This window comes from Scardinius erythrophthalmus, assembly GCF_964197995.2.
Source record: "Scardinius erythrophthalmus genome assembly, chromosome: 3".
Lineage (NCBI taxonomy): Eukaryota > Metazoa > Chordata > Actinopteri > Cypriniformes > Leuciscidae > Scardinius > Scardinius erythrophthalmus.
In genome coordinates, this window is record NC_138223.1 from 52,115,095 (window position 1) to 52,182,826 (window position 67,732).

The following is a 67,732-nucleotide window of genomic DNA, read 5'->3' on the forward strand; positions in this document are numbered from 1 at the left end:
TCAATAATCAGCCTGTGAATCTCAACAATGGTGACAATAATAAAGCATGTTGCAGTGGCTGCCACCAATCACAACTCATTAATGGCTCCCATCATGCATTGCGGTATGAATAAATTATGATCTGAATTGTCTATGTAATTTACTTTTCCTCATTGAATATTCTGCTCGTCACCATTGTTGAGATGCATAGACTGAATCTTGACATCTGTGTGTGCCTAAATGAATGATTTTTTTTTTAAAACATCTTTTAGAATCCTTTAAATTACATCAAAAATTCTGGACATTTATTCAGATTCACAGTTATGCTGTAACCAACAACATAAATCGAAGTCAGAAAGAAGGATTTTAATGAGTTCAGTGATCAAGTTCAAATGATGATTGTCATTAAATAACCAACACCACCAGTTCACTTTTTTTTTCATTGTTCAACTGGCAGTTATAACTCAAATACAGCAGCCAAACAAAATCTAAAGTACTCATAAAAGGGTCAGAGCCCAACTTAAGCAACTACCCATCACAATAATGGTAACTTACAATTTGCAATTTTCTCCTTCAGCGATTCTACTTGTTAACATCAGGTGTCTTCATTAATGCTCAATCATCACTAAATTAATCACTTAGTTATCTCATTAACTTAAACACTCTTGAGTGTGGACTCATACACTCCCAGGAGTGTTAATTTAACACTGGATGTTTCGCTGTGTACAAAGAGCCGTAGTTAACTGACAAGCTGAGCCATATCGCATTAAATATCGCTGGCGATACGTCCGCGATATTGATGTGATTTGGCTCAGCTTGTCAGTTAACTACGGCTCTTTGTAGTAAATGCCGCTCCATCTGAAAGCAGGTGATGGTGATTTACTACTAATCAAGGAACCGGCTTTACTGATGAGATGCGCATAACAATATCGCGATTTAAATCGCCCAGCCCTATGTCTATGTAATTTACTTTTCCTAATTGAATATTCTGCTCGTCACCATTGTTGAGATGCATTGACTAAATCGTGACGTCTGTGTGTGCCTAAAAGAATGATTTAAAAAAAAAAAAAACTTTTAAGAAATCCTTTATATTATACAAAATATTCTGGGCATTTACGCAGATTCACAGTTATGCTGTAAACAACAACATAACTCAATGTCAGAAAGAAGGATCTTAATGAGTTCAGTGATCAAGTTCAAATGATGAATGTTATAATATAACCAACATCATCAAACAACTTTTTCCTTTGTTCAGATACAACAACCAAACAAAATCTAAATTAAAAATATAATGGTCAAGAGCCCAACTAAAGCAAACACCCATCACCACAATGGTAACTTACAATTTGTGATTTTCTCCTTCAGTGATTCTGCTTGTTAACATCAGGTGTCTTCAATAATGTTCAATCATCACTAAATTAATCACTTAATTATCTCATTAACTTAAACACTCTTGAGTGTGGACTCATACACTCCCAGGAGTGTTAATTTAACACTGGAGTTTTTGCTGTGTACAAAGAGCCGTAGTTAACTGACAAGCTGAGCCATATCGCATTAATTATTGCTGGCGATACGTCCGCGATATTAATGCGAAATGGCTCAGCTTGTCAGTTAATTACGGCTCTTTGTAGTAAATGCCACTCCATCTGACAGCAGGTGAAGGCGATTTACTACTAATCAAGGAGCCGGCTTTACTGATGAGATGCGCATAACAATATCGTGCGATATATCGCCCATCCCTAAGCTTTCGTCAACAAACCTGAATCTACACAGCAAAATCCCCAGTGTTAAATTAACACTCCTCAGTGTTTATATGTGTCCACACTACAGAGTGTTAAAATTAACACTGAAGCAGTGTTGAAGTTAATAAGTTAATTAAGTGATTAATTAAGTGATGATTGACCATTAGTGGTGACAACTCTGAACATCACAAAACAAGCTACTAAAGTCAGAACAAAACAATAGCAAAATAAAAGCCAACAGAAAAAACAATGAAAATTACAGGACAATTCAGCTGCATAATTTATTCATGCTGCAGTGCATGATGTGAGCCATTGATGCGTTCTGATTGGTGGCTCCCATCATGCATTGCAACATTAAGCATTTGTTTGATTGTCACCATTGTTGAGATTCATATGTAGATTCTTGATGTCAGTGTGTGATTTTAAATCCTTCAGATCATTAAAACATTGCTGGAAGTAACTACTGTAGTGAATAGTTAATAAAACAATTAGACAATCAGTTTATAATGCTGGGTGACATCATTGAATCAGGTCACTAGTAATTTCATCATTGAAACATAACCAGGGCTGCATTTCCAAAAGCATCTTAAGCCTAACTTGATCGCAGACCAACTACAACAAATAGTCTATGCGATCAAATTGGGCTTGCAATGTTTTCAGGAAACACAGCCAAAGTCAAAGCTTCTCTTGCCACAACACATATGCTTTATAAACACAGAGTTGGAGCAGCCAGAGAAAAGCTAATGTTAAATAATAACGTGTCAAGAGCCCAACTAAAGCAACCACTGACCACCATATTGGTGACATGAAACGAAACATTCCATAAAACATTACCATCTAAACTTCTGTTAAATCTAAATAAGGCTGTGTGTAGATGTATGACAGAAATAAAGTCAAACTGGTAAACTAATAAGTGCAATAATGGCTCGAAGTCAGTAGTTCTTGTGTTTCTCTTTTTTCTATTCTTGTTTCTCTTTCCTTCAGTGAGTCTGCTTGTTATCATCAGGTGTCACCACTAATGGCCAATCATCACTTAATTAATCACTTAATTATCTCATTAACTTCAACACTGCTTCAGTGTTAACTTAATTATCTCATTAACTTCAACACTGCTTCAGTGTTAACTTAATTATCTCAGTAACTTCAACACTGCTTCAGTGTTAACTTAATTATCTCATTAACCCTTTAGGCGCCAGAGGTTTTTTCCTAAAACGTTAGATTTTGACATCTTAATTTCAAAAGGCTATATCTTAAAAGTGATAAAAGATAGAGACTTTCTGTAAATTAGAGAATTATTAAGGATGACCCAAAGTTTATGTAGAGATTACGTTTTCCCATCTAATTTGCATATTATGACGTCATATGGTGGCGGCCATCTTGGATTATAGAATTTTCATGAAAAGTCACGTTTAAATGATAAAATGCTGCACTTCTTTCCCCCCAAAATGTTCCTCACCTTCTGTATGCTATATTGCACAATACTGAATGCTCAGGTAAATAGTAAGTAGAAAACAAACTGTGTAAATCATTACTAATAAATGGTAGAAACAAACCGAATGTATGTAACGGCTGGCCTTTTGCTGTAGAGATTTTTCCATTTACTACATACAGTAGGCACTCTGATTCCATGTATGGGGCACATATATATTATTCATATGACACACAAACACAAGTAGACAAGACCTGTTTAGTTCAAAAGCTCACTCGCCACGGCAAGGCACAGATCATGAGTGAGATGACGAGACAAGACGAGAGACAGACGAGAGACAATGTTAGTATTTTTTTTTTTTTTTTTTTTGGGTTTTTATGTTTTTTTGGGTTTTTTTTTTAAGCTGACAAAGATGCACACATCACAAGGACATGAACACAAAAAAGAACACATATTGTACACTTCTAAATGGTCAGGGAAATAGATAGTAAATCAACAGTGTAAAAAAAAAAAAAAAAAAAAAAGGCAGACAAAAAAAAAAAGACTATGTAGCAGGCCTTTTGCTGTATAGATAATGACTCCCTATCCATCCAGGTGACATTTCTTGTAGTGTTTCATGGTGTGGTACCTCTCATTTCAAGGCACAACACAAAGACCCACCCCACACTGCCTGCACATGTATTTTGTCTGACGGCGACCTTTAGGGCGGGTCCGATCAGAACAAACTACACAATCTGGGTAACCATCAGCCTGGCAGATAAAGTGGCGCTCAGTGAGTCTCTGTGGCAAGTCTCCCAGTGAGGATGACTTTCGGCCTTTGTTGCTCTCTTTCCTGGAGAAGCCTTCCAGTAAAGCAGTGATGACATCCTGCACGAAGACTTTCAGGGGCTTGTGAGGAGCAGCAGTGCAGCGGCAGTAAATGATGTGGGCATTCACTATGCTTACACTGAGAATGGCATTGAAAATCCTGTTGTACCATTTCCTTGACCTATGAGGAAAGAGGTAGGTCTTCATTCTCTGGTCTGCTGTGTCGACACCCCCCATGAAAGAATTGTAGTCATCAACACAAACAGGCCTATTTATCTCCCTATAGCCACTATCAGTGTGTTTGGTCCTGATGCGCTTTCTGACACATGCGTTGGAATGCAGTGTAGAGAGCATTGTGAGGCGCTTTGTATCATGCCACGCACAAGCTAGCATTTTCCCCTTCCTCATGAAGACTGGGTCATCTCCCTTGCTCAACGGTAACTGTTCACGGGTGAGGCCCTTTGGCATCCCCTTCCTCTTACTGCTGACAGTCCCACACAAACCCGAATCATTGCTTGCCAGCTCATCTGCTATGGCTGGCGAGGTGTAATAGCTGTCCATGTACACCTCATGCCCTTTCCCTGTGTACGGGGCCATCAGCTCACGGACAATAAGGTGTGTAGCACCGAAATCGCTTGCATTAGGCCTACTTTGTCCAGTGTACATGGACCACTGTAGCACATAGCCTGACTTGGCTTCACTAAGAACAAATACTTTGTAGCCATATTTGTCTGGTTTGTTTGGGTTGTACATTTTTAGGGTTGATTTCCCTTTGAATGCAATGGTCATTTCATCTAATGACAGCTGCTTAGATGGACCATACACTGCTGAAAACCGGGGGATGACCAAATTGATGATTGGACGGATTTTGAATAGCCTGTCATACCCTGGCTGACCCCTGTCAACACACTCCTCATTATTAGTGAAGTGAAGGAAAGACAAAATCATCTCAAATCTATTCCTGCACATCACCTTGCCAAATCCAGGTGTTGCTGTTGGCCAATATGCGGCCCAATAATCCTCCAACTCTGACTTCTCTACCAGACCCATACTCAAATGCAGAGAAAAGAAAGCTTTCATTTCACTGAGAGTTACATCAGACCATTGCTGAAATCTGGAGTGTGGCTGGAGTTGATGGGAGGCTAAAAACTGATGGGCATAGCGATTTGTCTCATTTACAAGTAAATTCCAGAAATCATCAGAGAGAAAGAGTGATAGAAAATCTAGGGGCGAATTGGCATTGGAGAGTTCTCTTTCCCCCAGATATCCAATTGGCTGATCAAAGGGAGTGATCCAACTTTGGTACTCATCCTCATTGGCAAAATACTCAAAGCCGGCATTCCCATCAGCTTGCGATAGACTATGCATAATAGCCCCTCTGCCGCGTGTCACACCGCCTCTGCTCCTGCTACGAGCAGCGCGGGTGCGGCCAGATCTGCCTCGCGCGCGCGCCGAGTGTGCACAGCTCGGACTACTGTCATTGTCATTTTGACTCCCCACCCTGCCTCCACGTTGCCCCCTAACTGTCCTACGAATACTTCGACCTCGTCTAACATAACCAGTGGGATTAGACGAAGTCTCGACCACAATACTGTCGCCGCGATTGCGGAGAGGCACGCGGTCAGCGCGGTAAAAATCTCCCGCCTCGTTCCCCACAACACTAACACGCCTGCTAGCTTCGATATGAACACTCCGACCCCGGGAAACATTGTTCCCACCACTGACATTGGGTAAAGGATTATCTGTATTGGGCAAAGGATTCACCGTTTGTGCTTGCTGTAGGACACTTTCACTTTCAGAATCACCGTCATCTTCTGAAGGCAGATATTCCCCTTCAGAATCAGGGTCCGCGAATAGAAGACCCAAAACTTCATTTCGGGTAAGCTTTGATGCCATTAGATAATAATAATAATAGTAATATGAATAATAATAATGATAATGATAATAATCTAATGCAAATACTCGCTAACGTTGACAATATTGCTCTGATAAAATGGCTCACTCTTACACTATCTCCGCTTTTGTTCGCACTGATTCAATGCGCTCTAGCTCGAAGATTTTGTATAGAAGCATGACGTTTTTTTGAGTCGGGGATGAAGTATGACATGTCTGCCATCTAGTGCAGGGGAGATCAAACGAAATTTGACACCCTATTAGACACAATCGGCTGTTTTATTCAGTGCCGCATCTTGTCGAGTAAACTCGACTGTGGCGCCTAGAGGGTTAACTTCAACACTGCTTCAGTGTTAATTTTTTAACACTCTGTAGTGTGGACACATATAAACACTGAGGAGTGTTAATTTAACACTGGGGATTTTGCTGTGTACAAACAATTTTAAAGTGTTATGTACAGATGTTTTGAAATTAATCACAGGATTTGTACTCAATTTTTTATAAAAGGTTGAATTAGACAATAGGTGGTTTGCAGTCACGTGATTGTGATCACGCGCGAAATTCAGATGGAGGGCAGGAAGTGAAGAGCGTAATGGACGAGATGGAGGAAAGTCCGTACTGTGCTACTTTAGACGCAATTACTAGAGAAAGATATAAACAAAAAATCGAAAAATATGTTGGACGTGATCCGTACGCTATGAAGAGGAGCGATTTTTCAACTGGATTGAATGATTTGCCTGCCATCGAGGCGGTAGATATCAGCAACTACCTTGTACTACAGACATCCTTCTACTCGAGACAACAAATGAAAGCATACAAAAGTATGGAGGCATACAACTTTTTTGTAAGTGGTTGGGTCCATGATCTCGGTACCAAGATGCTCCACAATGACTGTCGTTTGGTTTTCGCCCGGGTGAGTGACATGTCTTTTTTGTCCGTAACGTTTAACCACAACCATTCAACACTGCGGCGCTTCTCGACGTTTCTTTTACGGTTGTTTACTTTACGCTAATAGGTTAACCACTCTCAAAGGTCCGCCGAAACACCACTAAAGACGTGCACTGTTAAAAAAAACCCGTGAAATTTACGGTAAAAAACCGGCAGCTGTGGTTGCCAGTATTTTACCGTAAAAAATAAGGTAGCAACCTTTTATGTTTTATGGGATTTAAATTTACGGGCAAAAAAAACACAATGTAAAAAAACCCTGTGAAATTTACGGTAAAAAACGTTAGCTTGGTTGCCAGTATTTTACCGTAAAAAATATGGTAGCAACCTTACTTTGTAAAAAAAAAAAAAAAACCTTCAGCAGGATTTAAATGTGTGGTAAAAAAAAACATCAGCTGTGGTTCCCAGTACTTTACCATAAAAAATACAGTAGGAACCTTTTAGTTTTCACGGGACAACCATTATATTACATAAACCGATAAATGTTATCATTAAATTTCACTGAAGTATTAAAGTCTGCTTTATATCTTTGCAATATACTGAAAACCATCATAATAACACAAATGGCAAAAAAGAAAAAAAGAAAACCACAATGATTTAAGTATACCATTAGTTTTCCACAAACTGAGGTACACGGTAATATTGAGAAGGTGCACAGTGTCATACACACAAACACAAAACACCATCATGGTGATATACACACGTGACTCCAAATAATGCCATAAACATTCATTAAACAATATATGATGTAATATAAACCAAAAAAATATAATATAAACTGATAACAAAAACCAAGAAGAAACATAATTATTTAAATGAAATAGCATCAAATGTGAAGTGTCACACAGGGAATTCTGGGAATGTCCATTTAGAGAAACAACAGGAACAGAAAAAAGAGACGAGCAGAAACACAAGAACTACAACAGACTTCAGCCACAGCCTCAGATGAAATCAACTGAAGATAAAAAACATTAAATCTGTGAAGATCTCAGCAGAGGAGGATTAAACAACTCCACAAACAGCATTACCAGCTTCACTTATTACTAACCAGACTGACTTTATTTCTGTCAGACGTCTACAGTTCTGTTTGAGAATTAACAGAGGTTTAGATGTTGATGATTTATTGTTTCATTTGAAGTCACCATGATGGAGATCAGTGACTGCTTTAGTTGGGGTTTTGACCCTTGACTTTCTAACTTTAGTTTTTCTCTGCCTGCTGTAACTCTGTGTTTATAAGACATGTTGATTATGGCTAGTAAATCAGAGAGAAAATTAATCGTGTGATGGCAGTTGTGAATCAATGATGGCACACACAGATATCACTGAACTCATTAAAATCCTTCTTTCTGACTTAGATTTATGTTGTTGGTTAGTGAATCTGCATAAATGCCCAGACTTTTTGATATAATATAAAGGATTTCTTAAAAGTTGTTTAAAAAAAAAAATCATTCTTTTAGGCACACACAGATGTCAAGATTCAGTCTATGCATCTCAACAATGGTGAGGAGCAGAATATTCAATTAGGGAAAAGTAAATTACATAGACAATTCAGATCATAATTTATTCATACCGCAATGCATGATGGGAGCCATTAATGAGTTGTGATTGGTGGCAGCCACTGCAACATGCTTTATTATTGTCACCATTGTTGAGATTCACAGGCTGATTATTGATGTCTGTGTTTTAAATGAATTTATCTGAAAGTCTTTTGATCAGAACAATGTTTATTAAATATATTGAATTGTAAGTAAAGTACCGATAATCATAGGCTGAAGAATCACTAAACTGCAGCTAACAAGTTAAACCAAACTATCTCAATAAGTTTCCTTTTTCAGATCACAGCATGATTATGTCAAAACATAACCAACACTATAAGATAACTTTTTACTTTGATCATTTAAATGTTATAAATTAATAACAGCAGACAAACAACAGTAAATATTAAAGTAACCATATAATGGTCTAGAGCCCAACTAAAGCAAACACCCATCACCTTAATGGTAACTTACAATTTGTGATTTTCTTCTTCAGTGATTCTGCTTGTTAACATAAGGTGTCTTCAATAATGCTCAATCATCACTAAATTAATCACTTAATTATCTCCTCAGCCCTAAATGCTGCTTCATCTGAAAGCAGGTGATGGCGATTTACTACTAATCAAGGAACCGGCTTTACTGACGAGATGCGCATAACCATATCGCGATTTAAATCGCCCAGCCCTAATTGAGCCTCCAATCAAAACTCATCAGTATCTCCCAGCATGCATTGCAGCAGGAATACATTATGCTGAATTGCCTTAGTATTTTCTTTTATTATTATATCTGCTTTTATTTTTGATGTTGTTTTTGTTGCAGCTTTTTAGTAGCTTGTTTTGTGATGTTCAGAGTTTTATCTGATTATTGTGTTGATTGTCACCGTTGTTGAGATTCATACGCTGAATCTTGATGTCTGTGTTGGTTTAAATCAAGCAGTAGTTTAAATCCTTTTTTCTACACCATGTATTTATAAAGTTCTTCAGATTATCTGTTGCCCATTTACAGAAATATTATACTCAATAATATGAAATATTTATTTGTAATATTATAATCAATATTATCACTTCGCTCAAAGAGAGAGATAAGACTCTTTATGAGGTCAGTTAATCGGGCCACAATATGACGATTTTCTCATCATTAACCTGCCATCATCACCTGGTCACATTTTTTCTCTGATTTTCATGCCATAACATTTGTGTTATATAACCACACAGTTAAGGCAGTCAGAGTAAATCTAAAGTTAAAAAGTCAGAGAGCCCAACTAAAGCAAACACTCATCTCCATAATGGTAACTTCAAACTTTATCATTTTCAATAAAACATCAACGTCTAAACCTCTGGTAATTCTAAATAATTAGATTACAGGAAACCACAGCTGGCAGGTTTTTATTTTTTATTTTTTATATAAAAGTTCAGTTCAATGTTCAATGCCATAAAACCTAAAATATTACTACCGTATTTTACCGTATAAACTTTAGTTCAGTGCCGTAAAAGCAAAAACAATTCTACCGTATTTTTTACGGTAAAGTACTGGCAACCACAGCTGCCAGTTTTTTTCCGTAATATTTAGATCACTGCCGTAAAACCTAAAATATTACTACCGTATTTTTTACGGTAAATCGCTTTCAACCAGCTGCCAGTTTTTTACCGTAAACTTTAGTTCAATGCCGTAAAACATAAATATTTATACCGTATTTTTTACGGTAAAGTACTGGCAACCAGCTGGCAGTTTTTCACCATAATTTTTAGTTCGATGATGTAAAACTTTGTAAAATTAGTAAACATTTGCTACCGTATTTTTTACGGTAAGGTACGGTAAATGCAACGGTAAGTTTTTTTTTTTACAGTGTACTTCCAAAATCCGTACATTTAACAGTATATTAATGTACAATTACATGAAATGTCCCGTGAGAGCTATTACAGTTTTATACTGTATATAGTAAGGGTGCATACCGTTAAGGAATTAACATTTTTTTTCCGTTGCTTTTTTACAGTTTTTTACTGTTAAAATTACGAACATTTTTAACAGTGTGGATCATTGCGAAAGAAAGCGGAGAAGTCATTACAGCTCATTGCAATTGCATGGCAGGGTAAGTTAAGTTATTTTCGTTTGTATTTTGTATAACTTAACTGTTAGCTGTTAGTGTTGCTTGTTCTATTTATTGTTTTAAACATATCGCCAGTGCACTGCACACCCATAGATTAACCATGCAAAATACAATGTTCAGTTTGTGGTTAATTAAGAAATGTCTATTCTATTCTTTTCTCAGTTTGTCAGAGTCCTGTTCTCATGTAGGGGCAGTTCTTTTTTCCATTGAAGCTGGTGTTAAGATGCGAGATACAGCCTCCTGCACAACGGAAAAGTGCAAATGGCTGATGCCATCACATGTAAAAAAGGTATTCAAATGTACTATACATAACATTTATTTTGTTTTGTACCCTACTTTACTAAGGGAAATGACAGCTGTCAAGGAAGGAGGCAGACGATGACTCTTTTTTTTTATTTGATAACGAAAACAATAATGAACAGAGGTTCAAGTACACAAGTACACAAGTGCTCAGCATACACCACTGTTCTCAGCATACACCATACACTTAAAGTCACATACACAATACTCTGACAACAGCAACTGTCAATTCTTAAAACACACTTGTGTGGGTAACACAGGGAAAGTATGCTCTAACACTGCAACCACAATTCATATGGTTTGTCTTAGACTAATACAAACAACACAAATTGTAGTTGCAATGCCATATCTTAAATATTATGGACCATATGATGGATGTGTTAAACATTTTCAGTTATTTTTGTAATTTCCAGTAATAGGGCAGTACTTTGCTCTTCATGCTTTTAATTTTTTCCAGATTACTGCTGCTCCTGTAGCTCTTATAGACTTCGCCTCAGCAAAATCCAAAAAACAAAAACTAGATGATGCCATCGCTGGGAAATCAACTGAACATCCTAAGGTTGTGAACCCAGTTCAATGTCCAATAGTGAAGAAAGGGTCAGAAACGTATGCTAGGTTTTTTGAGTCCTTAAGCAGAAACTGTCCAAGGAGTGCTGCACTGATGGCTAGGGAGAATTACCACAAAGAATTTGTCCCCAAATCTTGTTTGCTGCCTAAAACTGTTCTTGAATACAGAACACCAGACTCCAGACTCCAGACTCTGCAGCTACCCCCCAAAGAGCTTGGAGAGCTATGCCAGGATTTCCAGCTAGGAGAGCTAACCCCCTCTCAGGTCCAGGCTGTAGAAAAGGCAACTCAAAGGCAGGGTGCATGCAGGATCTGGTTTCGACAAAGAGCTGGACGAATAACTGCCTCCAAGCTGAAACAAGTTCTTAAAACTAACCCTCTGAATCCATCAAAGAGCTTAATTAAGGCCATATGCTACCCAGAGGCACACAAGTTCACCACAATTGCGACAAGGTATTTAGGGATTAAAATTAGGATAAGAAAGAGGTGATATTTTGGGTAAGACTACCACAAGGGTAAACATAAGGCATAGGCTAGTTAGGCAAGGGTTAGGGTTAAGTATAGGGGTTTGGATAATGGTACATATGTAAACAACTGAATTGTAATAATGTTGCCTAAAATACTGACCCACTCCAAAGTTTCCTGATTCAACAATCAACACTAAATATTAAATTACTATTTCATTTTTGGCTGATTGTTTTTGTGTACTGTTTACAGGTACGGATGTAAACATGAGGCACAAGCCAGAGGAGAGTACGAGAGGCTGATGAGTCTGGAGCATGAGGGCTTCTCCTGTATGGAAAGTGGTCTCTGGCTGAATTCCAAGTGGCCATACATGGGAGCCTCGCCTGATGGTACTGTCACATGCGACTGTCATGGAGCTAGGATTTGTGAGATAAAGGTAATACGCAAATTCATTAAAAAACGTGCTAAAAAGATGTTTGACATGTAAAATCATAATTTCACTTAACTATTGTCACAGCCTGGCTCAACACTAAGTGACAAGAGCGGAAAACCACACAGTCTGCAAATAATATTAAATGTTTTAATCAGTGAAATAAGCAAAAATATATATAAAAAATGTACATGTTGTTTTCACTGTGAATTTTAGTGTCCACACTGCAAGGAAGATGAAGGAAATCTACGCCTGTGTGCTGGAGACAAGGGATTCTGCCTCATTAAAAATGGGGATGATGTTACACTGGACAGGAGCCATGCTTACTACTTCCAAGCCCAGGCACAGCTTCACATTGTGGATGCTGAGTATTGTGACTTTGTGGTGTGGAACTCTAATGATATTTTTATTGAAAGAATAGTACCTGATATGGACTTTTGGGATGATGTGATTCCCAAAGCTGAGAATTTTTTCAGAAACTATCCTTCCAGAAGTGTTGGGACAGCAAGTTACAAAATAACATTTTGGCATGATATTTGACTAAAGGACAGTAGCTCACACAGCTCAGGTCCTGACAATCAGATGTTTATTGACAATTATTATTAACAATGAAGATATTAAATTATACAATGAAAGATATTACTGGTGGTGTATTATTTACAAGACCTAAAACAGTGTACACTTTGTAAAATGGATAAAATTTCATAAATATCTGAAATTTGACGTTACAAATTCAAACAACGCTAAAGCAGCAAATCTTTGTATTTATTTCTACATGGGAATCTTTGCAGGACTCTTAGATTGGATTGAACTCCTAGGTTATACAAAAAATTCACTAAAAAAACAATGTATTGTTATACTGCTATTCTGTTAGTATATCAACATTTAATATATAATTTATCATTAACATCCAAAGTTCATTTAAACAGTTGTCAATTTATTTATATCATAGGAAATCATATCAAACGCTCAGCTGAGCATGTTTTGTTAGACAGAAAAAGTCATATTGCTAATGATCAGAAGTTTACTTCATAGTTTGTCGATTATTGCATTAGTATGCACTACTACTACTACTACTGGCTTTGTTCCTTTTTACACTGAAATGACAAATTAACCACAGGTTTTACTTTTACCAACCATGACCTGTTTGTATGCCATGTTCTGGTATTTTTTATAATTTTTTACTCAAGTGGGACCACGGACTCTGACAAATTTGATAAGGCACAGCAAATAACTCCATATCAATCAATGCCAGTGACTCGCCTGGTTTTGTTGCCATGTGTTCGATGGGCATGGCCCTACTTTGCAAAATCTGATATTTCCTTCTAACCAATCCAATAACCCTTTCCACATGAATGTGCACATTAGCTATTTTTCTAGTTTCTTCCACCTCATATGCTGACAGCTGTCTTTTCCCCTTTGTGAATGCAGGTATCTGTAGTGAAGCACAGTAGAATCCTACACTATCCCCAATATTAAACCCACGGTCTGCTAGAACAATATCAACAGGTAAAAGGTTTTTTAGGAGGTCACTCTCTTCAGTAATCTGCTTATCACTCACTCTTCCTCCCCAGCCTGGAGATATGTAAGAGTCATACCCTTGGGGAGCAACACCGATCAGAAACTTCACAGTGTGGTGATGTTTATAGTTTGACCAGGTTTGTGCTCTAGCAAGCAAATTAGAAGGTTGTTCAATAAATACTTCAAAGCAGTCTATGATCACAGCAACTCTACATCCAAATGCTTGCCTGAATGCCATTGGCATTGTGGCTTGAAGTACATGTCGCTCTGGCCACTCAATTAAAAACTTTAATCTCTCATGAAGAATGCCAATTATCTTGTGCCAAATTCTTGAAACTGTGGAGCAAGATACATTGAACCTGAAAGCCAAATCTTTCAGAGGAAGGTTAAGTCTCAACCTCAGCAAAACTAAAATGACCTGATCAAATTTAGAAAGCACAGACAAATGGCCACAGGTGATATAAGGCTCACACAGTTGAAAAACCTGCATTAAAACTAAGAAGTTGGGGAGTCCAGTGTAAAACTTTGTCTTGTCTTCATTCTTCTGAAAAGACTCTTGGCTAAGCGGTGTGTCCAGTGCTTTATTCCTAAGATCACCCAGCTCTGTTGTGCTTTGCTTCAGAACATCTTCCATCCTCTCAATGTCATCCATGGTTAGGTCCGTCTGGCATCCGGCATCTGCAGTAGGGAGAGGGATTAGTTATTCACATTACTCTACAAATTATTAATGACGTGAATTGTTTAGTTGCTTAGTTGTCCAGATTCTTATAAAGCGCCAAAGTTATTTGCATTCATATTTTAATACAGTTGTTTAAAGGGATAGTTCACCCAAAAATGAAAATTCTGTGATCATTTACTCTCCCTCAATTTGTTCCAAACCTGTATGACTTTCTTTCTTCTCCTGAACACAAAAGAAGATATTTTAAAGAAGGTTGGTAATTAAACAGTTGCTGGTCCCCATTGACTTCCATAGTATTTTTTTTTCCTACTATGGAAGTCAATGGGGTCCATCAGTCGTTTGGTTACCGACTTTCTTCAAAATATCTTCAAAATATCTTCTTTTGTTTTCAGCAGAAGAAAGAAAGTCATACAGGTTTGAAACAACTTGAGGGTGAGTAAATGATGACAGAATTTTCATTCTTGGGTGAACTATCCCTTTAACCAGGGTAGTTCGTAGAGAATTTAGTAATCTATTGTGCAAGCCTAATTCAAAGTTTACAATTCAATTCAATCTAGCTTTATTGGCATGAACGGAAAACAACAATATTGCCAAAGCTACAAATAAATTACAAAAGAACAATTCATTTTATACAGTTCATTAATCACTATAAAAATATCTAAAAAAAAAAAAAAAACTGTAAAAAAGTGTTTGTTAAATTTTTTTACAATTAAAATAAATCCCCATGCATTGTTTTAGTTTACATGCAGTATTTGTTGTCAGAATCACATGCCTGCCTTATACAACTAGAATACTGACAACACTTATTAATACAATTACTTCACCTTGTCGATCATGTAACATCTCTGTGGTGTCCTCTGGCTCTGGGTTCTCAGCTGACTCATGGAGATCCAGCAAGGCCTCTGCACCTTCTGCGTGTCTATGTTGATCGTCCCTAGACTTCATCCTCTCCTCTCGTTTTTGCGATGCTTCTGTCACGGGCTTCCCTTTCTGATAACCGAGGTTAACTGTAGGAGCCCAGTCTACAGACTGGGAAGAACTAGGGCAGCCTAAAGAGAACAACACACATTAAATGCTTGTGGCAATAAGGCTCCACCCTCAAACCACTTTGTAGGTAACTTAGCTTTGCTAACGTTACGTGTTTGTCTTCAGTTACAGGGATCATCCTCAGGGCATACAAACAATCAATGTAGCAATCAACTTAACTGTGTTCAAACACATCAGGACAATTAACAGTGATTACCACACCTGTGGAAGCCAGGTAGGAGAGTTGTAGTCCAATGGTGGGAGTTGTAGTTTTTCTTTAACCTACCCAACATATTGAGTTATCTACATAATTTACACATTTACTCCCCATAGTGAAAATCCCCAATACAAGAAACAAACATAAGTACAAATATACAAAAATACAGAAATACAAGCACATATATACATACATGCTGTATAAGTACATGGAGACTGCAAGGACATCAGTAAAAACCTTCATAAACTGCAGTATTCAAGACTTATAAAAACAGTACAGCTGTGACTATAGCATGACACTCATGTCGAAATCCACATTTAAACCTTTGGGATATAAGGCATCCATAGTATGAATCCAGTACAGTTCTCTTTGGCATAGCACTTTGTCAATGTTGCCACCTCTAGATAATTTAATCTGCTCAATTCCCTGAAAACGGAGAGAAGAGACTGAGTGAGCACACTCTGTAAAGTGACAGGCCACAGGGTAGTTAGGATCAGCACGTCTGATAGAGCTTTTATGCTCACTTATCCTCTGTTTTAAACTACGTGTGGTCTTTCCCACATACACCATGTCACAAGGACATCTTAAAATGTAAATAACATTCTTAGTTTTACATGTAATAATGCCCTTCACATTGTAGCTCTTACCGGATCTGGGATGTTTAAAGTTACAGGTCTTGTGTGTATTATTACATTGGGCACAATTGCCACAGGGATAGTTACCATCCCTAAGAGGTGCTAAGAGTGTTTGGGTGGGAGCTGATCTTATGCATGCTTTTACTACCCTGTTGCGGAGGTTAGGGCCCCGTCTGGACACAAACAAAGGTGGATCCTTAAATTTATCCTGAAGAGAAGAATCATCAGATATTAGGTGCCAGTATTTCATAATGGTGTTTTTAATAATAAAGGATCTTGGAGTAAAAGTAGTTATGCAAGAGACAGAAAACTTTTTATCCTTTTTAACACTCTTTTTCAAAAGGTGTGGCCGTGGTGTGGAGAGGGCGATATTATATGCCTCTTCAATACTTTTAATGGGATACCCCCGGCTAGAAATCTTTGCTTCATATCTATAGCATTCTCTTTGAACTCTTCAATTGAATGGCAAATCCGTCTAAGTCTATAGAATTGACTCTTAGGCAGGCCGTTTTTTAGGGCACTGGGATGCGAGCTGCTTGCCAAAAGGAACGAATTGCGATCCGTCTCTTTACGATAGAGGGTTGTGGTCAATCTACCATCTTCTAGTTTGATCCACATGTCTAGGAAATGCACACATTTGGAGTCAGATTCTACAGTAAATTTTAGATCTGAGCTCATCCTATTGAGGTAAGTAGTGAATTCATTCAGCTCATCTTGGGACCCTTTAAAAACACACAAGACATCATCTAAGTATCTAAAATATCTGATGATATTACTGTAGAAGGGATTTCTGTCCTCGTTAAAAATAAACTGTTGTTCAAAGAATCCAACATACAAGTTCGCATAACTGGGGGCAAAAGTACTCCCCATACTTGTGCCTTTAACTTGGAGGTAATATTCTCCCTGGTGGAAGGCAAAGAAATTTAATCTGAGAATTGATGATGCCAGATCACAGATGAAAGTATTAGGAGGATTAACATCCTCAGGGCGATTCTGCAAATAATATTCTAGTGCTGTAATACCTCGTTCATGAGAAATATTGGTATAGAGACTTTCTACATCGAATGTAGCTAAAATGGTATCAGGAGGGAGATCCCGAAGTTCAGAGATTTTATTAATAACATCTGTAGAGTCTTGTACATAAGCAGGCAGATTTTTTACAAAAGGTTTGATGAAATAATCCACAAAGTTTGATAATGGCTCTAATAGTGACTCGTTACTAGCAACTATGGGTCTGCCCTTGGGTTTAATAAGGCTTTTGTGTATTTTAGGAAGCATATAGAATGCCGGAATGACCGGATGTTGTCTATTGAGATAACTGAATTCTTCTTTGGTTATCCAATTTTGTTCTAGGGCTTGAGTAATCAGCTCACTAATTATTTTTTGAAAATCAGCCGTAGGGTCACACTTAAGCTTCCTATAGAATGTTTCATCATTCAGTTGACGATATGCCTCAGTTACATAGTCAGTTGTATTAAGGATAACAATAGCCCCTCCCTTATCTGCTGGTTTTATTATAATGTCTGTATCTTTAGCAAGCTCTTGAATGGCATTTCTTTCATCCTGACATAAATTTTGCTGATGGGAGTAAGGCGTAGTCTGTAGCTTCTCAAGAATCTCTTGTTCAACAACCCTACAGAATGTATCGATCGAGGGGTGGTTTACATGAGGTACAAATGTACTTTTAGGCTTAAACCTAGGTTTAATTAAACTCTGGTTTTCATTCACAGTCCCAAAAAGATGTCTCAATTTAATCCTTCTGAAAAAGGATTAAGGACATTGTAAAACAAGAAACATTCATGCAAGAAAAGTTGGGTGTTGATTTTGCCCATGTCTGTGATTCAATTAAACAGACACTGAAAGAATTTGAAGACAACATGTTGACCACTAAACTGAGGAAATACAGGAGAGATGCCAACGATTATCAGACTGGAAAGGTGTATAAATGGTTGTTTGGAGAGGAGACCCAACGAGACATGTTAAGAGGACACCGTATACAACAGTTTGGCTTTACATCTGATAGTGACTTCCCTAGCGACTCCGATTCCTCCCGCAGTGCCCATCGCTTTCAAACACGCCAGTTTCCAAAAAACGACCAATGGAACAAGGGAAGGAAGTCACAGAAAAACGGTCAAAAAAACAAGACAGGAAACCAAGGAAGACGAGGAGAGGACAAAAGAAACGGACTGGAGATGGGGCCAGTGACACGCCAACAGGCCAGAGTCCGGTCGTGAACTTGTCTGATAAGGTACTTACTCCTCAACATCTCTCGGCCCTGAGTAAGGGTTTGAGCTTTGTTCCCACTAGCCATACAAACTCTTTTGAAATTAAGACTGATTTGTTCCTTTTTTTCAGAAGGATTAAATTGAGACATCTTTTTGGGACTGTGAATGAAAACCAGAGTTTAATTAAACCTAGGTTTAAGCCTAAAAGTACATTTGTACCTCATGTAAACCACCCCTCGATCGATACATTCTGTAGGGTTGTTGAACATGAGATTCTTGAGAAGCTACAGACTACGCCTTACTCCCATCAGCAAAATTTATGTCAGGATGAAAGAAATGCCATTCAAGAGCTTGCTAAAGATACAGACATTATAATAAAACCAGCAGATAAGGGAGGGGCTATTGTTATCCTTAATACAACTGACTATGTAACTGAGGCATATCGTCAACTGAATGATGAAACATTCTATAGGAAGCTTAAGTGTGACCCTACGGCTGATTTTCAAAAAATAATTAGTGAGCTGATTACTCAAGCCCTAGAACAAAATTGGATAACCAAAGAAGAATTCAGTTATCTCAATAGACAACATCCGGTCATTCCGGCATTCTATATGCTTCCTAAAATACACAAAAGCCTTATTAAACCCAAGGGCAGACCCATAGTTGCTAGTAACGAGTCACTATTAGAGCCATTATCAAACTTTGTGGATTATTTCATCAAACCTTTTGTAAAAAATCTGCCTGCTTATGTACAAGACTCTACAGATGTTATTAATAAAATCTCTGAACTTCGGGATCTCCCTCCTGATACCATTTTAGCTACATTCGATGTAGAAAGTCTCTATACCAATATTTCTCATGAACGAGGTATTACAGCACTAGAATATTATTTGCAGAATCGCCCTGAGGATGTTAATCCTCCTAATACTTTCATCTGTGATCTGGCATCATCAATTCTCAGATTAAATTTCTTTGCCTTCCACCAGGGAGAATATTACCTCCAAGTTAAAGGCACAAGTATGGGGAGTACTTTTGCCCCCAGTTATGCGAACTTGTATGTTGGATTCTTTGAACAACAGTTTATTTTTAACGAGGACAGAAATCCCTTCTACAGTAATATCATCAGATATTTTAGATACTTAGATGATGTCTTGTGTGTTTTTAAAGGGTCCCAAGATGAGCTGAATGAATTCACTACTTACCTCAATAGGATGAGCTCAGATCTAAAATTTACTGTAGAATCTGACTCCAAATGTGTGCATTTCCTAGACATGTGGATCAAACTAGAAGATGGTAGATTGACCACAACCCTCTATCGCAAAGAGACGGATCGCAATTCGTTCCTTTTGGCAAGCAGCTCGCATCCCAGTGCCCTAAAAAACGGCCTGCCTAAGAGTCAATTCTATAGACTTAGACGGATTTGCCATTCAATTGAAGAGTTCAAAGAGAATGCTATAGATATGAAGCAAAGATTTCTAGCCGGGGGTATCCCATTAAAAGTATTGAAGAGGCATATAATATCGCCCTCTCCACACCACGGCCACACCTTTTGAAAAAGAGTGTTAAAAAGGATAAAAAGTTTTCTGTCTCTTGCATAACTACTTTTACTCCAAGATCCTTTATTATTAAAAACACCATTATGAAATACTGGCACCTAATATCTGATGATTCTTCTCTTCAGGATAAATTTAAGGATCCACCTTTGTTTGTGTCCAGACGGGGCCCTAACCTCCGCAACAGGGTAGTAAAAGCATGCATAAGATCAGCTCCCACCCAAACACTCTTAGCACCTCTTAGGGATGGTAACTATCCCTGTGGCAATTGTGCCCAATGTAATAATACACACAAGACCTGTAACTTTAAACATCCCAGATCCGGTAAGAGCTACAATGTGAAGGGCATTATTACATGTAAAACTAAGAATGTTATTTACATTTTAAGATGTCCTTGTGACATGGTGTATGTGGGAAAGACCACACGTAGTTTAAAACAGAGGATAAGTGAGCATAAAAGCTCTATCAGACGTGCTGATCCTAACTACCCTGTGGCCTGTCACTTTACAGAGTGTGCTCACTCAGTCTCTTCTCTCCGTTTTCAGGGAATTGAGCAGATTAAATTATCTAGAGGTGGCAACATTGACAAAGTGCTATGCCAAAGGGAACTGTACTGGATTCATACTTTGGATGCCTTATATCCCAAAGGTTTAAATGTGGATTTCGACATGAGTGTCATGCTATAGTCACAGCTGTACTGTTTTTATAAGTCTTGAATACTGCAGTTTATGAAGGTTTTTACTGATGTCCTTGCAGTCTCCATGTACTTATACAGCATGTATGTATATATGTGCTTGTATTTCTGTATTTTTGTATATTTGTACTTATGTTTGTTTCTTGTATTGGGGATTTTCACTATGGGGAGTAAATGTGTAAATTATGTAGATAACTCAATATGTTGGGTAGGTTAAAGAAAAACTACAACTCCCACCATTGGACTACAACTCTCCTACCTGGCTTCCACAGGTGTGGTAATGTAAGGGTGGAATTCCTGCAGTGGTTCAAGCTGCAAGAACTGCCGAATGACTAAAGAAACGTTATTGGCAAGATGGTAGAAAACTGCACATTTCTTGTCTTTAACCACCCACTGCCACTTATACCAACGACGGAAATAAGTGCAGTTACAATAGCTTAATATTTTTGGGAGAGCGTTGCAATAGATAGTGACGATATTGTATTGCAATATGTAGCACTTCAAAGTCAATACCAAATCAAAACTAGTTAGTACATTAGTTGCAATTGAAAAGGTTTAATGACAAAATATGGTTATGGTTACACTTAAAATAGTTACAAAATATATGTATGAGATGATGATAACTTATATTATTAATTGTACCCAGCATATATGAAAAATGTTACCTGAGAGAGAGAGAGAGAGAGAGAGAGAGAGATAGAAAGAGAGATAGAGAGAGACAAAGAAAAGAAGAGCCCCCAAGAAAGGGACCCAGAGAAGAAGATAGCCAGAGCATCAAAGAGACAGAGCAACAGTTACAATCTTCTTTTATCCTTTCCTTGACCATGTGACTAAAACCCAACTGTGAGACATTCAAACTGACCAATCAGATAATTACACTTCCACCACTGTACTAAAGGTGTGACAATTCATCGACCCCCCAAAGTACAAACATTTGGCCTGCATGCCTAGATCACTATCAGCCCCTCTGTGCCTTAGGAACTCCAAATGGTCATTGTCGTCGGAAGAGGGGGTAGAAAAACAGTCAAGCAAATATCTTTGTTCATTTAAAATATCTTGGATTATTTTCAATCCTACAGTAATCACTGTTAATTGTCCTGATGTGTTTGAACACAGTTAAGTTGATTGCTACATTGATTGTTTGTATGCCCTGAGGATGGTCGTCTGACCGAAAGCTTGGCTATTAAATTTGCTGAAAGGATTCAAGTGTGCAGACAGTTTTATTTATCTTTTGAGATCTTCAGTTTTGTTTGTCTGGCACCCTGTTTTTCGTGAGTGGGGTGTTACTCCTTCAGTTACAGGGATAACTTACAAACTCAAAGAAAAGAAGAAACAATTACTTTAACTTTACAAAGTACACAAACATATCCACATAAGTTGTATTAACTCACCTTTGACGAAATGATCACTGCACACACGGGCGTTTTCCGATTCGGCTCCTCCCGACCGCAGACGTAGGTTTGCAAGCCATTTTTTCTGACGTTTTTCTGTCATTTTTTTTGCATTTGTCCCCCTTATGAATAACCACTTTTGGTACACGGTAAAAACTCCTCGTGGTTTCTCGGTTTGATCTATTTGAGCAACCATAAACTACGCAAAACATCGGCATTTTAAGTTTGTTACAATGCTTCCTAAATGTAACAAATCACTTCCTGCCCTCCATCTGCGTTTCGCACCATGGCAACGCAGTGACGTGACGTCATATGCAAACAAGCTATTGTCTCTGAATTTCGACTTCGTAGTCTCTTCGATTCAAAATCACCACTGCACCACCTTTGTCAGCACTTTGAATAACTATAGATGAATCTTGTTTCAATAATGCCAATTCAGACAGTTGTGCTTCTGATAAATTGTGTGCAAGTTTATATTGTCTTTTGGATTTTAATATAGAAGATACATCGCTTTCTACTAGCCTACAATTAAAAGGAACAAACGTGGATTTACCTCTAAAAACAGTCCGATGTTGTTCAGTCGATTGATAGTCCTTCATAGATGTGTCACAATCACCATCGCCCGAGGATAAATCGGACACAGAAACTCCTGAGTCCAGTGAGTGAGCTTGATGTAAACAAGACTGTCTTACACTGAAAAATTCTTTGAGTCTCAAGGTACGAAAAAACTTTTGTAAATCAATATGTGTCAAATTCATTGCAATGCGCCGTAGGCGAAAACGAAAGTCCTTTGTTGAGAACAGTCAAACAGTCATTAGAGATCACTTTGCTCGATAAGTTAATAACATTAATCACCTCTGCATCGTTCTTCGTGTCACATACTGAGATCTTATGGGAGGTCTTTTTGCTCCTCCTACATTTCTTCTTTGATGAGTGATGTTAAATTGTCGTCCGCTTTCTAAAAAACGTTGTGGCTGGGACAAATTGCTGGAATCTGAGTCCCGATCAAATGACGAAGACGACTGAGCAGACGAGTACCTATTGTCATCGTGTTGTAAGGGTTTTTGTGCCCCCCGCAAGGTGAATTGTGATGATGAATAACGCCTCAGTTGTGATCTCCACTGATAAACCCGACCATTGGCATAATCAGTAGCATCTCTATCAAACTTACTCTTCTTAGATGCGATAATCTTTTTTAATTCCGCAATTCGTTGATTGCATTCCTGTAGTACTGAGTCAAGTTGTACTTCATCAGGATAATCCACAGCTAGCAGACTTTTAACCTCCTCAATTTCTTTTCGAACATTCGCAAGTTGTGTAGATATCTCTTGTACAGTCAATGCCATCAGATCAAATGCACACTTGTTTAAGATTTCACACCATTTGTCACAAAAACTCACATTGTCCTGGCCAATGATGGGGCTTTTGACGATTCTTAAGCCGCTTGGTATTCTCTTAACTCTCAAATAGTCACTCAACGTTACTCCATGAAGATATAATTTGGTTTCCCTCTCAAGAAATTTTTTCAAACTTTTCGTCGATGATCTAACGCAGTCTTTAGCAGTATCTTCATTGAATAAGGAGTCTTTCATGAGTATTCGAGCAATGTCTTCATCAGAAAATTCAAAGGTCTTGGACTGATCAACTAGTGGCTCAGCCATACTGAATCCAACAGGTATATTGAATTAATCTACTACAATGGAGTCAAACAAGAGTGCCGTGCTAACAAAAACAGCGAAGAAAAATGAAACAAAAGCACGCACATCAGTCTCAAAAGGGTGCTCAACTAAAAAACAACAAGTAAAAAATAAAGTATAAAGTCGGCAACACCTAAGCTCCAAAATTATCAAAAATATTTATTTTCAAGACAACTATCGCATAGCGTATGTGACGTTTCGAGCACGCAGGCTCTTCATCAGACAAATTGACTACAGATGTGCAACCCTTTATATCTCCAGGTGAAATTATATTTCAATGCTTTTGCATTTGATCGCAAAAGTTTCATGCAAGGGGAATGCAAAGAATTTGAGAGAAAACGCAAAAGCATTGAAATATAATTTCCACCACCATGTGACTTTAGGGGCTCCATTAAATGTTGTTTTAGTCAAGCTGATTAAACCAACATGATTGACCTCGTCTTAACACACGTACACAGAAGTTGCTCTACAAATAATCATCACTGGTGACTTTAATAGACTGAGGTGTTCATCAAAGCTTTAATTGTATCCACTGTTGCACACGTTTGTTAGAATAGCCCAAATATTAATATTAACCCAGCTATCACATATAGTAGGTTATCCTGAGCTTAGGTCTACAATGACCCAGAAATGACCACACACAAGCTTGAATTTGGTAAAACTGGTACAGCCTTTTTATTTGCTTACAGAAAACACATGAAGTCAAATGTTCAAATGACTTTAAAGGTGCATTGCGCAAGTCTCTGAGTTTTTGCAGAACTATGCCCCCTCTGGCGACAAGCGAAACTGCAACACTGCAACTGAACACGCATGACGTCACGCCCAGTCTCAAATTCCGTCCCGAATCCCTCTTATTTATTTTACTGTACAGGATTATAGAGGCAATCACAGTGATCAGAGAAGGGCTCATTCAGCCCGTCAGGCAATTGTTTAAGCATGTATGGGTTAGAAAAACGGGTATTTTTAACATGAAATGTTGCACATCGCACCTTTAACAAACAAATTACCAAGCAGTGACATCACAAAATGTTCTGAGTCTCACTAAACACGTGTTGTTGGTTCTTTGGCTCTTTCCTTTGTATTCTGCTCTTGTAATGAGAAAAAAGATCACAGACACTGCATTCCTGACATCTATTCACCTGATTTAATGAATAATAAATGAGTGAATTAGCATGCTAAATTGACAGCCCTACTCAGAATATTGTTTCACTGTTTTGGTCTTCATGATGGTCTCATTTACTCATTTGACACGGCTGTAGATCACAGATGCCTCTTCCACAGTCTGCACATTTGATAGCCTAAAAACATCAAATAAAACAACAGTCATGTTATGTATCAGAATACATGATGATAAAAGTCATTAAACAATTCAGATGTTTCTGAAACATCAGTGTGACACAAAGTTATTTAGAATAAATGTCCAGATTTAAAGAACTATAAATTCTCTTTTCATCAACACAAATATAACATGAGGGTGTAACAACTATGGCTCGATGGGTAAAAATGGACTTTTAATTTATATACTAATTAAAAGTGAAAGCACTTTCTAAGTCCCACAGACTTGGCAAGAGGTAACTGAATCCCTTTTACGACCCACTTCCCCCTCTCCACAGTGTGAGCTTCAAAGACATTATTGACATTCCGATCTCAACAGAAAACCCGCTCTGAATCACACACACACCAAACCACTCTGAAACTCCTAAAACTCCTAAGTTACACACACGCATGAATCATTATCAAAATGTTTTAATGTAGTTTTCTTGTCTATGGGATGTGATGGGATAAATTGAGATATTTATGCACCTCTGCAGATGTAATGGACACGTGTGTTGATACATTTGAGATGTATCTGTTTCATTAACTGATATTAATGTCGGGTGTGATATCTAACGGATCGTACTGAGCTTCTTTATACAGAGATAGAAACTATATTCCGCACAAAATGTTTATTCCTAGACATAATGGGGTATTAAAGTTTTAATGCATTTTTCTGTGTACGCTCAGAAGAGGCGTTCCTTCACAAACAATGAAACGCTCCCGCCTCAGAACCGAAAGATTTCATTGGGTCCCGTCATCAAACGGGGCGTTACCCCGCGCTGCTTTAAAACCACAACACAAGCAGACGCTTCTCTCTCTCTGCTCTCACACGCTCTCACCCTCGTGACTCCGAACTCTGAACTCTGCACTCTCACCCCTCCCTGCTCCACGTGCAGCGGAGCGAGAGAGAGGGGACAGGGCCTTCATCCAAACAAAACGAATGTAAAAATCCATTCTCGTCTTGTAACCAAGTTTTCTCGCCCTTCCCGCACCGGGAAGAGACTTCCGTACCTCGGTAATGTTACATTCAGTGAGTTTTTAAGAACTTCACGCGAAACGCAAGCCTACAAATCGATGAGACACGGTCCAGCCAAGATACGCACGTGGTCCCGAAGCCCAGCTTCACACAGACAAAGGAACAGAATCGCAAGTAACGTATAAAATGATCTCTCTCGAAGCTGCTTTCACAGTTGTCTCTTAAAAGGTTCTGTTTGTGAATTACCATACTTCCTCCCTCACTTTCTTCCTATTTTCATTCTGATCAAGTCATGTTTATGTTTGTTTGTTTAAACGTTTGTGTGTCTTGTGTAATTTTACGTACGTAGATTAGCCTATATTACTTCCTATATGCATATAATCCTTTGTGTGTCATTTTTGATTAAATAAATCTTTTATACTTTGACTGACTCTGTGTTACAATCCTACCAATGTAATTGTCAATGAAATTGCGATAAGATCTGGCTACTAGCTCTTTATTTTAATTCATAAACCCAGCAATTTGCATCCACGGCCCGGAGAGAATTTGTCTGAGGTTTGATAATATAAATATTCCCTCTTAACTGGTATAATCAAAGTATTCGCTGGTCGAATGACTGATGAGAGACCAGTTATAGAACGAAATATTTTTGATAATTAGCAGGTAATGTAATAGCATATGTGAAATTTATGAATTATGACTATGAGTTATGATTTTAATATTTCCCCACAGTGCCTTTGGACTGGCAGACCGGGGTGGTGATCCCTCGTTTCAAGAAGGGGGACCGGAGGGTGTGCTCCAACTATAGGGGGGTCACACTTCTCAGCCTCCCTGGGAAAGTCTATGCCAGGGTACTGGAGAGGAGAATCCGGCCGATAGTAGAACCTCGGATTCATGATGAGAGACCAGTTATAGAACGAAATATTTTTGATAATTAGCAGGTAATGTAATAGCATATGTGAAATTTATGAATTATGACTATGAGTTATGATTTTAATATTTCCCCAAATTTGAATATTGCTCGAGCTAATACTTCATATATGACCTAATTACGATTGTTACCTATAATTGTTACAAGGGCGAGTTGATTGCAAACGTTTTATTTTTGCGTCAACTGTCTCTTTAAGCTCGTTCTTCTCACCTCAGGACAGAATCAGGCTGATGGATCCTGATATTGTCGTAGTGGCTTTCGTTCTTCTCTGCTCTCTTCGTCTCTGTCTTTCTGTGATGTTGGACAGTTGCGTACTGGATCTCCTCAGTATCTCTGCATTTAGGAGCATTTCCGTCTCTTCTGGGTTTGCTGGAAGTAACAATGGCGTACTGAGCGTCATCACAATCGGCTGATTCAGAAACATGAACGTCTCTCCCTGTTACGGTAGAGTACAGATTGTCCTGAAATGGAAGAAAATGAAATATTATTTATCAATCATATTTAAAGGCTGTTCACACAGAACACGTTTTTCCATTTCAGTGCACTACTTTTCCATTGTTTTTCTATGTAAACTCGTGCTAGACCGACGTGTGTGACCGTTATAAACACGGCACTGAAATTAAAATGCGGTAAACTTTTAAAAACAGTCTCTAGACTTTCTGTTTTTTTTTTTCTCTCGTTCCACTGACTTGTCTCTCACGTTTTGTGTGAATGGCCCCGTCTAACTAGACTATTCACATGTTGTGTCTGGAAGATTTACCTGTTTTTCTGTGAGGTCTTCAGCTTTAGCACCTCTTCGTTTTCTCCTGATTTAACAGACATTAAACTTGTAAGCTGCATTTTAAATATTCATTACTACTCACATTACATGAGGCATTTCCACCTGCACTAGTCTGAAAGTGAATTACATTCATACACTCACTGAAATTGAGAATGATTTTAATCAAACTTACATTATAGACAGAATGATGATCATGATGACGATGAAGAATCCTAAGCATGCTGTGATCCCCAACCATACGAGCCAGCCATGACCACGATGTTCTGAAAAATGACAAATTTGAGTTCAGATTAAGTCTTAAAGCTACATACTATAACTGTCTTGAACCCTTTATAAAATAAAAGCTTCACCTGTGACAGTTACAGCGTCTGATCTCTGAGATCCATGTTGATTGTGAGCCTGACAGTAGAAGCGTCCACTCTGTAGTGCACTGAAACTCTGTCCAGATCCAACAGCTGAGGTTTCATTCTCCTTAAACCAGCTGAAGTTCAGAGCAGGAGGGTTTGAGTCACTGATGCAGTTCAGAGTCACTGAATCTCCCTCCACTATTACACCAGATCCATTTATCAACACTGAGACGCTCCTGGGTGGGTCTAATAACAATTATCAGATTTTTTTTTTTTTTTTAATTTACACATTTTTAAAATTGTTAATATGGACTGAATTGATCAAAACAGAAAAATTTGCATCTTATGTTTTATCATTAACTCACACATGATGTTTAAAGTCACAGCGGAGTATTTCTCTCCATGTTCATTGATGGACTTGCACTTGTATTCTCCACTGTCATCAGAGCTGATCTTTGAGATGTTGTAGATTCTTCCAGATCCTACAAACGTTCCTCCTTTAAACCAGCTGACTTCTGCAGGAGGGTTTGAGTCACTGATGCAGTTCAGAGTCACTGAATATCCCTCCACTATTACACCAGATGGACTGATGGACACTGAGACGCTCCTGGGAGGGTCTAATAACAATAACAATTATTATTATTATTATTTTTATTTTTAAATTGAATTACAAATGTTTTAAAATACTAATATGGACTGAATTTATCAAAACAGAAAATTTGCATGTTATGTTTTATCACCCCTCCTTGAACTGCCACCTTACCGTGGTGGAGGGGTTTGAGTACCCGAATGACCCTAGGAGCTATGTTGTCTGGGGCTATATGCCCCTGGTAGGGTCTCCCAAGGCAAACAGGTCCTAGGTGACGGGTCAGACTAAGAGCGGTTCAAAAATCCTTATGACGACTATAAATTCGAGAACCGTGACGTCGCCCGGCATGGCGCAGCCGGGGCCCCACCCTGGAGCCAGGCCCGGGGTTGGGGCTCGTATGCGAGCGCCTGGTGGTCGGGCCTCCCCCCATGGGGTCCGGCCGGGCTTAGCCCGAAGGAGCGACATGGGGCCACCCTCCCGTGGACCCATTACCTGCAGGAGGGACCGTAAGGGGCCGGTGCTAAGTGGATCGGGCGGCAGTCGAAGGCGGGGGCCTAGACAACCCGATCCCTGGACGCGGAATCTAGCTCTAGGGACATGGAACGTCACCTCTCTGGCGGGGAAGGAGCCTGAGGTTGTGCGTGAGGTTCAGAGATTCCGACTAGAGATAGTTGGGATCACCTCTACGCACGGCTTGGGCTCTGGAACCACACTCCTCGAGAGAGGATGGACTCTTCACCACTCTGGAGTTGCCCATGGTGAGAGGCGGCGGGCTGGTGTGGGTTTGCTTATAGCCCCCCAGCTCAGCCGCCATGTGTTGGAGTTCGCCCCGGTGAACGAGAGGGTCGCTTCCCTGCGCCTTTGGGTCGGGGATAGGTCTCTCACTGTCGTTTGTGCCTACGGGCCGAACGGCAGTGCAGAGTACCCGGCCTTCTTGGAGTCTCTGGGAGGGGTGCTGGAAAGTGCTCCGACTGGGGACTCCGTCGTTCTACTGGGGGACTTCAACGCCCACGTGGGCAGCGACAGTGACACCTGGAGGGGCGTGATTGGGAGGAACGGCCCCCCTGATCTGAACCCGAGCGGTGTTCTGTTATTGGACTTCTGTGCTAGTTACAGCTTGTCCATAATGAACACCATGTTCAAGCATAAGGGTGTCCATCAGTGCACATGGCACCAGGACACCCTAGGCCGGAGGTCAATGATCGACTTTGTGGTCGTTTCATCCGACCTCCGGCCGTATGTCTTGGACACTCGGGTGAAGAGAGGGGCGGAGCTGTCAACTGATCACCACCTGGTGGTGAGTTGGATCCGATGGCAGGGGAGGAAGCTGGACAGACTCGGCAGACCCAAACGTACTGTGAGGGTCTGTTGGGAACGTTTGGCCGTATCTCCTGTCAGAGAGATTTTCAACTCCCACCTCCGGCAGAGCTTCGACCAGATCCCAAGGGAGTCTGGAGATATTGAGTCTGAGTGGACCATGTTCTCCACCTCCATTGTCAACGCGGCCACTCGGAGCTGTGGCTGTAAGGTCTCCGGTGCCTGTTGAGGCGGCAATCCCCGAACCCGGTGGTGGACACCGGAAGTAAGGGATGCCGTCAAGCTGAAGAAGGAGTCCTATCGGGCCTGGCTGGCTTGTGGGACTCCTGAGGCAGCTGATGGGTACCGACGGGCCAAGTAGACTGCAGCCCGGCAGGTTGTGGAGGCAAAAACTCAGGCCTGGGAGGAGTTCGGTGAGGCCATGGAGAAGGACTATCGGTCGGCCTCGAAGAGATTCTGGCAAACCGTCTAGCGCCTCAGGAGGGGAAAGCAGTGCTCTACCAACGCTGTTTACAGTAGAGGTGGGGAGCTGTTGACCTCGACTGGGGATATCACCGGACGGTGGAAGGAATACTTCGAGGATCTCCTCAATCCCCCGTCACGTCTTCCATTGAGGAAGCAGAGGCTGAGGGCTCAGAGGCGGACTCGTCCATCACCCAAGCTGAAGTCACCGAGGTAGTCAAGAAACTCCTCGGTGGTAAGGCACCGGGGGTGGATGAGATCCGACCTGAGTACCTCAAGTCTCTGGATGTTGTGGGGCTGTCTTGGCTGACACGCCTCTGCAACATCGCGTGACGGTTGGGGACAGTGCCTTTGGACTGGCAGACCGGGGTGGTGATCCCTCGTTTCAAGAAGGGGGACCGGAGGGTGTGCTCCAACTATAGGGGGGTCACACTTCTCAGCCTCCCTGGGAAAGTCTATGCCAGGGTACTGGAGAGGAGAATCCGGCCGATAGTAGAACCTCGGATTCAGGAGGAACAGTGTGGTTTTCGTCCCGGTCGTGGAACACTGGACCAGCTCTATACCCTCTACAGGGTGCTGGAGGGCTCATGGGAGTTTGCCCAACCAATCCAAATGTGTTTTGTGGATTTGGAGAAGGCATTCGACTGTGTCCCTCGCGGCATCTTGTGGAGGGTGCTCTGGGAGTATGGGGTTCGGGGCCCTTTGCTAAGGGCTATCCGGTCCCTGTACGACCGGAGCAGGAGCTTGGTTCGCATTGCCGGCAGTAAGTCAGACTTGTTCCCGGTGCATGTTGGACTCCGGCAGGGCTGCCCTTTGTCGCCGGTTCTGTTCATAATTTTTATGGACAGAATTTCTATGCGCAGCCAGGGGCCGGAGGGGGTCAGGTTTGGGGACCACACGATTTCATCTCTGCTCTTTGCGGATGATGTTGTCGTGTTGGCCTCATCAAACCAGGACCTCCAGCATGCACTGGGACGGTTTGCAGCCGAGTGTGAAGCGGCTGGGATGAGAATCAGCACCTCCAAATCCGAGGCCATGGTTCTCAGTCGGAAAAGGGTGGTTTGCCCGCTTCAGGTTGGTGGAGAGCTCCTGCCTCAAGTGGAGGAGTTCAAGTATCTTGGGGTCTTGTTCACGAGTGAGGGAAGGATGGAACGGGAGATTGACAGGCGGATCGGTGCAGCTTCTGCAGTAATGTGGTCCCTGTACCGGTCTGTCGTGGTGAAGAAGGAGCTGAGCCGCAAGGCGAAGCTCTCGATTTACTCGTCAATCTACGTTCCTACTCTCACCTATGGTCATGAGCTGTGGATCATGACTGAAAGGACAAGATCCCGGATACAAGCGGCCGAAATGAGCTTTCTCCGCAGGGTGGCTGGGCGATCCCTTAGAGATAGGGTGAGAAGCTCGGTCACTCGGGAGGAGCTCAGAGTAGAGCCGCTGCTCCTCCACATCGAGAGGGGTCAGTTGAGGTGGCTCGGGCATCATTTCCGGATGCCTCCTGGACGCCTTCCCGGGAAGGTGTTCCGGGCATATCCCACTGGGAGGAGACCCCAGGGAAGACCTAGGACACACTGGAGAGACTATGTCTCCCGGCTGGCCTGGGAACGCCTCGGTGTCCCCCCGGAAGAGCGGTAGAAGATGGATGGATGGATGGATGGATGTTTTATCATTAACTCACACATGACTTTTAAAGTCACAGCATCAGAGTATTTCTCTCCATGTTCATAGATGGACTTGCACTTGTATTCTCCACTGTCATCAGAGCTGATCTTTGAGATGCTGAAGATTCTTCCAGATCCTACAAACGTTCCTCCTTTAAACCAGCTGAAGTTCAGAGCAGGATGGTTTGAGTCACTGATGCAGTGCAGAGTCACTGAATCTCCCTCCACTATTACACCAGATGGACTGATGGAAATCACAGGTTTCACTGGAGGATCTACAGGAGAAACATATAGTATCACCCGTCACTCGCCCCACCAAAGCACTTCTATTTCTGTTCTTACATACAGATGGTAGGGGCAGAATTTAACATAAACAATATGAATCCATGGATCCTTGAGTCAAAAGGTCATGTCACTTATTAAGAAATATCCAAAACGAAAATAAACAACACTTTTTTCTGTGTGTGTGGTGTCAGTAAATCAGTGCTGGATAGATTACTTACAAACTATAGTCGGTTACTGATTCCAAATTACATGACAAAAATTGTAGCTAGTAACATAATTGTTTGGTGTGGCTGTAGAAAGCGCTAGTGATGTTCAGTTCTTGAACGAATTGTTCTTTTGAGCCTGTAGGAAGTAACCAGTCGAGCCGGTTCATTAATCAAACTGAATCGAACTTTAGTTCCAGGTTAATGACGCAAAACACACAAGACAAAGTAGCATGTGCCTCTCAAAAAGACCCCACTGTCGAAGTTTGCAGAGGATTACCGAGGATGGCGTAGTGCCGTCATTGCTTGATGACGTATGGAACAGACGAATCGTTTTTTTAAACAAGCTGTCCGAATGAACCGGCTCACGGAAATTAATCAGACTTTTCATCACAAGTAAGAGCATGATGCAGGAGATTCAGAGAAATAAACAGTCCTTATCCATGAATCCGGCCGGCACAGGGGCTCATTGGTCAGCTCTGTTGCCTCACAGCAAGAAGGTCCCCGGTTTGAGCCCCGGCTGAGCCAGGAGTCCTTTCAGTTTGCATGTTCTCCCGTATCAGCGTGGGTTTCTTCCAGGGTACTACGGTTTCCCCCACACCACATGTCACGGAGGTCAGCTAGTAGTCACTGTGCAAGTAAACCTCACTCCTCTGATCTCTATAGGCGCTCTAACAACAGAGGTATTCAGACTATTTGTGTAAATTCAAAGTTTTGTAGTTGATTGACTAACTATAGCATAGTTGTGGATAATGCTAGAACGACGTCTAGGACACTTTCCTCACGTCAATGATGAAAAAGAATTTTTTACCTTGTAAATAATACGGCCACCGTAGGAGTTAAAACGCCCTCGGAATAGGAGGGGCTAGAAAGTAATATTCAGTTGGTAGTCATGTACAATTTCACCACTAGATGGGAGAAAATCTTACACAGTGTAGCTTTAAAAAAGAGAAAAAAATGTTGAGGTACTTACAATAGAAGTGAATGGGGCTAATGTTGGAGGATTTAAAGGCATAAATGTGAGTCTTATTATTTCATAAAGCATTTACAATCAGTATTTTGTTCAAATATGTGCATTATTTGCTTTAAATGTGTTTAAACCATTATTTGAACAGCTGTTTTAGTGTGTTGTGTTCATGGTGTCACGTTGTCATGACAATGGTGTGTAAAATTGAATATAACTGAATATAACATAAAATGTTAAAATCCCACATATTGTTCATGTTTTGTGACTGTACTATTGAAACAGTGAGCATTTAAATGTTTTAATATTAGCCCCAATTACTATCATTTTTAACCTTCTGGGGTCGGCAAACGCGCCCGCGCGTTTTGCTGGATTTTCTTCACATTGTAGCACAATAAACTTAAATTACTCAGTCATTTATGGTCATACAGAAAAAAGAAATATAAAAAAAAGAATCTGTGATATTTCTACTCTTGTATGTGTCCACTTACAATCAAATCAAAACATTGTGCTTTTGTAAAATAAAGAAAATAAACAGGGTGTGCTTTCTGCCTCTCCGTCGCAGTGAACTTTTTTTTCTTGAGCACGTCTATAAACTGAAACAAAACTCAGCGAATACTTGTCACACATTTATGAGCCATATACCTTTATAAACATTTAAGTGTGTACTTTTAAATGATCGGATTCAAACTGAAAACAAATATTCTCTGTTTAAGTAATTTGTATAAAACCAACAAGATGTCCAGTATCTCAAACGCTTGCTCATTATTTTTAATTTGACCACGCCCACTCGCGCAAAAGAGATTCACATGCAAATCTCTACATTTCTCACACGCGAACGTGCTCATTACCTCAAAAACAAAGCACGAAAAAACTTCACAAGTCTCTGCTTTTCGTCGAGTTTGAAAGACGCGCCATGAGCTTACATTGGAATTACCTCAGAAGAAGAAGAACGCGATTTGAAGACAAGAAAGATGAAAGGTAAGAAATTCTAACATATTAGTTTGTTATTGTTGCATAAATTTCACATTGCAGTTGAACTGTTGCTAGATATATGGTGAATATTATAATATTTAGACCCGTGTTTACTGTTACTGTGTTTGTGGATATCTGCTCAAACGTAGATATGTATATGGTAACCATAATGTTTTATATTTGAGCACGATCGCGTTTGAATGTATCATATTTTGGATCGCGATCGCGTTTGAAAAGCAAAACGCACCAAACGGCTTCATGTTTTTACTATTATCTCATTTCATATCATCATAACGAATGGAAACATTTGAAGTGATAATCAATATATTTTTCTCTAGCTTAGTTGTTACTGAAATCTTTTGGAAGATTTATAGGCTGCTATGGTTATTGTTATTATTATTTTATTAAGCACTGTGCATAGCCTATGCCTACAAGGCACAACAAACCTGGTGTTCATTATATTATATATTGTTGGAAACATTTGTGTGTGTATGTGTGTGTGTGTGTGTGTGTGTGTATTCTGTGAATTTTAAAAAGCAATTTTAACCAGAAAAATCTAAAATGTATTCCCACAATCGTGCAGGCCTTTCTCTTGATATCAGTATGTTCAGTTTTTTTCTTTCAGGGCCCAGATGCCACTGAGTCCTGCTGACTTCAACATTTACATGAGTCTCTGTACATGAACATGGTAAAGTGAAAATCAAATACCTTGGAAATGAAAGGTATGTACAATGTTTTTAGGAATGGCACAATGGATTATGTTGTATCTTTGGATTATGTTGTGTTGTAAATAAATCCAAACAATCTAAAAGTCATTATTTTTTAAATCTCCTCATTCCCCAGCCAGCACAGCCATGTGGGGCCCAAATGGGTTTGACCTAGGCTATCTAACTGGGACCCAGCCAGTTTTGCCCCCAGTTTCCATGTAGGCCCCACATGGGTTTGCCCAGATGAAATGAACACTGCTTAGTGTGCACACTACAGGCTGTTTAATGTAACACTTAATCAGTGTTGGAGGTAATGAGATAATTAAGTGATTGAATAATGATTGTGCATTAATGATGAACACCTGCTGTTAACAAGCATAATCACTGAAGGAAAGAGAAACACAAGAACTACTTCCAGCCACTGCCTTGGATGAAATCAACTGAAGATAAAATACATTACATCTCTTAAGATCTGATTAAACAACTCCACAAACAGCATTACCAGCTTCACTTATTACTAACCAGACTGACTTTATTTATGTCAGACATCTACAGAAGTTCTTATTAAGAATTAACAGAGGTTTAGATGTTGATTACTTATTTGAAAGTAATAGTTTGATTTGATGTTACCATTGTGGCAATCAGTGTGTGCTTTAGTCAGGCTCTTGACTTTTTAACATTAGTTTTTCTCAGGCAGCTGTGTCTGTTTGTTATGGTGAGAACAGTAAGAGAAAATCAGATGCTGTAAGCTGATTGATGATAAGAATGTAATCATCGTCATGTAGTGGCTTAACTCACTGATCATATGTGTGAGGTTTATACAGGTAGTAGGTCATTCATTTTGTTTTATTGTTGTGATTTTTACAGCAAGAGATCCAGCACAGTTTAATCAGAACATCAACTGATTTTTAGCACACCATTTACATATTTTGGACTCCTGTGAGTTTTACTCGCACACAGACATCAAGAATCAGCATATGAATCTCAACAATGGTGACATGCTTCATGGTGCAATGCATTCTGAGTGCATCATACGAAACTTATCCATGGCTCCCAGAATGCATTGCACCATGAAGCATGTCACCATTGTTGAGATTCATATGCTGATTCTTGATGTCTGTGTGCGCAAGTAAATCTCACAAGGTCCCAAAATATGTAAATGGTGTGTTAAAAATCATTTGATGTTCTGATTAAATTCTATTATTCTCTTGCTGTAGAATCACAACAATAAAACAAAATGAATAACATACTACCCTTATAAACCTCCCACATAATATCAGTGAGTTAAGCCACTATATGATGATTACATTCTTATCATCAATCAGCTTACAGCATCTGATTATATTTTCTCTTGCTGTTCTCACCATAACAAACAGATACAGTTTGCCTGAAAAAAAACAAATGTTAAAAAGTCAAGAGCCCGACTAAAGCACACACTGATCGCCACAATGGTAACATCAAACCAAACTATTACTTTCAAATAAGTAATCAACATCTAAATCTCTGTTAATTCTTAATAAGAACTTCTGTAGATGTCTGCCAGAAATAAACTTAGTCTGGTTACTAATAAGTGAAGCTGGTAATGCTGTTTGTGGAGTTGTTTAATCCGATCTTGAGAGATGTAATGTATTTTATCTTCAACTGATTTCATCCAAGGCAGTGGCTGGAAGTAGTTCTTGTGTTTCTCTTTCCTTCAGTGATTATGCTTGTTAACAGCAGGTGTTCATCATTAATGCACAATCATTATTCAATCACTTAATTATCTCATTACCTCCAACACTGGTTAAGTGTTACATTAAACAGCCTGTAGTGTGCACACTAAGCAGTGTTCATTTCATCTGGGCAAACCCATGTGGGGCCTACATGGAAACTGGGGGCAAAACCGGCTGGGTCCCAGTTAGATAGCCCAGGTCAAACTCATTTGGGCCCCACATGGCTGTGCTGGCTGGGACTTTGTGCAAGGTTGCTCAGAATGATAGGGCCTGATAGCTCCTAATAGGGCCGTTAGGGGGGGGTCTTTGTCTTTCTCAGGTGTGAAAACAATACATATTAATGAGCTCCCGCATAAAGATTTCTCACACAAAACACGTCGTAAAATTTTAAATCAATATATTGTCTTATCTGAATGAGCAGTCAGGGTGATTTTCACATAGTTTTAGAGCAAATATTCTAGGCTACGTCATATAATTTTCAAAAGTCTTGTGAAGAAATAATCAGTATGGGTTTCATGGCCTTATTTCAGTGAGAATTTTTAATTGTATTTTCACAAACCACGCATAAATGTCATTATCTCAAACCTACAAACTTGTACATACATGCTGCTGATATATTATTGTAGCAGAGTTTGTGCTGAATACAGTGTAATCAGACTTTAGCCATGAAAATGTCACAAGTAACAGAAATAACCACAAATGTCAGAGCATGTCAGAACACCTCCAGGGCCCAGAAAACAGCTCAGACCCCAGAGGGTTAAAGAAAAGGAGGGACGAGTGAACTCTACTGGTTTTGGAAAGAAAACTTTAAAGAACATACTCACACATGACATTGAGCTGAACATCAGGAGAGATGTGAGTGTGTCCGTCTACAGCACAGCTATATCTGTCTGAATCCTCTCTTCTGACTGACTGCAGCAGGAGTTCATTGTTTCTGTCTCTTCTCTCAGTTAATGGCTGTGAGTTTCTGTACCAGATGAATGTTGCTCTGTCAGTCAGAGCGCAGCTGCTTTTACATCTCAGAGTGACTGAATCTCCCTCTGTCACTCTCTTAGGAAACTCCACCTGAAGATCTGAACACAACACACACATTATATCTAGTGCTGCTGTCATACACTGATTATTATCAAACATAATGCACAGAAGAAGAGATAAACCTCACCAAACTCACCTGTGACATTAAGAGTCACTCCTGGATTACCAATCCACTTTCCATCATCTTTATCAGTGATGAATCTGAAATAGTACATGCGTGAATCCTTCAGTGTCACATGACTCAGTCTGATGTTGCAGTACTTCTGTGTATCTCCCAGATACTGAATCCTCTGACTGTATTCAGGGTCCTTAGACAGATCTGGAAACTCTTCTTTATCTTTCACCAGTGTTTTGGTCCAGAACACTTTCTTGATCTGATGTCCAGTAGGGTATGTATAAGTGCATCTCATTATCACTGTTGAGTCCTTTAGTGCACAGATGTGTGAAGGACTGTAACTCACACCCCAATCACTCCACTGGCTACAAACTCCTGAAACACAAAATTCACAAGGCAACAATAGAAGGAAACAACAATAGAAAGAAACAGATACCCATCTATGAGTTAAACAGGACCATAAACTTTAATTAAAATTTGTTTTTCTTTATAAAACTAGTGTTTATAAATGAAGAATTACACTTATGATGTGATCTGTGTAAAACCTACAGCCATCAGACAGAAGGTGATGAAATGCAGGAAGCAGAACATTGAACACTAACCATGAAAAACGTTATGCTCTAAATGTTAGCAGCTTCAGCACTTTATATCAGCATAACCTGAATAATGCCATTTTCTTTAGAAGCAACAAATAAATCACAGAAATTTCCCTCCATTATAGTAGTTATTTTACCAGTGCTATGTTTCCTGGGGCACCAGCAGTGCTAACTGATCCATGTTAACTAGCCAAAACCTTTTACTCTTAGTTAGTAAAGAACTCGTATGTCATTTACAGGAGAGACTCACCTGGAATCAGGAGCAGAAACACCAGAGCAAGAGTTAGCAGTGACATCACAGGAAACTAAATAATTTACACAACAGTTCAATATGTCATCTTTCATTTCATCAAAACTATAATAACAGCCGTTTATTGCATTATAAACACTGCAAAAATGATATACAAATACTTTACAATATTCACTGTTAGTAGATTTCCACGGATGAAACTCATTTAAAGATAACGTTAGGAACACATGAGTCATCTAACAGAGGTTATTATGAAAGAAAATGTTTCTCACTTCCATTTTCTTGTGAGGAGATTAATAGTTAGACAATATTAATTACTGAACAAGTGTATCTCTTACCGTTTTGTAGTTTCAGCCGCTGTAAACAGACTCCAGGAGAGTGAAGTGCAAATGCAAGCTGAAAACTTTCTTCTGCTATTTTAGTTTTTTTCCTTCCTCTTTTTAAAGTCTAAGCAACCTTCCCCACGCCGAGACAGGAACAACCCGAATGAAACCACTCGAAAATAGAAAAAGATAAAACACTCTCTCTAAAGGACTGGTTAAAGAATATCTAAAAGCATGACTATAAAGCTTACATTACAAATATCAAATGAAACTTTCAGTGTGAAGGGAAACCTCCTGTCAACATGATTAGATGGTGTTTTTCAGCTTCCTGAAAAGTGATCTTCTTTCTTTAAGACAAGTAGTTCTTCATTTTTAAAGACAGTGTTTACAAAATAAGATCAAACTGTGTGTGTTTACATGCATGTTTAGTATTTACACCTATTTGAGGGAGGAACATGCCATTGCCTTCCCTAATAATCAGGAAACAATATGATGGATGAATGAATGGATGGGTGGGTGGGTTGATAATTTTGTGAGTGAAAGAAAGAAAGAAAGAAAGAAAGAAAGAAAGAAAGAAAGAAAGAAAGAAAGAAAGAAAGAAAGAAAGAAAGAAAGAAAGAAAGAAAGAAAGAAAAGATTGATTATTGGATGGATGGATGGATTGATTGATGAATTTGTGGATAAATGAATGAATGAATGAATGAATGAATGAATGAATGAATGAATGAATGAATGAATGAATGCATGGATGGATGAATATATGGATGGATGGATGGATGGATGGATGGATGGGGCATTAACATGTAATTTCATTCCCTTATATAAAAGAATCAGGCACCACTATGCTGGATGGATGGTGTAACATTGAGGATGGCCAGACTTTACCTCCACTGTCCTGAAGAGGGAGCTGTTTTTCAGATCATACTTCTGACACTGTGTTTGTGTTTATCCATGTGCATTAGGGAAGTGTAACTCTATAAACACACACACACACACACACACACACAATATCTATCTAGTATGTAGTGTGAGAACAGGTAGTGGGAGTCGATGTTCAAGTGGACAGTCATGAGAACCGTCTCCTCCATCAGTTTCTCAGGTATGATATCTGTCCTAACACTAAATCAGTAAGAATTGCACTTTTTACTCTTCAGTGTCATTGATAAACGCCACAATTCAGCCTAATAACTCTGAATCTGCCTCTGTCAGCAGTGCTTGTTCTGTCAGCGCTGTGGCTGATGAATAACTCACTGGCTCTTACCGTCACTGGATCTGTGGGAAGCAACATCTCAGTCTCCTGCAGATACCCTGAAACATACGAGAATAACAGCAAGTTCTTCTGTCAGATGAGCGGCTGGGTTTCTCCGAGAGATCCTCAGTGTGTTCACACGACCCATCGAGACATGAGGTCTGAACGAGGGAGACTGGCTCTTCTGGACGACACCAGCGCTCATGTTCTCACGGCTCTCGTCTCTAGACTGGCTCCAGAAGACTCGGGGAAGTACTGGTGTGGTGTAGATGTCGATCTCCTGCCTGACTTTACCTCTGAGATCTGGATAACAGTCAGCAAAGGTGAGATTCACAACAGCTGAAGACTATCCGTCCTAATGAATATCCTTAATATATACGAGCAGTTGATGTGATGAGTAGAGTTTTCTTTTAGAACGGTGTCGTGTTAGCGGCCCCTAAGTTAATAACTAATGATCTTTGCAACAGAAGTGAATCAATCAAAACTAACTTTAGCTGGACAAAACTTTATTCTAGAGCTGCTGTAAAGCCAAACAATCTCTGTTACTGTAATCTCCTATTATCACTGTAAAGCTGCTTTGAAAGAATCACAATTGTTAAAAGTGCTATATAAATTAAGGCGACTTGACTTAAACATCTTCATTTGTCTAAACCTCAAACGTTTAACCGTTGTGGGAAAAATACATTAAAGTCCATGTACAACTATTTTAAAAAGCTCTTTTTCACTGTGCCTGTGGTTTTTAAGAGCTCATTTAAATTGAGCCATGAGGACATGGAATATACAGTTTCATCACACAGACTGTTACACCTAAAATCTTGATTACAAAAATAAATGTCCATTTATTGTATATTTGTCATCAACCCGATCGATTATTAATGTGATCCCGATCTGTTCGGCAACATTTGCACTGAGAAACCTGACCGTTCAACAGTTACAGGGATTTTTGAGGTGCCACTGAGACTCAGACTGGTTTCAGATGGGATGTGAAACAGCGTCGTCTTCCTCTTACACGTCTCATAATGAGTCACAGTGAGAACTGAATTCACTCAAATGTGTGGTGAATGAATGCCAGCTGAGGTTTCGATACAGATGATGAACTATCACATGATGAACTATAGTCCTTTCGCTTTTGTTTTCTGTGCAGGGAATCCACAAGAACAAACCACAGACCTGTTCCCGGAAGAACCGGTGAGGTTACGAAACACACACACACACACACACACATACACACACACACACACACTCACACACACGTGGTTTTGCTTTTTTCAGTCAACTCATTGTGGGTTTGCATCAACAGAGTCTTACTCCAGGTTCATGATGATGGTGGCTTTGATGTGTGTTTGCGCTCTGCTTTTCGTGTTTCTGTTTGGTCTGTTTCAAGTCCTGAAACACAGCAGTCGCAGTAACTCAGGTGAGACTACAGCACTAACAGAACATGTCTTTTTCTTCAAAACATCTTCTGTTCAAGTTCTGAGAGAGTTCAATAAATCGATAATTAAATGGTTATGTTCTTATCAGGTTCTGCTCCTCACCGAAGGACAATATCAAACCCAGCTCAGGTGACGACAGCAAATCTCATTCATAATTAATAATGTTGTTTTAACATCAGTGTTATTTTAGAATCATTGACACACTATTAGTATACACATCATGGCCATATTCCAGGATGACAATATCAAGATTCATCTGTAACGGATGGACAAGAATCATTCCTTCTAAACACATTCTTTGCTAAGATTACTAAAGCTTTTAACCTCCTGACTCTCAGATGCAAATTATGGCCTGAACGCCAGAAAGTCTAGGCCAAATAATCCCTCTGACACCTTTTATGGGCCCGCTGAGTTTACCCAGGAAAAGCAGACATTCCATGCGAGTCACGTTTGCCAGCTTCGGAGAGATTTCGAACTCTCTCTGCACCTTTACGCACACACATACACGAACTTTGAACATTAACTTAGAATATAAGCATGTCATATGTATACAATATACTTTTGTGTGTTTCCCAGTTCATATTAGCGTAGTTTATGATTTTCTAGTTGAAGGTGAACTATAAATGCTCCTATTCATGCATACTAATATAACTTTGTATTCCCACCTCCTTTTCTTGCCGTTATTGGTATCCCTCTTACTGTCTCAGTTTGACTGAGCCACTCATACATAGGAGATTACAGTAAAATGTATCATTCTGTGTGTACCATCTTTCTGGGTATAATTGATGAATTCTAAACGCCGTCATAACTTATGCAGATGAACCATCCCGACAGGACAAAGGAAATCTCCCCGCTCTGAAATCTCTGAAGGTGATTGGTCCACGTACGCGAAGTAGGCGTAAATTAAGACTCTCCATAAGAGACTGACCCAGAAAGTTTCTCCGCGCACTTCGCCAGAGAGAGGTTTTCCAGTTCCAACTCCTTAAGGAGTTTCTCCATTTGTTTTTCTTCAGTCTCATTCTAGTCTTTTCTTTGTTTCCGTCTTTTATTTGCCTTTGTTCAGTTTCGTCATCGAGTGAAATGAACTTAGAATCATCGCTTTGGACAATTTTTACAATCGAGTGAATCTTTGAGTTTCCCGCAAATCTGTTTGCTCCGGAAGTAACTCAAGGCCAGCTGCGCTCAAACGGACACACGCAATTTTTGGTCCTCAGCTCCACACAAGAGCCACTACATGCAAGTATTATTTCCTATTGACATCTAAAAGCTGTTTGAGGTTGTCTATTCCCTTTTTGGCAGGGTTATTCAAGGTCTTGGTGTCTCTCAGAGTTAACCGTTTGAAAATTGCCATCCTGAGATTTTGCTTTCACTTTCTCTCTCTTATCCTCTCTCACTCTCTCTCTCTCACTCTCATTCGTTATTCGTTGTCTTGTATTGTTTTACTGGTTGTACTCTGTATATACATGTATTCCGTGTGAATTGTAGTATTCTGTATTAGTAGTTTAATTTATTAAAACCATATATCCCTGATTGCTTCTGTTTGCTCAACATTTCAAAGTCCCTGAAGCGTTAAGATCTAAAGATACCAAGCTTTACAATTCGTTACTATTTCAGTAACCTATATTTTAAAAGAACAGGGGTGCGTTTCCCGAAAGCATCGTTGGCCAACTATGGTCGCAAGTTCCGTCGTTACCAAAAGAGTTCAATGGACATTGCGACCATAGTTGGCCAACGATGCTTTCGGGAAACGCACCCCAGGAAGGTGATTTTCATGGCCAGAAAATAGCTTTCTTCGAATTATAAGAAAGAGGTCATTTTTGTTGAGAAAATGATGGGTTAATCTTACGGCCATTTGCTGGACAAACGACTGTTTGATAATTACATTAATTTCCATTAAAAGTTATTCTGACAATTGATCTGAAGAATGCACCGTTGATATATTAATGATTAAATTATAATTCATTGTAATGGGTTATTGATATATACAATTGATCTATTTTTCAGCTTCAATAATTTTATTAACTCTGTATGCGAAGTAAATGAATCATAACCCCGATTCATCATTATTGATTCCCTATATCATTTGAGCTAGAATCGTACACATCTCTGGATGGAAATAACTGTTGTGATGTTTTGGTCAGGATCTTGTATTGTCACTGCAAGAGTCCAGCTCTCTGTAAAGTCTCCTCCAGCACATCCTAAAGACTTTCAGTGAATTTAAACTCTGGACTCAGAGGAGCCGATTCATGTGTGGAAATGATTCTTCATGCTCCTCCAAACCATTCCTTCACAATCTGAGCCTGATGAATCTTGACATTGTAATCCTGGAATATTGGCCATTATGTGTCTTCCTACATGGTTGTTTAAGTAATGAATACCACACACTCCATCAGTTAGGGTTAGAAGAACTGTTGCCAAACATATAAAATGATAGAAACATAATAATCACTGTGATAATGATCCAATCATAGACTCTTAAGAAGGCAGTGTCAGGGCTGCCAACTCTCACGCATTGAGCGTGAGACTCACGCAATTGACACTTTTCACACGCTCTCACGCCACACATCCATTTTCTCACGCACAGAAAAATTGCGGAGCGAAGAGGTAGGCTACTTTTAATATTAAACTAATTCACAGCTCTTAGATTCCGTCAATTTTATTACGAAATTCAGACAAAAATACGTTTGGCGCTTGTAAATGTGACGTGACAGATCGCTGAGCGCCTCAGTTCAAGTGCACGTGAACCGATCATCTGGTACTTTTTTATTTAAAGATGCAGTACAACTTACCGAAAGTATACATAATATCGACCAATTGGTGTTTTTCAACCACGGAAAGTGGTCAGTATAACAGCAGGAGAACAATTATGTCACATAACGTTACATTTACCTCAGGAAAGCCATTTAATTACCATGTTAATTGAATAGAAAAAATAGCTAGAGAGGAGATTTTGCTGAGCACTATATTACATATTTATTATATTTTTACTTATGTCATTAAATAATTGTTATTATAACAAAAACTACATTATATTTAATTTAATTTGTTATTTTTAACCTTTAATAATACCAGCAGATTGGGCCCTCTATGTTTACAGCATTAGGTGAGATTATTTTTTTAAATAAAATTTAAAATAAACATGTATCCAAATTAGTCAATATTGAATCAAAATCGGAATCAAATCACAAGAATGGAATTGAAATCTTGAAATTTTTGTCAAGCAATAATAAAAACTGTATCCTACCAGTCATTGTACAATGTAAACATTGTAACATGTTGTCACTAAACTTAATAAAATTCTATTTAGTTACCAAATGTTTTGACAATCACAATTACACTTATTGTGATGCAATATTTGTTTTGACATACAACCCCCCCCCCCCCCCCCCCCGAAAAAAAAAAAAAAATCTCACTCCAAGCTAAGCTCAAAAGTTGGCAGCCCTGCAGTGTATATTATATATTAGCCGTTATCTGCTTATAATTTATAAGTTATATTTATTTATTTTATATAGGATGACTACCAGAGAATAAGGCTTCCAGACTCATCCAAAGCTCAACATGATAAAGAGGAATTTTACAGACCCATAAACCTGGATTACACAAACACAGAAGCGGTCGACACAGACTCCTACTACACAGATGTTGTTTCAGCACAAACACAAGATCAGATCTACACAGAACTGAACGCCAGTAGACGGAGTCACGTGTATCAGAGTTTAACAGCGGATTCTGCTCAAGAAGAGGCCATCCATCACACTATTGATCACTGAATCCTCATCAAAACCCTAGATTCCTCTGACACTCACGATAATCCAACCTCTGTCAGCTTCACAAGATTTTGTGTTGTTTTCACAAAATAAAATAAAAATATTAAGTTTACTGAATTAATTGATACAGCCTTTTGTTAAAGGTACAATATGTAGTTTTTCGCCGCTAGGAGTCGCTAACCTCTTCAAAACAATAACAAAGGCGTAGATTGATGACGCAGTGAATGAGCGTGGAATCATGGAGCTTGTCGTCATGTTGTAGGGATTGTGTTACCCACCTTAGAGAAGAATAATTTTTATGATGAATCATGATTGTCATCCCCTTGACAAGTTTGAGCTCTTGTGAGTACTCCCTGCTCAAGATTAATTCATCCCCGCTGTTACAAGGAGCGTTTTAGGAAGTATGTTTTTTCCAAACGCAATTAGATTGTACCACCAGAATTATACAAGATGAGAGACTATATTCTAGGATTATTTAGTTGTGATTGTGGTGGGAAAGCCCTTTTACTTTCCCTTATAATTATAGGTGGATCGTAAGCCAATTAGCTGTCCCCATGGGGATATAAAGTGCGACAGACATGTGCTTGAGGTCAACGTCATTTGTTGACGTCATTGACGCGCCGCAATGACGTTACTGTGGCTGCTCCCGGCATTAGGTGTGGACATTAGAGAGTAAGCTCTTGATTGCGTGATTGCCATTTCCTCTCGTAAAGTGTGAGTCAGCTGTTCCGTCCCTCGTGTGGATCTCGCACGACTGCTGTTATTGGGTGTGTGCCAGGGCCGGAGTGGGGCCCCTTTTCAGCCGGGGAGTTTCAGGCCCAAGACCGGCCCACTTTTTCCATGGTGGAATTCCAAATTAGCACTTTTTCTAAATTGGATAAATGAAGCAACAGTTCAGCTCTTACTATTGTGTAGATTGTATTAATACCATGGGTTAACAAATAATGTAAAGGTTAAATAATAATTCACTTAGACTTTATAAGAAGCAATTGCGACTTTATATCACAATTCTGACTCTATATCTTGCAGTTCTGACTTTATAAGCAACTGCAACTTTATTACACGCAGTTCTGACTTTATATCTTGCAATTCTGACTTTATAAGAAGCAATTGCGATTTTATTTCACACAATTCTGACTTTATATCTCGCAATTCTGACTTTATAACACACAATTGCGACTTTATATCACGCAATTCTGACTTTTATATCTCGCAATTCTGATTTTATAACACGCAATTGCGACTTTATTTCACGCAATTTTGACTTTATATCTCGCAATTAAGAAGCAATTGCGATTTTATTTCACACAATTCTGACTTTATTTCTCAGAATTGAAAAAAAAAACCTCGACCGGGCTTTATTTTTCAGTAAACTGTTAGAACCAAGTGTTGTATTTTTCTGCAAACTGTTGAGACTAATTTGGTTTATTTCCTGTAAACTACAATCCATTGCCTTCTTTTGGATTTCTTTAATTCCTTTTGTTTAGTTCTGTTGTTTAATTTAACTTGACCTAGGGCAATTCAGCACCTAACTATTCCATGTGCATTTTAATGACTCTTATTAAGATCTTTCTGCTCTGTGTCGCAGGATCTGGGTGCCACAGGCAGGGGGGCCAGCTTTATTCCCTTCTACGTGGTGGTGGTGTGTTCACAGTGTGCCGTGTCCATCCGTGGAGTATGGTGTGAGTGCGTGTGTTTGTGTGCACCATTGAAAGGAATGACTTTTTCTGCTATAAGCAGCATAAACTCCGAGAGCCTGACCCTGCTGGTAAGCCCCAGTTAGCTGGTGTCCCGGTGACCCTTTCTTTTTAGAGTCAAGACCTTTATGATGAGCTGTGCTTGATTGAGGTCTGATACATTTTAATGACTGCTTTAAAGTGATTGTGTCACTAAAACCATTTTGTATTTCATGTCTCTGAGCAATTATTGATGAAACTAACTTGCGTGTCCTTTTAAAAGACACTAAATTCTCTGGGTGTAACTCCCTGAGTGGCGTAGTTGGCAAATTATCCTCTAATTACACCTTCGGGTTGCCACATAATCATAATGCTTTGCAAAATTGATACTGGAGAATAAGTTGTGTTGCTGTTATGAATGTTGTTTAAGTTCTATTTAGTCATTTTATTGTTGTGCTGCTGATACATGTGACGTAAATTTTCCCCTGTGGATTAATAAAGTTTATCAATCTTATAAAAGTGAATTTTGCATAATAGGTCCCCTTTAATATAGAGCAGAAAACTGTTAGAATGCAAAAAAAAAAAAAAAAAAAAAAAAAAAAGTGTATTTTAAAAGATATGTATTTTTGTATTTTAAAAGATATTTATTCTCTTGCAAGAGGCTTAGTCACAAAATCACAGCAGCTACGCCGTTAGAATAGAATGACCCCTCTAACCCCCTTTGGCTAAATTATCTTCCATACCTAAAGAGTTAAAGGTTCTTAACCATTTGTCTTACTGTGTGTGTCTTGCTTAAGCCAGGTGCACAAACATACATAAATTCCAGAAGAGAAACAAATGCTTAAAACCAGACAATGTCTAAGAAAGTTAATGAGAAAAAAAAAAGTAAAATATCAATGTTTTATACAACACTGTCTAATAGCTTATATACGTAAGTTTTGGTTTATATCTCATTTGTATCTTAGACATGTCAACATCTTACACATTACTGACAAAACCCACAGGATTTTCAGTCAGGAGAGGGGATAAGGAGCACTGTACAGTTATTTTACAGAAAATAACTGTGATTTTTTGACGATCATTTTCTTTCATTCTAAATTGTTCTCAAAACACTGTAAAATTACAAATAATATCTGTAAAATAAAAATTCAGCTGTTATTTTAGGTATTGTGACATTAATGACAAATTACAGTAATTCACACTTTTTATACAGAAAATGTATTGTATTTTTCATACAGTATTTTTTCTGTTTTCTTAAATTACATAAAAATGTATGTAAAATTACAAATATAATCTGTAATTTAACAGAAACAAAACAGTTAAATGATAAAATGGTCAAATGACTGTCAGCTCCCAAAAAAACTGTAAAACATCCTAAATTAAATAAACTGAAAAACACTGTTATTTTACAGGTATTTCCTGAATAATCACGATCATATACCTTCATTGTAAAAAAAAACGTAAAAAAAGGGTCAAATGACTGGCAGCTGCGGCTGCCAAACAAAAACCTTAAAATTAAAGTCAAATATGGTAATTTAAATAAACCGAAAAAACACTGTTATTTCACAGGTATTTCCTGCATTATTATGATCAAACACCTTCATTGTAAAAAAATCGTAAAAAAAGGGTCAAATGACTGGCAGCTGCGGCTGCCAAACAAAAACCCTAAAATTAAAGTAAAATATGCTAATTTAAATACATTGTAAAAAACTTTAAAATAAATTTGATGTCACCATGATTGAGATTAGTGTCTGCTTTAGTTGGGCTCATGACTTCAATTTTTAACTTACGTTTTTCTCTGGTTGCTTTAACTGTGTATTTGATGCACATTTATTATAGCAATAAATGCTGGAGACAGTTTCAGATGATTTTGGTCATTCTTTGATGATGTCATCATATGATAGTTTGATTCTCTGATATGACAGTCAAAAATATGAACATATTAGCTTAGATTACATGTAGATGGAATTTAGCTTTATACAAAGTCTATAATGTCATAATTTCTCACATGCAAATAATTTTTTACAAGCGTAATAATTCAGGAAATAGCTGTAAAATAACAGTGTTTTTCTGTAAAACATTGAAGGAAAATTTCTGTAAAAGTTTTTTGCACTTCTAAAATAGGATATTTTACTTTATTTTTACGGTTTTTGTTTGACAGCCGCAGCTGACAGCTTTAAAATAAATTTGATATCACCATGATTGAGATCAGTGTCTGCTTTAGTTGGGCTCATGACCCGTGAGTTTTTAACATTAGTTTTCTCTGGCTGCTTTAACTGTGTATTTAATACACATTTGTTATAGCAATAAATGCAGGTGAAATATCAGATGATCTTGGTCATTCATCAGTGATGTTACAGTCATCGTGATGATCTGATTCACTGATATGACAGCCAAATCTCTGAATATATTATTTTAGATTACATAATATGTAGAAGGAATTTAGTTTTATACAAAGTCTATAATGTCATAATTTCTCACATGATCCTTGCAACAATATTGTAATAATCTGAAATTTAAAAAGATATTTATTATATGGAAAAAGTTTTGAGCTGGTTAATTTTTTTTTGTAGTATAGACATCAAGAATCAACATATGAATCTCAACAATGGTGACAACCAACAAAGCCTTTTTGTGACTTTATAGTAATTCAGATTTTTTTTTCGTTGTCACCATTGTTGTGATTCATACGCTGATTTTTGATGTCTGAGTGAGTCTACATGATCTTGTCAAAACATTTTCTGTATAATGACATCATAAAATCTGAGTATCACAGCACTGCAGGATCTTCTATAGCAGTTTTATCATGCAAAAATTAACAACTAATATTTAATTACTTAATCAGATTTACACTTCAGGTGGTATCAATGAAGCAGAACACTACATGATGACTATTATCACTGAAAAGAGACCAACATCATCTGATCTGAGTTTTTCTTGGATTCCTACCATATCTTGCATCAAAGACACACAGTTAAAGCAGCCAGAGAAAACTTAAGTTAAACACTAAAAGGTCAAGAGCCCAACTAAAACAAACACTAATCTCCATCATGGTGACATCAAACTTTATTCTTTTCAATAAAGCTTCAACTTCTAAACCTCTGTTAATTCTCAATAAGAATGTTAGTATGAAATAAATAAAGTCTGGATTGTAATAAGTGAAGATGCTGAGATCCTGAGAGATCTGGTAGTGTTTAATGATCTGTTGGGGTTTAAAGTGTTTCTGTATGGTGTGTTTCGTGTGTCACCATTGTGTTGAAGAGTAGAGCCTGAGCTTCAGTCCAGGATGAGCAGAGAAACACAGATGATGTGCTGCATGTTGCTTTATTTAACAGACAGTAACTGTGTAGTTGCTGATGCAGTGACGTATAGTCACAGCAAATCATGCATATAATTAACTGCATGTTTTTCAGTAAAAAATCAGAAAAAATGTGAATTAACTGTGTGTTTCTGTTAAAAAAGATTAATGAAGATTTCTGTAAAAGTATTTTGCACTTATTTAAATTAGGATATTTTACATTAATTTTACGGTTTTTGTATGGTAGCCATTGCTGACAGTCATTTGACTGTTATTTATGGGATTTTTTTACAATGAAGGTGTTTGATCATAATAATTCAGGAAATAGCTGTAAAATAACACTGTTTTTCCGTAAAACATTTAAGGAAAATTTCTGTAAAAGTTTTTTGCACTTAATTTAAATTAGGATATTTTACTTTATTTTTACGGTTTTTGTTTGGCAGCCGTAGCTGACAGTCAATGACTGTTTTTTTACGATTTTATTTTTTATAGTGAGGGGTCGGAAAGATCAGTGTCAAAACTAGAAGCGTCAGCTTCTTGTCTGGGATTTGTCTTGTCCCCTCGGATCCAGTGCCGATGGTTTCTATTGTCTTCAGGTTTTTGCAGTTTTTCAGTTGCTAATCTTTCAATCTTCATAATTTTTAGTGAAATTATATGGTTGTCTGAGGTGGGGGCACAAGATTTTTTTTTTTTAAGTATTAAAGGGGGCAAAACCAAAAAAAATTGAGAACCACTGTTTTAGCGCCAAATTATCAGAATTTAATTTGACATTGTATGACGTGACGGAGCCTCGTTTACTGAAATCACGTGACTTGGCCAGTTTTGTTATGCACTTTAAAACACAGATTTGAAACTGAATATTGAGAATATTCATACCTTTTAATCATTTAATGTTTTATTTGAAAAGGAAAAAAGAGAAAAATCTGTCACATGGACCCTTTGATACACAGATAAAATGTATACAATATTACAGAAACAACTCTAAACTTGATAATTAATTACACTTTGACTGTTAAATTATGTCACATGAATATAATCTATTACTTTCTGCAGAATGGAAACCTTGAAGATGTGTTTCATTTTTCATCAGTAGTTGTGATGTGGATCTGTCTAGCAATGAGACAAAAGCTGAGTAAAGTTTAGCTTGTGCTTCATCTGTGGCGTCTTGCTGTGGCTACAACAGAAATAAGACACACATTTACATAAATCAACACTACAAATGGTACAAATAATCTCAGAAAAAAAAAAAATATTTCTGTCAGTGAATCGACTCATATAATCCATCTTGTAACAGAATCTATTGACTAGTTGATTGACTGAGGACATTTTCTTTATTGATGATATTGAGGATCTCACACTTACTGAAGGTTCTCATATTCAGAAGAGCCCGACTGGTGAACAGCAGGTCTGGGATGGACAGTCTATCTATGGGAAAAACACATTGATTATTGATTATCTGAATTTAGACTCTTTTGCACATGTAGTTTTTGATATTTCTCTTACTGGGAGTGTGTTGTACAGGTCAGATGATCTGGACTTGAGGTCAAGACCTGTATATGTGCTTTCACTGGGATCAGTTATGGTATTGTTCTACAGGGAAACAGAGAAAAGGACTATCACCATATTACATAAAAAAAAAAAATAATAATAATAATAATAATGTAAAAGATTTAAATTGTTACATGACAATCAAATGTGTAATCACTCCAGAGTCTTTGCTCATAAAACAATGTACAATCATGTGTTATATATATATATAATGATACAAAATATATATATATAATGATACAAAATGTGCAGAGCAACGGGTCCCGAGGACTGGAGTTGAGAACCACTGTTCTACACAGTCAAATCCCCATTGTTAAAGCTACACTGTGTAAGATTTTCTCCCATCTAGTGGTGAAATTGTTTATGACTACCAACTGAATATTACTTTCTAGCCCCTACCATTCCGAGGGCTTTTTAACTCTTACGGTGGCGTATTATTTCAAATCTGCCGGCAGTTGCGAGTAATCTCCCCCTCGCATTCGTCACGGTGCCACTGAGTGTCAAAACGCAAAAGGCAAGGCTTGAATTTCCAGGTATGTCCCTCTTTGGCTAATGTATTTTCAAGATGGTGGCGCAACACTGCTGCCGTCATTCGAGCGACTCGCTCATATGTATTCTGAATGGCAGATTCTACGCTTACGAGAATACTTTATTAGTTGGTAGAAGTAATTACACAATACCCGGGGCGTGTGACTCTGTGCGGCATCGGGTCCCTTAGTGAATTAATAATTGAAAGTATGGGATACTCAGAATAATCAAAGATCTAAATTAATACATGATCAATATTTATGACTATTTTCTAATCAGAAACACAATCTAAATGTGATTATCATTTGAAATTGGAGTCAGATTAAGCGTAGAGCTAAAGTAATATTGAAACTAAATTCCAATAAATTTAGTGAACTTCACTGGAGCGCTGGAAAGACATACACGCATTATTCCTTCGCCCAGGCCATTGGATTCCGTCATTGAGCCAATGGGTGGTCCTTACAGTGACTTACATTACAGTTTTCTCCTTCAGTGATTCTGCCTGTTAATATCAAGTCAAGTCAAGTATATTTGAATAGCGCTTTTCACAATACAGATTGTATCAAAGCAGCTTCACAGTATTAAATCAAAATAACACAACAAGGTTTGTTTCTAGTGGAAAAAACGTCCACGTTTGGTAAGGCTGATCAATAGTATTATTGATTGATTAAATTAAATTAAATATCCCTAACTGAGCAAGCCAAAGGCAACAGTGGCAAGGAACCGAAAAAACTCAATCAAGTGACCTAATGGTAACCTAAAACTCCATCAGGTGACCTAATGGAGAAAAAAAAAACTTGGGAGAACCCAGGCTCAGTCGGGGGCCAGTTCTCCTCTGGCGTTTATGAACTAGAGTGAATATTAATATGAATATGAATATTATATGAATGCCTGGCTGAAGAGATGCGTCTTTAATCTAGTTTTAAACTGGGAGAGCGAGTCTGAGCAACGAACAGTATCAGGAAGGCTATTCCAGAGTTTTGGTGCTAAATGTGAAAATGCTCTCCCTCCTTTGGTGGATCTGGATATCCTAGGTATGACCAAAAGCCTCGAATTTAGTGATCTTAAAGAGCGCGATGGATTATAGGGCGATAGAAGATCCGTTAAATAGACTGGAGCTAAGCTGCTTAGGGCTTTATAAGTCAGTAGCAATACCTTGTAATTAATACGGAACTTTATAGGTAACCAATGTAGTGATGATAAAATCGGTGTTATATGCTCATATTTTCTTGATCTAGTAAGAACTCTAGCGGCTGCATTTTGGACTAATTATAGCTTGTTTATTGAGGATACAGGACAACCAGCTAATAAAGCATTACAGTAATCTAGTCTCGAGGTCATGAAGGCATGAACTAACTTTTCTGCATCAGAAACTGATAGCATATTACGTAGCTTAGCAATGTTTCTAAGGTGGAAAAAGGCTGTTTTTGTAACATATGAAATATGATTTTCAAAAGACATGTTGCAGTCTAGTATAACACCCAGGTCTTTTACTGTAAAGGATAAAGTAACAGGACATCCTACTATGTTAAAGTTGTATTGTGAGAGGTTTTGTGGGCGGTTTTTTGAACCGATAAGTAGTACCTCTGTCTTGTCTGGATTTAATAAAAGAAAATTACGCGTCATCCAATCTTTTATATCTTTAACACACTCTGTCAATTTGGATAATTTAGCGTTTTCATCCAGCCGTGATGAAATATATATTTGAGTGTCATCAGCATAAGAATGGAAACTAATTCCATGTTTCCTTATAATATTTCCAAGTGGCATCATATATATTGAGAATAATAGAGGGCCCAACACAGATCCCTGGGCACTCCACAGTTTACTGAAGTTATGATCGATTTTTCTCCATTTAAATAGACAAAATGGTAGCGGTCAGATAGGTATGATTTGAACCAGCTTAATGCTTGTCCTTGAACACCAGCATAATTTTGTAGTCGATCTAAGAGTATTGTGTGATCTATAGTATCGAACACAGCACTAAGATCAAGTAAAACTAGTATTGAGATACAGCCTTGGTCAGAAGCTAAAAGTAAATCATTTGTGATTTTAACGAGTGCAGTTTCAGTGCTGTGATGCGGTCTGAATCCAGACTGAAACTTTCAATAGATGTCATTTTCTTGCAAGAAAGAGCCCAGTTGAGCGGACACCACTTTTTCTAATATTTTAGACATAAATGGAAGATTTGAAATGGGTCTATAATTTGCTAGATTATGTGGGTCAAATTGTGGTTTCTTAATGAGTGGTTTTATAACTGCCAGTTTAAATGTTCTTGGAACATAACCTAAAGATAAAGACGAGTTAATAATATTGAGGAGAGGCTCTTCCACTACAGGTAACACTTCTTTCAGTAGTTTAGTTGGTATATGATCTAATAAACATGATGTTGTTTTAGATGAAGTGATAAGTTTATTTAACTCTTTTTGTTCTATAGTTGTAAAGCACTGTAATTGTTCTTGCGGGGTGATAATTGAGGCTGAATTAAAAGGCGCGATTGAAGATTGAACGTTTACAATTGTGGTTCTGATGCTTTCTATTTTCTCAGTGAAGAAGTTCATGAAATCATTACTACTAAACTGTAACGGGATATTTTGTTCAGGTGATGTCTGTTTATTTGTTAGTCTAGCCACGGTGTTAAATAAAAACCTTGGATTGTTTTGGTTGTTTTCTATTAGTTTGCGGAGGTGCTCAGCCCTGGCCGCTTTTAGGGCCTTTTTATAACGTGACATACTGTCTTTCCACGCGATTCTAAAGACCTCTAAATTAGTTTGTTTCCATTTAGGCTCTAAATTACGGGTTTCTCTCTTTAGAACATTTGAGTATTGTTGTACCATGGTGCTTTACTTTTCTCTCTGACCTTTTTTAATCTAATGGGTGCAACAATATCCAGTGTTCTCGAGAGAATGGTGCTCATAGTGCTAGTTAGTTCTTCTAGTTCATCTGCTTGTTTGGGATCAGGCAGCAGCTGAGACAGATCAGATAAGCAATTTGAGAAATTATCTATGGTGGATGGAAGGATTGTTCTGCCTGGTCGATAACGCGGCGCAGCATGATATACTACAGCAGTACGTAATATGCAAGTTACCATGTAATGGTCAGTTACATCATCACTTTGTGGAATGATATCTATATCGGTTGGATCGGTTCCATATGATATAATTAAATCGAGTGTATGATTAAGACGATGAGTTGGTCTGATGATGTTTTGCTTGACCCCAAAGGAGTTTAATAAATCTGTAAACGCAGCCCCTAACGCATCATTTGAATTATCTACGTGTATGTTAAAATCCTTTATCGACATTGACCAATAGATCTGAGAGAAAATCTGCAAACTCTTTTAGGAAATCAGTGTAAGGCCCTGGCGGTCTATATACGGTAGCCAAGGCTAGAGATAATAGGGTGTCTTCAATAATGCTCAGGTGTCTTCAGTAATGCTCAGGTGTCTAATAATTTCAGGTGTCTTCAATAATGCTCAACCATCACTCAATTATTCACTTAATTATCTCATTAACTTTAACACTGCTTCAGTGTTACTTACAACACTCTTACCCCGAATTTCCACCAGCTGCGTGTCGGCTCTGTGCTCCGTCGTCCTTCAATACCAGACAGTCTCAAAAACACGTTTTCAAATCAGGTCCGGATTTGTTGCGGAGCTGTTGCGGAGCGGCCATGACTGACAGCTGAAGTCACGAGGACCCACGAGATCTCGCGAATTCACGTATGATCGCGTGATATACATGCTGAATTGCTGCGGAGCTCTCCGGCATCCGGCAAAAATAGAAGCTCTGCGTATCTGCTCCGGAGGGCTGCGGATCGCCGGAGTCGGAACGCAGTCAGTGAAAATACACATTGACATCAATGGAAACCTACAGACTCCGCCGCCGTTCTGGAGCGGATCCGCAGCCGTTCAGCATTTGGTGGAAATTAGGGGTGAGTGTGGACTCATATAAACACTGAGCAGTGTTAATTTAACACTGGGGATTTTGCTGTATACATGTACAAAGAAGCTGTAACTGATTTATTAGTATCATTCTGTGGTTTTGGACAACTTACCTCATACTCGTGTATTGCAGATCTACAGTTTATCCTTTTCTTCTGACTGTCAAAAAGAAACGGAAACAAGCCATTTCATTGTTTTGTGTAAAATTCAAATGTACTTTTGCATTAGTCTAAAAGCAAATTATATTACTCTTTGTTAATACATTTGAATTTACATTGTATACAATATGATGATGATGATGATGAATGCCACTGTGATCACTACCCAGACGGACCAACCAGTACCACGATTATCTGAAAGAGGGAGAATATTATAATTAAACCTACAAACTAACAACTCTAACAACAAGTCTTTAAACCTCAAATTCTTTAACAAAAGGAATCCTCATTTCCTATTGTTAAGGCATTTTGGGTTTAATGACTTTTGTCATAATTCTTTGGTCCAACACTTTAACAACTACAATCGTTCCTCCTTTAAACCAGCTAAAGTACAGACCCGGAGGGTTTGAGTCACTGATGCAGTTCAGAGTCACTGAATCTCCCTCCACTATTACACCAGATGGACTGATGGAGATCACAGCCAAGCAAAATTATGTTCATTCTGGCTCATCAGTGGACATCTTTTGAACGTACGCTTTTGTCACAAAAACGTTGAAAAGACGTCCACTGATGAGCCAGAATGAAAGTTTTTATGACGTCTTTTTTTGACGTGTTCTGCACGTCCGATATAGACGTTCATGGATCCTCCATACAAGGTTAAAAACTAGCTCAAATGTGGTCATTGTGGTCATTTTCAAAGTCATTCAAGGTCTCATTTAGACTATCTATACTGTTTCTGGACCAAATAATCACTCTCAGCATGCATTCAATTAAAACTCACGTTTATTTCAATGTAATTTCCATAGTTGCAAAGTATCTCCCAGACAGTGTGTGTTTGTCCAAAAATCTTGAAAATAAAAGAAACCACGCACCGCTTTAGACAACTTAGCATCTATTTGAAGTCATCATTGTAGTGGGCAGTGTTTGCTTTAGTTGGTCCCTGTACTTCTTGTGTTAGCTGTTTTTTTGGCTGCTGTAGCTGTGTGTGTGTAACACAATCAGGTGTTATCAGCTCCTTGTTGATGATGACAAAATAATCACAAAATGAGCATCCTATGTTGTGTTTTTAATTTTGGGTTTATATTTGGCATTTATAGCAAGATTTTGCATATGAATCCCAACAGTGACAATTAAAAAAAAAGAAAAGCATTGGAATCAGGGATGAGTTTTGTACTATAAAGTACATTATATTAGTATAAAGCATTGCAGCATTAAGCTTTTTTTGTTTTGATTGTCGCCGTTGTTGTGATTTCTATGCAACATCTTGATGTCTGTGTGTGACTACATGGTACACTTGCTAAAAACTTTATATCCACCTTCTGTATCTGACTGAAATAGTCAAAGTGTCTGTATTTTATGTCTGTGATCAAGAGCAGCACCAGTGGCTCAGTGAAGATAACAACAGATTGCCCTCTTGTAATCTGCAATTGGTGAGTTGCTACTTTTGTGGCTTAAGCTCCTGATTATTGTGAAATGCCTCTGATGTTTGTGAAGATTCATTCATATTATAAATGGCAAATAATATAGATTTTAATATAAATTCTTGCACTTAATATTCACCCTAGCGAAGTGGTGATGAAAAATAGGTTGTTAACAAAGGTTTGTTATCTAAACATAATGCATTAACTGAACTGTATAATTTTATTATATACGAAATAAAATAGATACTCACACATGACATTGAGCTGAACAGCAGGAGAGATGTGAGTGTGTCCGTCTACAGCACAGCTATATCTGCCTGAATCCTCTCTTCTGACTGACTGCAGCAGGAGTTCATTGTTTCTGTCTCTTCTCTCAGTTAATGGCTGTGAGTTTCTGTACCAGATGAATGTTGCTCTGTCAGTCAGAGCGCAGCTGCTTTTACATCTCAGAGTGACTGAATCTCCCTCTGTCACTCTCTCAGGAGACTCCACCTGAAGATCTGAACACAACACACACATTATATCTAGTGCTGCTGTCATACACTGATTATTATTCAACATAATGCACAGAAGAAGAGATAAACCTCATCAAAGTCACCTGTGACAGTAAGAGTCATTCCAGGTTTACCAATCCATTTGTATTGATCAGTGATGGAACTGCAGTAGTAATTGTCTTCATCTTTCTGGTTCACATGACTCAGTTTGATGGTGGTGTACCACTGTGTGTCTTCCAGATACTGAAGCCTCTGACTGTATTCAGGGTCCTCAGACAGATCTGGATACTCTCCATTATCTATTACCAGTGCTTTGGTCCAGAACACTTTCTTGATCTTATATCTAGTCGGGTATTTATAAGTGCATCTCATTATCACTGTTGAGTCCTTTAGTGCACAGATGTGTGAAGGACTGTAACTCACTCTCCAATCATCATCATCCAACTGGCTACAAACTCCTAAAACACACATTAAAGGGATAGTTCACACAAAAACGATTGTTTCATAATTATTGACCCCTCGTGTTCATTACATTCTTTTTTTTTTTTTTTACACATTTAACACATTAAAAACATTAATATAATCCTTATTGATGCACATATTTATATTGTACAATAATTCCAATCAGAAGAATTTAAACATTTATCTAAAGTTATTATTCTTTTTTATTTTAGCTCTGATTACCTTTATTTTTTACTTTATTTGTATGATTCTTTTCTCTTTTTTTTCACAGAAATTTGTTTGTGAAAAGGGTTTTAACAGGGTGCTGCCGGACTCATGATTTTAAAAAAGAAAGACTTTGATGAGTGACTAAAGAACATTAAAATATTCTCCATCAGGAGCGACTCACCGTGAATCATGAGCAGAACCACCAGAGGAAGAGGAGGAGCCATTATCAGTGATGTCACTACAAGAACAATAATACAGAATCACACAGTTGTTCCTAATCCTGGACGATCCCCAGCATTTTAGATGTCTCCTTAATCAAGCACACCTAATTCAGTTCATCAGCTCGTTATTAAAGGCTCCAAGGCCTTAGATGGGTTTGTCAGATAAGAGAGACATCAAACATGTGCAGTATTGGGGGTCCTCAAAGACCAGGATTGGGAACCACAGGGATAACACACACAATGAGCATTATAAAATAATATTTAGCTTTAAAAACATTTCCATAAGTAATGTTTCACTGAGAATATTTCCAATTGATTAGGTCAGTGGTTTCTACAACAGTATTAATCTGACTATATTCACACAGTAACCAGCGTAACTCTTACCGTGTTCTGGTGAGTCTCTCCAGCAGGCGTTGAACTGATGAATTTCTCGTGGTTAACAGTGTTTATTTTAAAATACTTGCACAGACAGAAAATGTTTCTTCCTCTTTCTTGACTCCTGCCCACACAAGCAACTTTAGACACAAACTTCTTGGGTCCTGCCCTTGTGTGAGAAACTTCAGACAACTTTTCATCATGATCCAATGGCATGTTTTTTAATCTAAAAAGTCTTTAAACCCCAAATTCTTTAACAAAAGGAATCCTCATTTCCTATTGTTAAGGCATTTTGGGTTTAATGACTTTTGTCATAATTCTTTGGTCCAACACTTTAATTGATCAGTAAATCTCAGATTTATTGACATATTGTCAGATATTAACGTATTTACAGTTTTGCTTGCTTTTTCACATATTAAAACTGAAGAGATGTTTAATATGAAGAGATGTTTAGATATTTATAAATCATATAAAAATAAAACTGGCTGTTCATACTGGCCACGGTTTCTTCCTGGAAACATTTTCTGAATAATTTTGAAACATATATTGAGTAAGACTGGATGTTGACACTTCGACCATAGAGAGTTATTTTTCGACATTCTTGAGAGATGTTCTTTTTGCCTTCAGTTTATTTGCAAAAATAAAAAAGAGAGAAGTGACAGGAGGTGGTGGATTGTGGTTGTTCGGCATATTTTTAAAATTCTTCAAATTATCATATTGCATAACACTGCTGGAGCTAATGCTGCATTATCACAGAGTCAACATAACAACATTTGTATGCATAAATAATACTAATGTGACCACTTTATGACAGTTATATCATTATCAGTTAGTACCAACAGCACCTATCTCACTCCACCTTGGCTTTCTTTGCCACAACAAATGCATCTTAAATTAAGATATTTCTTTACCTTAAGGTATTTAATTGATTCGAATTGCAGTTAAATGTTTGCATGTCTTCCAATGCAACTTCTTAATTGCAGTAAAAAATGTACTTAAATGGGAATTCAAAATTGTCATCCGAAACATGACTGAAATATTTTAAATGAAGTATTTACTATTAAAATAAAAGAACAATTTGAATGAAAGAATGATTTATTTGGTTGAACTGAGAAACAAAAAAACAAATAAGGTTAAATGAACATGAATGTTCAACTTGACAAATAACTATAAAGCTGAAATGTATTTAATATTCTGAGTAAATACAACTTAAAGGTGCTGTTGGTGATTCTCTGCAGAAACATTTTTTTTGTTATGCTGGTTGAAAGTCTCCTCATATCCTGATCACTCTGTCAAGCGTCAATAAATATATGTCATCTGTGGAAGGTATAGGACCATAAAATGTGTTATTGTTCGGTCCGAACGGTCCTAGCGCATATGTTCCCTGTCGGTCAATGTGTGTTTGCATACCACTGCACGAGCTGTTCACACAGACACAAAGCAAAATCCACAGTGTTAAATTAACACTCCTCAGTGTTTATATGTGTCCACACTACAGAGTGTTGAAGTTAATGAGATAATTAAGTTAACACTGAAGCAGTGTTGAAGTTAATGAGATAATTAAGTTAACACTGAAGCAGTGTTGAAGTTAATGCTATAATTAAGTGATTAATTAAGTGATGATTGGCCATTAGTGGTGAACACCTGATGTTAATAAGCAGAATCATTGACGGAAAGAGAAAAAACAATAACAGAAAAAAAAAAAGAAACACAAGAACTACTGACTTCCAGTCATTACACATTGTTGCACGTATTATTACCAGTTTGACTTTATTTCTGTCATTTGACTTACATTTTATAATCAAATTTTTTTTTTTAATTCAATTAGATAATCAGTTTATAATGCTGAGTGACAGCATTGAATCAGGCCACTAATAATTTCATCATCAAATCATAACCAGGGCTGCAGTTCTAAAAGCATCTTAAGCCTAACTTGATCGCAGACCAACTGCAACAAATGGTCTTTACGATCAAATTAGGCTTGCAATGTTTTCAGGAAACACAGTCCAAATCATAGTTACTCTTGCCACAACACATATGCTTTATAAACACAGAGTTGTAGCAAACAGAGGAAAACTAATGTTAAAAAGGTAAGGGTCAAGAGCCCAACTAAAGCAACCACTGACCACCATAATGGTGACATGAAACGAAACATTCCATAAAACATTACCATCTAAACTTCTGTTGAATCTAAATAAGACCATGTGTAGATGTATGACAGAAATAAAGTCAAACTGGTAAAATAAGAAGTGCAATAATGGCTCGAAGTAAGTAGTTCTTGTGTTTCTCTTTCCGTCAATGATTCTGCATATTAACATCAGGTGTCACCACTAATGGCCAATCATCACTTAATTAATCACTTAATTATCTCATTAACATCAACACTGCTTCAGTGTTAACTTAATTATCTCATTAACTTCAACACTGCTTCAGTGTTAATTTTTAACACCCTGTAGTGTGGACACATATAAACACTGAGGAGTGTTAATTTAACACTGGGGATTTTGCTGTGCATAATGAGTCACATAAGTCATCAGCGCGTTCACGTACGCTGTTCTTTTAATCTTTTAAAATTGAACATTGGTTTGGGGAGTCTGCTATGTATTTTCTACTCAACGGGCATAGTTCAAATGACTCTGTACGCAATTGGATAGTCCTTCAAACAATCAGACCATGCAAAAAAAAAAAAACATGAAAGTTTGTGGTATTTACACCCACTCGAGCGATTTGTGTGCTAAAAAGAAGCCCTTGAGCATCGTCGAGAGGTTAAAAGGAATTGGACAGAGCTGTAACGGCTCTAGAATTGGATTGGATTAAGCCAGTTTGTGATTGGTTCTTGCAAATTTGTAAAGGAAGCAGCAGAGATAAATGTACAGGTTTCCAGCCTGAGCTGCAGGGCGAAATCAAATCACTTGCAGATCAGGCTGGGTTTAACCTGTCTAGTACGCTGTGCAGACAGAGCGAGAATGGCAGGCAAACAGCAACAACCTAACTTTCCTTCTAGACCGACAATAAGTGGCACTGGCAAAAGATCTACGATATCTTCATCGAAGCCAAGCAGACTCTCATCGTGGAAACCCTGTCGTGCCAGATTTATTATTGCACTGACAAGTTTTGCTAGCTAAACATGTAAATGTCTGATAAACTACATTAATATTCTCCTACACAGTATTGTGTTATATATGTATATGTATATGTATTAAATGTATATGTTAATAAGACATTGTACAGTAGTTCTACAGTGTCACCTTGTCTATTCTGCTTTTATTTTGAAAAGCACCGTTTTTCTTCTTCTGATGTTTTTGTGATGCTAAACTTCCTGCTACTCTCTCTTCACAATGTGGTGCTCATGCGACATCGGAAGAACACTAAAAACTTGTAAACACGTTAGTTATTTATCATGTTCATCCATTTGAATCTTGTAAAGAGAGAGTTTACACATGATTTACTTTATTATTTTTGTATTGTTCGTACATGTTATTTCTAAGAGTTCCGAACTGTGAGGGTGTGTCGAGCGAGAGAGCATGCTAGCTGATGGCGGAAACTCTTTGATTGAGGTATGAAGTAAAAATGTGTGGAGTGTGTATTATTATCAGAAGAGATTTTGTTTAAGGAAAAGAGAATGTCATTATGTCATTTGTTTATGGGTTAATTGCACGTCATCAATATAAAAACAATATATATGTGATATTTTATTTGTCATAAAGGTTTAAAAAAACATATTTCATATTGGTTATTTAAAATGTTAAAATGTAATGCACCAGTCTGCGTACACGTCACACACCAGGATGTGCGCGCCCTCAGATCACTTGGACGTGGCTGTGTATAAGAGCTAAAAACGATATAAATACTGTTTGTTTTCTCACACAAACCGCTCGTTTCGTGTCTTAGGCCATCAATGTGTACTTATGATGGGGAATTGTTTAATTTGGACGATGGGAATTGTTTTAATTTGGACTTCTTTGTGCATGCTCTTTGAGACAGTGACCATAGACCTGCATTAAATGACTGACAGACAAGAACCGTTTGACCTAAAAATATCAAAAATAAAACTACTGCGGAAAAAAAGACACCTACATCTTGGATGCCCTTGAGGTAAGACATACCAAAGTTTAATTTCAAAGTGAACTATCCCTTTAATATATCTGACAAAAGTAAGAATAGCCGATGTGTACAAATACCTGTGTTTACATCCTGTTTTCGGTTGAAGTCCAGAGTAATCGATTGCCGAGTTCACGCGCGTAGGTTTAGTTACCTATGATCACGCGCGTGAACTCGGCAATCGACTACTTTGGACTTCCACCGAAAACAGGATGTAAACACAGGTATTTGCGCTGGCTTAAATAACATCATTTTTATTCATATCTTTCACATCTACTGCAGTCAGATTCACCCGTGATCACTCTGAAGGAATCACTCACATTTTCTGTGCACTTGTAATGACACATCAAGGATGTTAAGAGGCTAAAAGCAGGTTTAGTACTTGCCCCATTGAAGTCAACAGGGTGCAAATTTTAAAAAGAGGATAACTCGGTGTAGGCAACACCGATTTTTGTCGATGTTCTCTGTATTGACAGCACTCCAAATGTACAAAAAAATGAGCTCAATGTTAAAATTGACCGGAGTTCTCCTTTAAAAACGGAATAAAACTTCTCTTTAATAACAGTGCAAACTCAAAACTGAAATCAGTGTTAGCTAAATTAAACAAATAGCAGGCAGGCCTAAGTCAAACAATGATGAGGCATGCCCATCTCCTCACTTTTCAAGATTATCCCCTGTGAGTATGTAGGTCTAGGTGGTCTGGATCTGGCACAACTTAACCCAGGCCCTTTGGCACAAATCACCCCAGACCCACAAGTTTGAAAAACTAGCATGATCCAGAAGTTAAGAGCGAATACCATGCTAACTGTATAGACTCATTGTGTAGACTACTAAAGCAGTAAATCATTTGTTTTCAAACTTGTCTATAATTGTTCACTTGTTTTATATTGTATTAAGCTCACACTTACTATAGCTAAACAAAATAAATAAATAAATTGAAATGATGACTGATTGTAGGCTATGTTTGAAATCTAGTGGCTTTTGTTAAAAATTCATGTTATTAAGTGTTAGTTTGTCCCGGAGATTGTAGCAATCTTCCACTAGTGACTAGATTATGGCTCATTTTTCATGTTACCACCATGAATGAAACTAAGAATTGTACATCTTTACAGTGAATTTGACCTAATGTTGCTAGTAGGGCCTAGGTCTAGTAATGAAATTAAGGCAAATAATTAAAAAATGGTTAGACTAAAAACCTGAATGAAGTGAGTGATATTACATGTTTTAAAAAATCATGATGTTACAAAATCACATTTTACTGTCGGGTCCCCTTATGAAAAGAAAATGTATTTCCCTACTGTATATATGAATGATCAATATATTGAATGGTTTAACAGTAGCCTATATTTGAAAATATACAGAATAATATATTGTATTAATACAATATATTGAATAATACATAAAGAATTTTCATATATTTAAAAATGTGAGACATATATTTACTAATATATCATAATGTATGTAATCTTATATTCAGTAATACGCTTCATAATATACAGGGATTAAAGTTCTCAGTCGCTATGAGAGTATACGACGGATTTCCGTCAATATCAGGGTTCCCCCTGTCCTTATATCTTAAATGCACTGTTCATAATTTTAATGCTGCAAATATGCTTACATTTCTCAAATAGTGTAATAAATGTCTTAATTTTAGTTTGAATGGGAAAGACGAGGTGTAGGCTATTCACCCTGCTTAGGGGGATGTGATCAAAGCCTGGAGTGGAGCAAAAGCATGTTCTTCTTTCCACTCTAAGCGTTCTGTTATCACTCCGCTCCCGATCCTCCGGGTTTTCCAGTCCCTCTCACGGAAAAACTGCCCTGTGTTCACTCATTTTTAAGAAAGTTACAGAAAACAACTTCTACAAACAATTTTAATTTGCCAACAGTTAATAATAATAAATATAAGTGCATGACGTGCAAATCAGATAACAATCAAGTGCAACATGTTTAGTCAGGGCATCACTCCCGAACCGGCATCAACACTCCATTTTCAACACCTGCTTACTACTTCACACCACAGACACGTCTTTTTGCCGTCTGTGTCTGGCGTGATTTAACTTCTCTCTAGTTGTTCCATGAAAACCTGCAAAGCACGGCCTGCGGTGTAAGATGATATCTACGACCGGACTCTCGTAGACTCGTAAGTTACGCGGACTTCATCCTCCGTGAAGTGCTTAACACACAAAAAAGTGCCCCTCTCGGTATAGCCCAAATCCAGCGCTTTTTCAACATTTCGTTACAAGAAAAGCTGTGCAATTATAAATAGGGTTGTTTCTTCAATGAGTGCATACATAAAAAGCTACTGCTAGCGCTTTCACCGGAAAAGAGTTTACCCTACTTCCGGTCGCGGTGGCCATTTTTGTGAAATAGGCCTATTGAGAGGAAGAAATAATTCGACACCCGTTTGAAACTCTCTGCATCTTGATCAATAAATCCAAGGTGGCCGCTACAGTGAAAACTCATCGCACATGTAAATTTGCAAAGGAAAGACCCGAAACAAGCTAAATAATTCAATACAATGAAATAAAAGAGCACAATATCCTTAAATACACTGCTGAATATTTGCAGAATGTGCAGAAATTGAGCGTAAGCGTCAGTTCTGGCAGGCCAGGTAGTCAAGACGCTGCTAACGCTATTGGCCAACAACACGGTCTCATCAGCTGAGATGCATCAGCTGTTTTGCATCAGCTGTTCAACTCCCCTCGCTGCTAATGGCTACAATAAAAACAGGGCGCCCTCTTTAAACAGATTCAGTTCGCTCCTAACTGCTGATGCTAGCTTCTTTGCTGCCCGCCACCTCCCCAGCTCCTCCTTGTCGTGTATAACGTGGCATTTCCTTTTCTGTCATCGTTGCTGCTCTGTTCATAGGGGGAATAGTTCAGCTCTCCCAGTCCTAAACTGTGTGAGCATTCCCTAATGCTGCTACTCCCTGAACAGAGCCATACCGCAAAATTGAATTGCAATTTATTCAATAAAAATTTCCTAAATCATTTTTATTGTCATGTGTGTTCTTGACTCAATGGACCTGACAGAACTTAATGTGCAAGTGTGATATTTTATGAATATATTAGTTTTATAGCTTATAGTTTCCATACAGTCCATACTAATGCAGTATTATGTTTTATTTGAATAATTAAATGGTTAGTTCACCCAAAAATGAAAATTCTGTCAGTAATTACTCACCCTCATGTTGTTCCAACCCCGTAAGACCTTTGTTCATCTTCAGAACACAAATTAAGATATTTTTGATGAAATATGAGTGCTGGATCACTCCTCCATAGGCTTCTAAGGGATTGAAACTTGCTGGCCCAGAAAAGTTATTAAAGAGATCGTTAATATAGTCCAAGTGACTACAGTGGCTCAATCTTAAGGGTTGGAACAACATGAGGGTGAGTAATTACTGACAAAATTTTCATTTTTGGGTGAACTAACCCTTTAACTTCTCTTTTTGGTTTTATATCTCATTTATAA

General features: G+C 38.3%; 3 protein-coding genes across 3 annotated transcripts; 1 reads left to right on the top strand and 2 right to left on the bottom strand.

Annotated features, from left to right (window-relative positions):
* Positions 1–24,488: 24,488 nt before the first annotated feature.
* LOC308688263 (B-cell receptor CD22-like) lies at positions 24,489–39,450 on the bottom strand. The gene is made up of 11 exons (XM_081361220.1): positions 39,396–39,450; positions 39,058–39,112; positions 38,233–38,586; positions 37,886–38,134; positions 32,233–32,490; positions 28,555–28,806; positions 28,193–28,435; positions 28,015–28,105; positions 27,822–27,867; positions 27,272–27,522; positions 24,489–25,135 (listed from the first exon to the last, which is right to left on the bottom strand). The coding sequence occupies exons 2-11, from the start codon at positions 39,101–39,103 to the stop codon at positions 25,078–25,080; spliced, it is 1,848 nt and encodes a 615-aa protein (XP_081217346.1). The 5' UTR covers positions 39,104–39,112; positions 39,396–39,450; the 3' UTR covers positions 24,489–25,077.
* Positions 39,451–40,425: 975 nt separating this feature from the next.
* On the top strand, positions 40,426–48,078 carry LOC308688277 (CMRF35-like molecule 6). The gene is made up of 6 exons (XM_081361240.1): positions 40,426–40,479; positions 40,593–40,952; positions 41,774–41,817; positions 41,930–42,043; positions 42,151–42,191; positions 45,575–48,078. The coding sequence occupies exons 1-4, from the start codon at positions 40,431–40,433 to the stop codon at positions 41,948–41,950; spliced, it is 474 nt and encodes a 157-aa protein (XP_081217366.1). The 5' UTR covers positions 40,426–40,430; the 3' UTR covers positions 41,951–42,043; positions 42,151–42,191; positions 45,575–48,078.
* A 3,599-nt stretch (positions 48,079–51,677) lies between these two features.
* LOC308688273 (uncharacterized protein) lies at positions 51,678–60,253 on the bottom strand. Its single transcript, XM_081361236.1, has 9 exons — positions 60,170–60,253; positions 59,746–59,802; positions 59,000–59,353; positions 58,653–58,901; positions 57,097–57,175; positions 56,936–56,981; positions 52,307–52,393; positions 52,166–52,228; positions 51,678–51,977 (listed from the first exon to the last, which is right to left on the bottom strand). Exons 2-8 carry the CDS (start codon positions 59,786–59,788, stop codon positions 52,181–52,183), a joined length of 906 nt encoding a protein of 301 aa, XP_081217362.1. The 5' UTR covers positions 59,789–59,802; positions 60,170–60,253; the 3' UTR covers positions 51,678–51,977; positions 52,166–52,180.
* Between the last annotated feature and the right edge of the window lie 7,479 nt (positions 60,254–67,732).

Coding starts and splice junctions, on each gene's coding strand:
- LOC308688273 (XM_081361236.1), bottom strand. CDS start 59,788: ATGGCTCCTCCTCTTCCTCTGGTGGTTCTGCTCATGATTCACG. Junction 57,176..58,652: donor TGTTCAGCTCAATGTCATGT/GTGAGTATCTAT, acceptor TCCCTCTTTCAG/ATAATCGTGGTACTGGTTGG. Junction 52,394..56,935: donor CTGCAATACACGAGTATGAG/GTAAGTTGTCCA, acceptor GTTTCCCTGTAG/AACAATACCATAACTGATCC.
- LOC308688263 (XM_081361220.1), bottom strand. CDS start 39,103: ATGTCACTGCTAACTCTTGCTCTGGTGTTTCTGCTCCTGATTCCAG. Junction 38,587..39,057: donor GTTTCTGCTCCTGATTCCAG/GTGAGTCTCTCC, acceptor TTTGTGTTTCAG/GAGTTTGTAGCCAGTGGAGT. Junction 28,807..32,232: donor TGTGACTTTAAAAGTCATGT/GTGAGTTAATGA, acceptor TATTGTTATTAG/ACCCTCCCAGGAGCGTCTCA.
- LOC308688277 (XM_081361240.1), top strand. CDS start 40,431: ATGTTCAAGTGGACAGTCATGAGAACCGTCTCCTCCATCAGTTTCTCA. Junction 40,953..41,773: donor CTGGATAACAGTCAGCAAAG/GTGAGATTCACA, acceptor TTTTCTGTGCAG/GGAATCCACAAGAACAAACC. Junction 41,818..41,929: donor ACCTGTTCCCGGAAGAACCG/GTGAGGTTACGA, acceptor TTGCATCAACAG/AGTCTTACTCCAGGTTCATG.